The 72,089-nt window shown below is 36.3% G+C and overlaps 2 protein-coding genes across 2 annotated transcripts; both read right to left on the bottom strand.

Annotated features, from left to right (window-relative positions):
• Window positions 1–11,673: 11,673 nt before the first annotated feature.
• On the bottom strand, window positions 11,674–21,082 carry LOC131952906 (phospholipid-transporting ATPase ABCA3-like). The gene is made up of 8 exons (XM_059315844.1): window positions 21,037–21,082; window positions 20,039–20,156; window positions 17,994–18,154; window positions 16,506–16,732; window positions 14,845–15,032; window positions 14,128–14,298; window positions 13,324–13,516; window positions 11,674–11,853 (listed from the first exon to the last, which is right to left on the bottom strand). Exons 3-8 carry the CDS (start codon window positions 18,124–18,126, stop codon window positions 11,674–11,676), a joined length of 1,092 nt encoding a protein of 363 aa, XP_059171827.1. The 5' UTR covers window positions 18,127–18,154; window positions 20,039–20,156; window positions 21,037–21,082.
• Window positions 21,083–21,547: 465 nt separating this feature from the next.
• On the bottom strand, window positions 21,548–42,539 carry LOC131952897 (phospholipid-transporting ATPase ABCA3-like). The gene is made up of 18 exons (XM_059315835.1): window positions 42,357–42,539; window positions 41,427–41,658; window positions 38,522–38,695; window positions 37,286–37,464; window positions 35,525–35,641; window positions 34,339–34,456; window positions 33,586–33,743; window positions 32,956–33,111; window positions 31,812–32,022; window positions 30,935–31,032; window positions 30,127–30,278; window positions 29,055–29,099; window positions 27,192–28,069; window positions 25,842–26,194; window positions 24,447–24,593; window positions 23,544–23,768; window positions 22,323–22,576; window positions 21,548–21,575 (listed from the first exon to the last, which is right to left on the bottom strand). Exons 1-18 carry the CDS (start codon window positions 42,531–42,533, stop codon window positions 21,548–21,550), a joined length of 3,702 nt encoding a protein of 1,233 aa, XP_059171818.1. The 5' UTR covers window positions 42,534–42,539.
• Window positions 42,540–72,089: the final 29,550 nt, after the last annotated feature.

Here is a 72,089-nt window from a genome sequence, read left to right as displayed (position 1 = left end):
CTGACAACTTAATTCTAGCAGTTTACGGCACGTTTGTATTGATACTTAAAATGCTTAGCTTTCTGAAGTAGGCCTATTTGGTAACAGCATTGAAGAGCCTTACCAAAATAATTCTAACCCGTTTTAATTACTGGTCTTATTTCCACCTACTTTACCATTAGTCCATGCACATTTTAGGTATTGGCCGCAATGTTTATTATAACTTGATTTAACTTGATATCAATGTATCACTAAATAGACCAAATGAATAACAAATGGGAAACTTAAGATGTGTTTGTCTTTAAAGTTTTCCCAATAGCAGCGATAATGATAAGCTAACAGTGAAACTATAACATCACAGCTACAATGTTACTAGAAAATGTACATCTCGTGTCAATAACTCTTCAAACACTGGAAAATGTACATCGTTTGTCGGTAACTCTCAACAATACCTGGAGAATGTAAACTGTGTCGATAACTTTTACAATATTGGAAAAAGTACATTTCTATTCAGTAACTTAACAATACATTTCTAACCAAACTAATATGATGTGCTCTTTAGAGGTTCATACACTTTACATAAAGACATGCTAATGCTGTATAGTCATGTAATTCTTTTGTTTTTACATTTGACTTCTTGACTGTAAAACACATAATTTATTTTAAATCCCTAGTTGCCATTAATTAATTAACATAGCCTATGTAGAAATCTTACGATTTATTAAACAGCTCTACTTTTAATGATGAAACTGTATATCTAACAGCCCCACTCACAATTTGCACGTTTCACCACCATAATCGCTTATGTTTTTTCGATGTGTACATCACACATAAACACACACACACACAGTCATACACACATACACACACATGACACACACACATACACATACACACATTCATACATACACACATTAACAAAACAACTACATGTGTACATCACATATAAACACACACATGCACATATACACCCATATACACATTCGCACCCACATACATACATACATTATACTATTTTTAAGATAGCATGTCGAGGTTTTTTTAATGGATTTTTTTTATATTTTCTTTTTATATTTCGTTGATTTGATGTGTTCATCACACATAATCTCACACATATACCCGTATACACATACGCACATTCACACACACATACACACATACACCCATATACACATACACATGCACACACATACATATACACACACTTAAATACATACATTATACTATAATTCAGATTGCTCGTCGAGGTTTTTTAAATGTATTTTTATTGATATTTTCTTTTTAACTTTTGTTGATTTAATGTGTCCATCACACATAAACACACACATACACCCATAAGCACATACGCACATTTACACACAAATACATGCTGCATGCACATACACATTACTACTTAAGGTTGCTTATCGAGTTGTTTTTTTTAATGGATTTGTATTTGAATTTTTTTTCTTATTTTCGTTTATTTGATGTGTATATCCCGCATAAATACATACATTTACACACTTACCGTAGGTCATACACTGCTTTTGCGACTGTTTGTAGAGTTGTTTCTGTGGTTTCGCATTGTTGTTTTTTTTTACTTTTTTCTTGGTACTGTAAGTATGACCATGCCAATGATATTTTAAAAGGGGAGACCATACAATCAGTACATTCTATTGTGCACAGATCAGAACAATTGTATTACATTTTTTTTTGTAACTTTAAAACATAATTTGCTTTCTAATCCTCCTAATATTTGTAACATACATTTCTGTTGTGCATTTGCATTGATTCGTTTCACATATCAAACACTAGGTTTTGAAGTGTTATTTCCCGTTGTGAGGTTTTATCTTAATTTTTTAAAGTTCTTTGAGAATGTCAATTTTTTTAAGCAGCGCGCACACACATTAGGCTCCTACTCCTTACGGTTGCGTGTCAAGTTTTTTTCTAATGGATTTGTATTTGATTTTTTACTTTCGTTGATTCGATGTGTATAAACCTCACATACACGCACATTTACACACATTAAGACTGTACATAGAGTTGTTTCTTGCGGTTTTGAATTGATGTTTTTACTTTTTTCTTGATACTGTAAGTATGACCATGCCAATGATATTACGAAAGGGGAGTCCATACAATCAGTACAATCCATAGTGCACAGATCAGAACAATTGTATTACATTTTTTTAACTTTTAAAAAATTATTTGATCGAAAATTGAAATCGGATTTTATTCGCTTCTCGATCAGCCTGATATTTGTAACATACATTTCTGCTGTGCATTTAAAATTATTTATTTTCCGTAGTGAGGTTTTTCTTAAATTTTTTAAGTTCTTTGACAATGTCATTTTTTTAGGAGACACGCTATCTGTGAAGTTACATTTATATGCAATCTGTGAAGTTTCTGTTATATGATAATTCATCAGAATAAATCCAGGTTTAAGTCATTAAATTATGCCTGAGTCTACCCGATGACGGGTACCTAACTTATGTTAGGGAATGTGAAGGCATATGGGCATAGTGCTGAGCGCACCAATCCTACAAACGCTGAGGTCACAAGAACAAATAAAAAAAATGTAGCGTTTTCATTCTGATTTTCAGTTGTTTTTTCTTGCGTAATTTTTTACATAAAAATACGCCAGTTTAATTGTTCTATTTACTTTACAAATAACAGCGGACTTTTTCAAATTTAAAATATCGAACATTTGCTCAAAATCACTTAGTACTTGATATTGTCTGCAAAATATAATCAATATCGTCTGCACAATATACTTAATAGTGTCAGCAAAATATATTTAATAGTGTATGAGCAATATAGTTATCATTGTCTATACAATATATTGAATATTGTCTGCATAAGGTATTTTATATTTATATACATTACAATATACTGTCTGCAAAATAAACTTAACATTGTATGCAAAATATATTTACTATTGTCTCCAAAATAGTTTAAATATTTGCACAATATTTTACCGCTCGCAGCTTTCTTTATCCTGTCTTTTTGAAAGTGGTGATGCTCAAGTCGATAACTATCCCAAAGTAGTTGGCACCAGCTTTGAGAAACCTTTACATCATCATACCCAACTTTCAATATGTTTATGTTCAATAGTCCATTGCTAACCTAGTATTATCTAGACCGTATAAAGTATAGTTGTGTATTCTGCACACTGGGAGTAAAATTGTATTTGACTGGATAGCCTACTATATTTTAACAAAAAAAACAATAAGGATTAACAATTGTCACCCATATGATTTTCTTGAGTCTTTTCCCAATGAATTCTGTTTAAGAAGCTACACTAAAAAATGCATGTTGCTTGAAGGTAAACTCGTAAATTAACTGAACATCTGTACCTAAAATAAACTATTCCTTTCTTTAGAAGCTATCATTTTGTTTTAATCGACTGTAAACACATTGTTGTTTTAGACACGATTTTTCTCTAAATGCTTTTGACATACGTTTATGTTTTACTTTTGAAATAAGATGGACTTTAGTACAAGTCCCGCTAACGTCCCACTGACGTCCCACTCACGCCCCACTAACGTCCCACTCACATCCCACTCACGTCCCATTCACGCCCCACTCACGTCCCATTCACGTCCCACTCACGTCCCACTCACGTCCCACTCACGTCCCACTCACGGCCCACTTACGTCCCACTCACGTCCCACTCACATCTCACTCACGTCCCACTCACGTCCCACTCACATCTCAGTCACGTCCCACTCACGTCCCACTCACATCCCACTCACATCCCACTCATCATATTGTAAACATTAGGTTTTGTGTTTTGATTGTGTTTGTATATCACATACACAAACACACACACACACACACACACTTACATACACTCAATTCGATTTCACGTATGCTTGTAGCGCTTTATTAAATATTGGTTTTGATTATTTTTTTTATAATCTCGTATAATCTTATAAGCTGTACGTTTTGATCCAACCTCTTTTTGTAACATGAAGAAAGAGTGGTCTAGCGTTAAATAGCTGGACTGCTACCCCGTAAGTCTCGAGTTCAAATCCGGATTCAAGACAGTAGACCGTCCCTGAGTCCACCCAACTCTGATGGGTACCTAATTCAAGTTAGGAAAAGTAAAGGCGGCTGGGCATAGTGCTGACCACACTATCTCTACATATGCCGAAGTCACAGAAACAAGTGAACTCTTCTTCACTTGCCCTATAGACCGTCAGGTTTGAAAGGGAACTTTACCTCTTGTGACCTACTTTTGTACTGTGCCTTTGAATTGATTCATTTTGCCCATCATGCACACTATTGGAGTGGTATAGGTTCTCAGGGTGATCTTTTCGAATTTTTATTTTTTTAATTTATTTTTTTTTTTGACAGCGGCATGTTGTTGTTTTTTCAGTGAGATAACTGTAATTAGATTGAAATGAAAGTATTTTAGTAACGGGTTTTCCTATAAGAACAGCGAAAAAGAAATTGTCAACCAAGATAGTTTGATTTTCATTAAAATATCGCAATTTTTTTTTCATTTATGATACAGACAGGTAGGCCTATATATTCCGACTTAAATATCCTTTTTCTACAATTCGACGATACTTGTTTTTATTATTTTTTATCAATCAAAACGATGTGAATTTAGATTTAAATGATGAGAGTACATGTATTCTGGCATTGGTTGCCATCTCAGACTAAAGAAAAAAGTCCGGTCTCTCTTGTACTCTTTTACGTTTTTGTCTGGTAGAAGACGGTCAATTTACCAGCAGTAATGAGACTCGGGAAATATATGTCTCAGAGGCGTAGCGAGGGGGGGGGGGGGGGGGGCGGGGTGAGGGGACATATGTCCCCGGGCGCCGACCTTAGGGGGGGGCGCAAAATTGAAAGTTTGAGGGGGGTGCAAATGAAAAGTTTGATAGGGGGGAGCAAATGAAAAGTTCGAGGGGGGTGTGCCAATCGAAAGTTTGTTCCCGGGCACCAAGAAGGGTCGTTACGCCTCGCATATGTCTGGCATAACGGAGGTAGAACGTTAGATTGCTAACCAGAAAGTCTCGAGTTTGAATCCCGGCTCAAGTCAGTGAAACGTCCCTAAGTCCACCCAACTAACGTTAGGTAAAGTAAAGGTGAATGGGCAGTGCTGACCTTATTATCCCTTCATATGCCGAGGTCAAGAAACATTAACTCTACTTCATAAGCCCAATGAATCGCAAGGTCTAAAGAAAAATATTTTTTTTTTGTGCAAATGGTACAATGCATTTACAACGTTATTCTTAGACCCTAGACTGCATGTATCAGAATCTAACATCCTAACTAGAAATAGCTGTATCAACGTCTAATTTAACTATTCGTACTTACCTTACCCTCACACAAAAAAAAATGAATTCTAGAACTTTTCACGGGCTGCATGTTGCTCCATTTTTTACGTGAAATCTTGATGTGATTGTTTACTACTGGAGACTGTGTGAATTGTGTTCACTGTGGCGTGGGATTCATGTTATACATCTTATAACGTCCGCGCATGATACGGCCATCCCAAACTTAATTTTACATGCCTTGTAAGAGAAGGGGGTAGGTGGGTGAACAAGCCGTGTTGCTAAACTAACTTGAAAAACTTGATTTGAGAGTTTAGTACATCTATATATATAAAGCAAAGTGGTCAAGTGCCCGATAGGGCACTTCTCGGCGCCGCAGGCGCGTCAAATTTGGCACGATGGTGCCTTCGGGCAATAGAACACGAAGGCCGGTAACGGTTGGCCGAAAAATCTACGGAGAGGGGGTCAAAACTGACCTCGACTGACCGGCGCCTTATATGGGCTATATTACGAAAAAAAAATTCCTCCGACGAGCCCCCTTGAAATTTTGTGAGGTGGTAGGAGAACGCCTTGGGGTGTCACAAAAAACTCGCCATGTCCGGGAAAAATCGGATAATGGGTAAAAAATGACCAGTTGTATTTCCCTATATAATCTTTGTATTTTATGGGAAAAACAGAGGGTCATTTCAACGCAGGCTTTAGGGTACTTAAACTCAGTATATCTGGCTAATTTTTTGCATACTCTTAGGTAAATGGCTTGACCTTTAGGGAAAACTGTCGGTTTTAATCAAAGCCCTCGACGAGGGCTAAAAAGTGACCGCGAGTGAAATTCTCTTTATATGAGCTCTATTACGAAAAAACAATTGCTCCGACGACCCTCCTTGATATTTTTTGAGGTGGTAGGAGAACGCCTTGGGGTGTCACAAAAAACTCGCCATGTCCGGGAAAACTTCGTCAAGGGGTCAAAACTGACCAGTTGTATTTCCCTATATAATCTTTGTATTTTATGGGAACAACAGAGGGTCATTTCTAAACGGATTTTAGGGCACTTACCCTCTTTACATCTGGCTAAGTTTTGGCATGTTTATAGGTAAATGGCTAGGCCGAAGGGCAGACCTGTCAGTTTCACTCAAAGCCCTCGACGAGGGCTAAAAAGTGACCGCGAGTGAATTTCTCTTAATATGAGCTCTATTACGAAAAAAAATTTCCTCCGACGACCCCCCTTGAAATTTTGTGAGGTGGTAGGAGAACGCCTTGGGGTGTCACAAAAAACTCGGCATATCTGGGAAAACTTCGTAAAGGAGTCAAAACTGACCAGTTGTATTTCCCTATATAACTTTGTATTTTATGGGAAAAATAGAGGGTCATTTCAACGAAGCTTTAGGGTACTTAAACTCAGTATATCTGGCTAATTTTTTGCATACTCTTAGGTAAATGGCTTGACCTTTAGGGAAAACTGTCGGTTTCACTCAAAGCCCTCGACGAGGGCGAAAAAGTTACCGAGAGAGAAATTCTCTTTATATGAGCTCTATTACGAAAACAAAATTCCTCCGACGATCCCCCTTGAAATTTTGTGAGGTGGTAGAAGAAGGCCTTGGGGTGTCACAAAAACTCGCCATGTCCTGGATAAATCGGGAAATGGGTCAAAACTGACCAGTCGTATTTCCCTATATAATCTTTGTATTTTGTGGCAAAAACAGGGAAATTTTAACACAATTTTTAGGTTACTTAACGTCTGTACATCATGCTAAGTTTTTGCATACACTACTATAGATGACTATGCCGTATGGAAAAACTGTTGGTCAGACTCAAAGCCCTCGACGAGGGCTAAAAGATGATCGTGAGTGAAATTCTCCTTATATGAGATATATATATATAAATAGACGAACCAACCCCTTAATATTATATGACATCGTATGCCAACCCTGGAAGGTAACAAAAAAAAATTATTCCCGTCGGAAACAGCCATTATAGTCATTAAATATGTTCATATACCGTAATTTCTTATATAAGCATAGAAACTGTTTGTAAAAAAAAAAGTAAACAAAGACTTACGTCATACGTTCAGTTTTCAAGGGAGGTAACGTTTGTAAAATTATTATTTTTCAAATAATTGTATACTATTTTAAACAGAAACAGAAAATGACGAAGTATAGCATTTGTTTTAGTACAAAATTAAGTTGTTAATTCAGTTACGTATCCTAATTAAATAAATAATTAAATTTTAAAAGGCAATGTAATATAAACTATGAGATATACTGTTCATGGAACCTGTGTAGTTCTAATTCCAATTTAGTTATAGATTGCGTACTTTCCAATATTTCACTGAGAACGGTATGTAAATGACAAAAAAAACATTTTTTTTCTATAATTAGCATTACTTTTTAAATTAAAGCACTCCACACCCAATCCATCGCTAAATAATTAAGTATTCAAATTCTCAAATGTTATTTAAAAACCTAAGCGAAGCTAGGCAGTATGCCTAGTAGATCTTATAAGTCAATTCTGACCTCTTTAATCCGTATTTTGCCTTTTACACGTTGCAATGTTTTCTTCCGGTATAGATTTATTTTCCTCCACCAGTATTATGTTTGTCTAAGTGTCGGTGACATATTGTTGATCAACCAATTAAACATACATATAAACTCTGTCTTTCCCTTCATCGGTATTATGTTTGTCTAAGTGTCGGTGACATATTGTTGATCAATCAATTAACCATACATATAAACTATGTCTTTGACACGTCAATGTCGTGGTTTTCTTCAGGTTGTTACCTAACCCCTTTATGTTGTGCTTACATTGCTGGTATAGCGGTTTTACACTGTTTAATTTTTTTTTTTACCGAAGTTACATTAGAACTGCGGAGTTCTTTTTTAGCCAACTCACTGCCAAAATATAACAGTACATTTCTCGCCATACGCAAATATTGCGATCCTTAGTTGCTAATCCAACTTTAAAAACGATTGTTACATTATTTATATGAATACCGCCTTAATTGGCATTAATTAAATTAACCTGCATAAAAAAAATCTTTTTTTTTTATTGTGTCTAAATAATATTTTACTATTGAAATACTCTGAATTTCTATTCAGCCTTGCATTTAGACATCAATAATTTCTCTCTATTTTTTTCCAAGCATGATTTTGATTTGATTGTGTATAGCACACGCTTTTTAATAAAGAAGTTATTAATGTTTAATTGAATTTTTTTTTCATGTGTATTTTACTTTTTCTTTGAATTTAAAAGTTGCCTTGCATACATTACTTTTGGCTGTGGTGGTGATCATACAATAAGTTGCAAACTTATGTTTATCTTTTTTTTTCGGTTACGTTTTGCGTTTTCTGTTGTTGTTGTTTTCTTTTTAAACATATTTATTTGACATTTTAATCTGGTTAACATTTCTCTTCGTAGTTGATGCCTTTTTCCACATTTTTAATCGACACAAATCCACTTTTTTTGAGGAGTAACGTTTTTATTTTATTTTTTGTTATACAGCACCATGATTTGTAATACAATTCTGTTTTAAACATACAGAAACATCACAAGTACCCCATTGTTCCATTCTGCTCTCCATTTTTTTAATAAAAAAATCAACGACTTTTTTTAAAATCTAAGTCATCTTAATATGTCTAAGTTCTGTGCTGTGCATTGTATTGTTTGTTAAATTAAGTACATGGTTTTAATAAATAACATTTTATTGCACATAAATAATGACTAGGCAAGTATCTTGTAAGGTGTGTTGCTATTTTTCTCGTTTAGTCACACCTGGTTAAGTTTAACCAACGCTTGTCTCAAAAAAAAAAAAAAAAAAAAAAAAAAAGTTTGTCTCAAAATACGTGAGCTGGACAAAAAAAACGTAAACTTTTTTGTCTATTATCACTAATGTTAATAAAAGTTATTTTTAGCTAATAGCTTCAGTGTCTGTTGCTGAACGTTGTTGATAGCAGTGGACGATATGTTCCATTTCCTAACCCTGTATATTCTTAACCCTTTTGAATGTGATCATACAACAATGTTTCTAAGCTGTGTTTATGTTATGCGAAGATCATGGATCACTTCTATGTGAATAATTTGTAAAAAAAAATCGGTAAATACCTTATGTATGTATGTTGCTAATCTTTGGCATATACAGCGTCTTTAATTAACACTCAACTCTACTTGAGCATTGTAACCATTGCATTTTTCTTTTTTTTAATTGTTTCGTTTTTTAATTTTATTTTTTTTTAAACACTACAACCAAATAAAAACGTCATTATAGTAACCTCTGTATTTAAATGTATTTAAATGCACATACAATAATGTCATCTTAATGTTTTTGCCGTATTACTGCTATGTTTTATTTTATTTTATTTTTTAAATGGAAGCTACATTTAAACTGCATTATCTCCTGAAGTTAATTTGCATATTTATTTTTGCTTAATATGCTTAGACAGAGCAGCATTTAAAAATGTATATACATTTTAAGTGAGGGGTCATCCATAAATGACGTCACGCCTTTTTTGACGATTTTTACCTCCCCCCTCCCACTCCCCTCCGTCACACATCGTCACAAAAAGCCAGACCCTCTACCCCCCTACCATGACGTCACACCTTGGCCTACAACCCCCTCAAAAAGGCAGTTTAATTTTTTCTTAAAACATCGATATTTTTTCCAAAATCTTGTCTGAACTCTCTCAACATAGAGTATTTTACTAAAACGCGAAATATCTGCTAAAATTGGTTTTCTAACATTAATTTTTGTTAATGCAAAAATGTGACGTCCCACCATCTGAACCCCCCCCCCCCCCGCCTCCCTCTCATCACACACCGTCACAAAATTACGGACCCCCCTCCCCTCTACGAGTGTGAAGTCATTTATGGACGACCCTTAATATTATTATGATGTCACCATGTTAGTCTATATTGTTATGGTTTTTTATCATGTGACCTTTTACCAGTGTAAATGTATTGTTATTACATTTTGTTTACAGATACTGGTGATAACTTTCATGTAAATAAAGTTGGTTGAGCTGTTTCGTAGTATTTGTTTCTAGTCACAAGTTTCTGAATGGATAAATGATAAATTACTACACAACCTACCCAGTGTTTCTTCCAGAGATTTGACTCCGCGGGAGGGGGGGGGGGGGCACTTGATATTTTCGGGCGGAGTGGTTGTCGGACACTGGTCAAAGTATATATTTTCTATATGTTCCATTTCATTCTGGGGGGGGGGGACTTTTTGGGTGGGGGGCGTGGGGGGGGGGGCATATGTCCCCGGGCGCCGACCTTAGGGGGCGCCAAAATCGGTTGGAAAAACAAATTGAAAGTTTGAAGGGGGTGCAAATCGAAAGTCTAACGGGGTGCAAATTGAAAGTGTGAGTGGGGGGGGGGGGGTGGAAATCGAAAGTCTGAGGGGGAGGGTGCAAATCGAAAATTTGTCCCCGGCCGACTGGTAAGGTCGCTACGACTCTGGGGCCGGGTCGTTGACCCCCCCCACCCCCTCCCCCTCGAAGAGATACCTGGAAAAAACCTTGTACCTGCCTCGCAAGCTAAGGCTATGGAGTTGCATGTTGCCTCAACTCTGTTGTCGGACGATTGGTTAAGTTGTGAGTGTTACTGAAGGGCAGATGGTAAAACATATTTTAGTGTGCACGACTGCTAACCTTCAACAATCTCGAGTTCAGATCCTGGAGTGTTTCTTTCAGACATTTCTCTCGGGGAATTGGGGGGAACTTGAAGCATTCGATAGAGAGTGGGGGCTCACTTGAATTTCTAAGAGTGGGGCGGGCACTAGTTAAGTAAATATGTGTAATAAAATGTATAATGTTTCTATTCCGTTGCGGGAAGGGCAGCATTTGTGGGTGCCACCCCCTCCACTTGAAGAGACGCCTAAAAGTAACGCTGATACCGAAGTTGAGTGAGAATTACATCCCACTCAGCATCAATAGATAGCCGATTAATGTTAGAAAAAAGGTCGGCTTTTCACAAAGTAGCCAGATAAATTTCTGAATTCGGCCATGAATGTGGTTCACTGAGTTCCTGGATGTGTGATAAACAACAGGAGTTGAGCCCTATTGTGCCGAAAATCCTATTTAAATTTTCATCTGTTACATTTACGAGATGGAATAAAAGGTGAATTTGATAGTTGAATCCTCACTATGAGACGAAAAGATTCGACTGAAGAAAACAAGTTCCGAGGCCAATTCGTAGGGATAAAACACACAATCAAATACATCTTTGAGAAGGACAGTAGAAAGAGATGTTAGGGTAGATAGACTTACATAGTCTCAACTAAAGACAACTGCCTAAGCAAGGAGTGAAGCTAAAAATAACAACAGAACACATACCATTTTTTCAGCGATTATATTTTTATATCATCAATCATCGCATATTAAAGACTCGACCTTTTATCATTGAACCCATACATTCGTCCACCACCCCCACCCCCTCCCTGTCAGTGGTCCTCCTCCTTCCACATGTAGAACAAATACTTCAGCTCTAGTGAGGTATGGCGGATGGTATACGAGTCCAAATCCAGCTCAACTTTCATCGTCTCCGTCAGGGTAAACAGTTTTGACAGGGGCATCAGGTTTTGAGGTAACTCAAAGTGAACGTACATATCGGTTTCATAAACCTAATGGGGAAATGAGTATTGCATTATGTTGCTGTTTTTATTTTATTTTATTTTTATATATTAGGAAAACAAATAGATGGTCATTTTTTCAGACCACTTTTTAAAGTTTTATTTTTAATTAAGACACGGTTGATAAGTTTAAACTTGTGTCAACTCGTTATGTGCCATGTTGTCAAATAAGCCATTTACTCTGTTTTCACACTGACTTTTTTGTGTGGAGATTTCTACCATAGCTTTTGTCCAATCAAGAACAAACTAACAAGCAACAATTCTTTGATTTTGGAGTTGTCTCTCGTAGATTGGTTGCTGCTCATCAGCTATGGAGGCTTATCTGCTCGAGGGTTCGAATTCGAGACTTTTCGGTTTAGCAACCATGAGCTTTACCGACTCGACCACTCCGACGTCTGATACTCATATTAAGGGGGGAAGGCTCCGGTAAAAAAAAAACTTTTTTAATACTCGTAAGAAAACAGCTATTTCTTTACAGCTTTATTAAGATACATCCGCATATGCATTTCCACTTTAAAAAAATGGTGAAAAAATCTTCGTAATTATGACAACGGCGGCCATCTTGAAAAATTAACACCTTCGTAGGTTTTCCACCATTCATAAAATATTACATTTTAAGCCCTATAAACAATTAATTCATAATCTTCTTCCATATTTTGGGGCACTCAGCTAAAAATTGTAAGTGCATATCTTCAAACTAATTTTTTATGAATTTTCAAAATTTGTGTCCGTTCAAAACACTTAATTTTGGGGAATTTTGGGGCATTAAAACTAGTGTTTTTAATGGACCCACAATTCGAAAATTCATAAAAAATTAGTTTGAAGACATGCACTTAAAATAGGCACTTTGGTTTAACGCTGACAACACTATCTCCCTATACACCGAGGTCATTGCAACAGATGATCTCTACATTAAAAAAAATAAAGATTCCTCTTTAGACCTAACAATCCATTAATATGATGAAGTGGCGTTCATGTTTCTGATCTCGGCATGTAAAGGGATAATGTGGTCAGTACTATGCCCAGCTACCTTTACTTTCCCTAACCTGAGTTAGGTATCCATCAGAGATGGGTGGACTCAGGGACGTTCCACTTGAACCCGGATTCAAACTCGAAATTATTGGGTTAGCAATCTAGCGCTCCACCGCTAGGCCACGCCATCCCATCTCTACATTATGTACTCAATAATTTTGGGCACGAATGGAAAAGTATGGTGATGCTAATTGACGAGAATTTTTGTTGAGATAGGGTATATTAACCCTTACATTTAATGATAGCGATGTTTATTTATTATCGTCATTGTAAGATCACAAATACTTACTTTATTTAAAAGTTCAGACGAATCTTCCCTTTTGAAAATGCGATTTATGTTTCGTTTCAAATTAGTTGCTAACGTTTCTGAAATAACCTGCAATTTTCATAGCTATAAAGTCGTTTTATCATCCCATTTAACAAACTCACCGGAACTCGCTTAAACACAGTGTGGATGTGCTTCACAATGTGCTTTGTTGTGTCCAAGCCGTCTTTCAAGTGCAGGGATATTGTGTAGCTGTTGCCGTACTTTCGACTCAGCTGCTCTGGCGTACCCAGGCAGACTATTCTGCTGTCCACCATAACGGCCATCGTTGTGCAAAGCGTCGTGCACTCTCGACAGCTGGACACAAATAGACTAATTTATGATGTACTAGACAAGTTTATGGTAGTGTATAGTGGCACTCTGGACAGCTGGACACAAATAGACTAGTTTATGATGTACTAGACAAGTTTATGGTGGTGTATAGTAGCACTCTGGACAGCTGGACACAAATAGGCAAGTTTATGATTTACTAGACAAAACTATGGTAGTGTATAGTGGCACTCGGTCTAGTTATACAAAGCCAACGGATTTTCTGTTATGTCGAACGTCTTGCTAACTAGGTGTGTAACTTGGCAGTAACCTACGCGTCTAGTTTTTGGTTTGTACCCAAGACACATGTGGCAGATGCAGTAGATTTAATCTGTTTCGGTTAGCGAGGGAATAATATGTTCATCACTACACCCAGTCGCCTTTGTTTCCCTAACGTGAGTCAGGACCCGAGAATTTCGGGATAGCAGTCAAAAGCTCTACTATGCGACCACTCCGCTGGATTACTAGCACTGTCTCAAGCCTGTTATGAGCAATAGCTTGAGCTAGTAATTGCCGTGTAAGAGAGAGACAGATAGAGAGAGTGTGTTAGAGAGAGAGAGAGAGAGAGAGAGAGAGCGGGGACAACAAAATCATCCAACCTTTCGCTAGCCAGTATGATTGTACAGCCACTCTTCTGATGATGTCTAAGTAAACTCCACATCGCCAACTTGACAATAGGCTCCACCCCCTTTGTGGGCTCGTCCATCAGTATATACGGGGGGTTGCCGATTATAGCTATAGCGAAAGACAATTTCCTTCGGTTGATAATACTGAAAAACAATTGTATAATGTTTACGTTAGCATTTCATGGTGGTTTTTCTTTTATTAGATGACAAACACGTATTTTTCTGACATCGCTAAAATATATTGCTGGTATAAAAAACTAAAACTAAATCAGATCAATAAACAATATTATTAAAGCACGTTTCGTTTGTAGTTAATAAAGCACGTTCTGTGTTTAGATTGCTCCAGATTTTAACTGTCTTTCTTATTTACAATATCAACATTCAATGAAAAAGTTTAGATATTTGTAGCTATTCCTCGGGTTCGAATTCCGATCACCGGTTCGAATTCCGATCAGCGGATCGAATTCTGATTAAGGGTTCGGATATCTAGGGCGTTTTAAAGTCCATTCGGCAGCATAGATACATGACTGATTTTAAGAACTGACCGCTACCGATGTATATTCCGAGGTCACAGAAACTAGTGAACTCTACTTCATATTTCCTACTCACCACAATACCAGATCATGGTAACTTAACTATAGCCTACGATGAGTTGAAACAGGATGGTGAGTATGTAAAGCTTAAACCCACTTGTAGTTCTGCACACGAAAGTCCACAATGGAGGTGAGCAGCGTGACGTCAGCCAGGTACTCAACAATGCGCTGGAGCCTCTGCTCGGGGACGCCCCTGATGCGCCCAAAGAGCAGCAGCGTCTCCCGACCGGTTAACTCGTTGATCAGGTAATCGTCTTGAGAGCAGTAGCCGATGTGTTTGGCTACCTGGAAGATGGCGTGGGGGAAGAAAATACTTGCGTCAGCTTCTAATTACAGCAATGTTTAGTTGTGAGGGATTATGGTAAGCTCCAGTTTGACTTTCAAGTAACAATAACATTTGCTAAATCCTTCAAATAATCATATGCCGAGGTCACAGAAACAAGTGAACTCTACTTCGCTTGGCTTATAGACCGTGAGGTCTGAAAATGGAAACAAAAAATCATTCAAATGTTTGTTTTTAATCAGATATAAAATAACTAGGAGGGCTATTTATTATACACACACATGCAATCATATATATATATATATATATATATATATATATATATATATATATATATATATATATATATATATATATATATATATATATATATACATATATGAAATTATTGTGATTGAGTTTATAGTGTCGACCATGATATCATATAAGTAAGTAGCTGATAATAAAACTACCGTAGCGATAGGGGTTGGCAGGGGGGGGGGGGGGACACATGACCCCGGGCGCCGACCTTAGGGGGCGCCAAAATGGGTTGGAAAAAGTAATCGAAAGTTTGAAGGGAGGGGTGCAAATCGAAAGTTTGAGGGGGGATGCAAATCGAAAGTGTGTCCCCGGGCGCCGGGAAGGGTCGCTACGCCTCTGCTTATACAGTCATTACCGGCTCAAGCTGTTGCTAATTAGCCAGGCAGACTGCAACAGGGTTAACAATCGAGCATTTCATTCAACCATGTTACCAGCCGCTAGACCCGTGGGTTTCCGCCAGGCCTTTCCTTCCTCCCCCAGTGCATCGCAACACCTGGTTTGGACATGAGGGCAGTTCGCTCAAGGTACGACATACGGCCTCCAGCCCATGATCTGAACTCGTGATTTTCAGGTTATCGAGCGCGCGGTCTACTACTAAACCCTAAACTCACAGAAGACGTCACCTAGCTCCTAAATCACTATATCACTGCCTCAGTAGGGGTCGGCGTGGTCGAGTCGGTAAAGCTCATGGTTGCTAAACCGAAAAGTCTCGAGTTCGAACCCTCGGGCAGATGAGGCTCGTTAGCTGGGGACAGCCACTCTTCTAGGAGAGACAACTCCAAAATTAAAACAACTGCTGCCTTGTAGTTTGTTCTTGGTTGGACAAAGGCTATGGAAGCAAATCCAAAAAGAAAAGCAGGCTGAAATCGGAGTCAATGGCCTCAATGGCGCATAACCAGTTGACACGTAACGCTTAATTGTGTTGGAGGCGTGGTCGAGTCGGCAAAAAACTCATGGTTGATAAGTTCGAACAAAGTCTCTCGAGTTCAAACCCACTGGCAGATAAATCTCGATCCCCTTCAACACTAATAATTTAGAACGAAGAAGAAGAAGACTGCCTCAGTTGGTCACGGTAGAGACGCACCCTAAAGAAATCAGTCTTAATGCTGGCGACGGTGTTATAGACGTCACCTAGCTGTTATTTACTGCCTCAGCTGGCCATTGTATAAACTCACCTTAAAGAAATCAGTCTTGATGCTGTGGCCGTTGTAGTAGACGTCGCCGTAGGTCATCATAATCTTCCCCACCATCATGTTCAGCAGCGTTGACTTCCCGCAGCCGGTGTTGCCTAGCAACCCGAAGAAGTCGTTTTTCTTCAAGCCGAGGGAGGTGTTCTCGACGGCGACAAGGGCGCGATCCCTGATGCGGTATTTCTTGCAGATGTTGTAGACGATGATCTCGTCTGGGATAAAACAGGATGTACGCTTTTATAATTGTTGGTCTCGGATGCTGAATTTGTAGATTCAGTACTACATCAAGCCGCTTTTATTCCACAGTACTTGGCATGTACAATTTTGGTTGGTTTCATGGTGGTTCTTTGGACGGGATCCGGTCTCAAAACATTAAGGTTTGTAGCAGAGGCGTAGCGATGGGGGGTCAGGGGGGACAAATGGGTTGGAAAAAGTAATCGAAAGTTTGAAGTAGGGGTGCAAATCGAAAGTTTGAGGGGGGTGCAAATCAAAAGTTTGAGGGGGGGGGGGGTGCAAATCGAAAATTTTGAGTGCAAATCGAAAGTTCGACGGCGGGGTGCAAATCGAAAGTTTGTCCCCGGGTGCTGGGAAGGGTCGCTACGCCTCTGATTTGTAGTCGTAATCTCCACCATCCGACCACCCCGTACCACAAGATATATTTGTTATAGGAAATAAACAGTTACGAGGACGATATTGTACATTAGTCTTTTCAAATTCATCCATCAGTTATCGAGACATTTTTATTGTGAGTGGTTAGTGTTTGGGTGTAAAGTAAGAGTTATTGGCCGTTTTCGATTATGCTAAATAGAAAGGTAGGCTACAAGTAATTATTAAAATACAATATCAAACATTTCCAAAGTGATAAAATATAAATTCATGGGCAATTACATTTACAATATACAATTACGCAAGTTTCTTAATAAACCGATGCTCATGATACAGTAAATGGTCGAATGCTAGAACTCACGTCTGCTAACCAAAAAGTCTCGAGTTTCCCTGGATAGAATTGTCGGACGTCACAGTTATTATGGAGAGTTAAGACAGCTTGACATAATGCTTAACACCTTTATATGGTAAAGTCACAGAAGCAGGTGCACTCTACTTCATCTATCCCGTCGGCATCCAGGTCAGAATATGAACTTTAACTTACATTACAAAACAAGAATGTCACATTTACCGTTAGCAAACAGTATGATCATGTGTGTTCTATGTACCGTTAGCAAACAATATAGTCAAGTGTGTAATATTTACCGTTAGCAAAGAGTATAGTCAAGTGTGTCATATTTACCGTTAGCAAAGAGTATAGTCGTGTGTGTCATATTTACCGTTAGCAAAGAGTATAGTCGAGTGTGTCATATTTACCATTAGCAAAGAGGATAGTCAAGTGTGTCATATTTACCGTTAGCAAAGAGTATAGTCAAGTGTGTCATATTTACCGTTAGCAAAGAATATAGTCAAGTGTGTCATACTTACCGTTAGCAAAGAGTATAGTCAGGCTGTCGTTGATGATCCTCATCCTGACGGCCGTCACGTCGTTGTCGCTCTCGTAGTTCCGCTTGTACCTGGCGTGGTTGATGCGATGGTGCTCGTTGAAGCAGACGTACATGTCAGAACAGCAGCAACAGGCCGAGTACCTAGGGACATATCACTACCTTAGAGCACCATTTCAAAATCAAAACACTCAATTGCAGAGGCGTCGCGAGGCGGGGGCGTGGGGGGGGGGGGGTGCGGACCACACCGGGTGACAACAGCTAGTGGGGTGACACCAAGACGAAAAACTGCAACATATATAGAACAAAAATGCTTTTTGTCAGCTCACTAAATGAATAATTAGAGTTAAAAGGTCAACAATACACCTATATATATATATATATATATATATATAAATATATATATATATATATATATATATATATATATATATATATATATATATATATATATATACTAGCTGCATCCCGTGCTCCGCCACGGTAAATCTTTTTTAAATGTACCAACTTGGGAACAGAACAAAACTAAACGCAACACTAACGAACGCAAAAAAAAAAAAACGTAAAAACAAACATAACACTCATAACATAAACACAATTTAAATGCAATCATAAAGGCATATTGCTCACAGTCTAGCCCGTAGCGTCAAATCGCGCCCTTTCCGAGCGTCGCCGGGCACGTCTGACACAGTGAATGACTATAAAACAGAGGCGTAGCGACTCTTTCCGGCGCCCGGGGAAAAACTTACGATTTGCACCCCCCCCCCCCCCCCCCTTCACTTTTGATTTGCACCACTTTTGATTTGAAATTTCCCCTCCCCCCCTCAAACTTTCGATTTCCACCACCCCACGCACCCCCCCCCCCCCACGCAAATTTTTTCCAACCCACTTTGGCGCCCCCTTAGGTCGGCAACCGGGGACATATGCTCCCCCCCCCTCTCTACTCCTCTCCTATAAAACCCCCAGCAGTATTTAAAATATCCGTGTTTTACCTACCATATTATATCACTTTATCAATTCACGCATTTTTTTTCCCAGTACTTTAAATTTTAAAAAATTACAATAGAGTTTCATAACTAAAACCATTGCGCACCAAATGAACGTGATGACGCGTCTATAATAGTGCTTAATAGTTGATAAAAAAGTATAAGTAGTAAACATTAAATTCCGTGAATAAAATAAATAAAAGATAGCCTTTTATCAATCAATGCTAATTATAATATTCCAACAATAATGTACTCTTACACGTCTGCATAATTTGCATTCACATTTTGCTAATTATATTATTCCAACAATTATTCCGTCTTGCAGATTTTGCATTCACATTTTTAGCGTGAGTTCAATTTATTTTTAAAATACCTCCCTTGGCAAAATTACTAAACAGTTTAATTAGATTTTTCTAACCTACAGTTATTATGTTATAAAAATGTATCCACTTTTTCTAGGAATATTAACGAAAACGATATTTGACATTGATCCTTTTAATATGTTTTAGCAGTGTGCGTATATTTAATATTCTCTTTACGTTATGCAAAATTGTACAAACAGTGTAAATTATAAAATAGCTCAATGCCGCTATATAAACAAACCCTACTCTAATACTTATAATAAGACACTGCGATGCACTGAAAAGCACAGCATGGTGCGAATGTTTACTTGTATGGTTCCAAAAGCTATAGCGATGACAGAAGGAAGGAAGGAAGGAAGGACAGACACAGCCCGCTTATATTATATATATATATATATATATATATATATATATATATATATATATATATATATATATATATATATATATATATATATATATATATATATATACTTTTTTCTTTGGTGTGTGCGTGGGGGGGGGGACACCATGAAGTGCAGCACCGGGTGACACCGGACCTAACGACGCCACTGCTCAATTGGAAAGCTGTTGTTCAAATGTTATATATTTTTATATTTTTAAACATACTAATAATGCAGATCTAAAATATGAATTAAGTTGTATTAAACATTGGTTAAACGAAAGAAAATAAAAATTACCAAAACCGTTTGAGCAATTGGAGTTCGATTGCCAATAAAATTAGCCAGTAGCATAGAGCGTTGGGTAAGAAAAGTAAGTTGGTATTTTGACACAGATCGAACAGTTGGCAGTCGACGTCTGAAGGTAAACAGAGTGAATACAAATAACGTAGTTGATGAAACACATACATTAAAATAAAAGCTAACACATAATAAAATATACTTTTAATTGACCATTGCTACATTCGGAATAATGTTTTTACTTAATAGTAGAGACCTGTTCGTCGGCTTTATTCTATTTTTTTTATTTGGATAAGACACATATTAGCGTTGAAATAATGAAATCAATTTCTAAGGAAACGTTGATTAAAAAGATTAATTAAGAAGGTAATTTGATGATGTGAACATACATTTTTGGTGTCTTGTGAAATTTGAGTTTCCTTTTGAACTTCCAGTTTAAGTTTCATTTTCGATAAAATTTCAGATTTGTTTTTTTAGAGGCTAACATTTATGTTAGATATATGTAATATATTCAAGGAATTTGTATGTTATTTAAGTTAACATACACGTTCATAGCGATTTTTTTAAAAAGTTGTACAGATAATTATAATAAAAATAGCTTGCCTCCATCAAATGCATAAATCGATTGAATATAATTTAAACTAAATAAAGTGGGAGTGATCTCCCTCAACTTTTTAGTATAATCTTATATTACAGTGAAGGGGATTGCAGAGGTGTTGATATAGGTTATGGTTCCAACTAAACATCAACACCATCAACTGAGCACTACCACCACCAACTAAATACGAACATCACCAACTGAACACCACCACCAACTAATTACAAACATCAGCAACTGACCACAACCAACTAAATACAAACATCATCAACTGAACACCACCACCACTAACTAAATACAAACGTCATCAACTGAACACCTCCACCACTAACTAAATACAAACATCATCAACTGAACACCTCCATTAACAAGGAAATACCAACTCTTTACCAACTCTCACCTTGATGAAAATGACGCAAGTCAAACAGCTCTAAGAATGTTCGGTGCAGCAGCAGGTTCGGAAAGATGAGGCCAAGAAAGTATTTTTTCCAGGAGCCCTCTTGAAAGCTTATTATTCCAACCTCATCAACCACCGCTGAGACAGGAGAAGTTATCGGATTAGCCTTAACACACGTATGCACACGTTGGAAACAGAGGCTTTTAGCTGCATATTTTAATTATAAACATAAAAATTATAGTGAGGGGATGTCAAATTTAAGGTTTGTCTCCGGGCGCCGGGAGATGTCGCTACGTCTCTGGTTGGAAATGAATAAAACCGTATCTCAAGCAAGTTTTTCTCCCAGATATTTTGCCCATAAGGAAGCGGAGAGTAACGAGCAGTAAACACTTTCTTTTAAATTTTATTCTGTGTCAGTTTCGTCCGTGGCAGAAAGTTGATTCCCTCCAACAAAAAGTAATGCATGAAAAAATCTTCGTACCCAAATGATATTGTTATAGTTTGGTAAGATATCTTAGACGCGCTGAAGAACACCAAAGGTTCTGTTTGAATTTAAAGGAAAACATGTATTGATTTGTATACCTAGGAGTAGTGTATAAAGTTGTGTAGTTTGTATTGCCTATTAAGTAGAGAAAGGGCTGGGGGGGGGGGGGGGTCTTTTTGTAATAGTGCAAATGACTGTTTGCGTACGTTGGAAGTCTATGAGCCTACCGAGCTCTGGAACCTAGGCCTACCTAACTCATCTTACGCAAATTAAACGCGGCTAGGCAAAGTCATGAAGATTCTACTTCTTCATATGCGGAATTTACAGAAGCAGGTTGATTCTAATTCATCTCACCAGGTCCAAAAAGAAAAACTATCGTTTTTGTTTTGTCTTTGTGTTGTTTTTTTTTTACTATACTCGTATCAAACAGGGGACGGAGTGATAGTGAGCTAGAATGCTAACCCGTAAGTCTCAAGTTTGAATCCGAGTTAAAGCCGATAGACCGTCCATGAGTCCATCCAGCCCTGATGAGTACCTTACTCACGTTAGTGAAAGTAAAGGCTGCTAGCCACAGTGCTGACCACACTATCTCTTCATATGCCGAGGTCACAGAAGCAGGTAAACTTTACTTCACTTGCCCCATATACCATCAGGTTTGGAAGGAGATCTTTACTCGCCAATGTATCAAACATCTGTTTAGAGATGTCCAAATAGATGTTAACTAACCCAATTGGTTAACAAATATCCATAACAAAAACAAAACGAAACAAAATACTCACCAACGATAACGTTCAACAATATATACTGCAACAAAGCGACCTCGGGCCCTTTAAAAACACCCTGAAGCATATACAAGTAAGGCAGGATGCTGAACATGAACATGACCAGGACCACTGCCAGATGGACGATGCTGGGGCCATGCATGGCTGGGTGTATCAGGGCGCAGGCCGACTGGACCATGACAATCAGCAGGCAGAGCAGGAAGTCGAACAGGAAGTGCGTCAGCCAGTAGCGACACGCATGAATGCCGCTGATATATTGTAGATGTTTGAAGCCCAACTGTTGGACCAAATGTCGTAAAATATATTTTTGATGACACAACGAAAAGTGTATTTAATAATCTTGAAAAGACTCCCCAAAATTATATTAGAACATTGTGTAAGAAATGCACGAAAATGTATTTTAACACTCTCCGCAAATGTAAGCAACATAATTTGTAAGGTTTATTCGTAAAATATATTCAAAAGTTATTTTTTTCTTAAAGGTAATAGAAAAATGATACAGAGTAAACCTGAAAGTCTCAACGTGCTAGAATTTATATGACGCCCCTGAGTCTAACCAGCTCACGTTAGGGAAAGTAAATGCGGCTATAAATAGTGCTGACCACACTATAACTACATATTATACACTTGTCAATAAAACAGGTGAACCTTACTTCCCTTGCCCCGTGGGTCGTGAGGTTTCAGAAAAAGTATTTAAGTAATTCTATTTAATGATTGTTTGAAAAATGTGCTACCTTTTTACTTTTTAAAGGACAACTTATACAATGATTTTAAAGAATCACCAGAAAAAAAGTAATGAAAATGTGTGTAAAGATTTTGAAGGGAAAATGTACACACTGTTTTTAAAGATAAAATGTATTAGAGTTTTAAGATTTTTTCCAAAAAATGTGCTGAAACCACTGTTTCAAAATAAATCTCTAAAATAAATGGTTTGCAATTCTTTTGTATTTATTTAGGCAATTTTTTTTTTCTTTCAAAATCTCTTAATACCAAAATACTACAAAAAGACTTATACGATTTTTCAAAAGAAAGCTAAATACGTTAAAATTTATATAACACTTTATCAAAATCTAGTTGCAGTCAAATAAAACTTTCAATGGACCTGTGTCTTTATTATTGTATATATACTGTAAACTGTAGATACCTTTTCTAGTGTACAAAAACTACAAACTTACCGCAAGGAATCTGACCAACACTGCGTAATGCGTCTAGATAATAAATAGAAAATACTCCAATCAACTTACACAACATTCGTAGACAACTTTGCTGAGGAAGAAAGATTCAACAACCCACACAGCGATGCTGATTGTCCAGGCTGAGAGGTACATGTTCCTCAGGGCCACAGGGAACTGCAGGTCTATGTGGTAGTGTGTTCCCCTCTCGTGGGATACGAACGTTCGGACGTAGGTCGTGATGGTGTGGTCACTCCCAAAGTACAGCTGCATGTGGGCGTTGAGTAGACACTGGAGCTGGTTTGTTAAATAGAACGAAACAAACATTTAATAGACACTGGATCTGGTTGGTTGAAGAGAACAAAACAAACATTCAGCAAACACTGGATCTGACTGGTTGAACAAAACAAACATTCAGTAGACACTGGATATGGTTGGTTGAAGAGAAACAAACATTCAGTAGACACGACCTCTATATAAGATACGTGACACCTACAGAATACACATGATGTCTACACAAGACACGACCTCTATATAATACACATTATCTCTATAGCACGCATGACTAATATATAAGACATGACCTCCATAAGACACATTACTTCTATTAGACACATGAACTATTTATAAGACACATGACCTCTACAGAAGACACATGAACTATTTATAAGACACATGACCTCTACAGAAGACAGATGACCTCTACAGAAGACACATGACCTCTACATAAGACACATGACCTCTACAGAAGACAGATGACCTCTACATAAGACACATTACCTCTACAGAAGACAGATGACCTCTACATAAGACACATGACCTCTATAGAAGACACATACTCTCTAAAAGACACATGACCTCTACAGAATATGCATGATCTCTACAGAAGACACATGACCTCTACATAAGACACATGACCTCTAGAGAAGACACATGGCATCTATATAAGACACACTACTTCTATATAAGACACACCGCTATAGCCCGACTGAAGGTGTGGCAGCTAGCACTGTACAGGCGTGAGTACTCAGGCGGCGCGCGCAGTTCCACGCCAAGCACCAAGTGCGGCTTGTCTTTATCTTGCTTTACCTCCATCCACGCGTTAAGTACATCTGTAAAGTTCTAGAAATAAATGGCGCGGGGGTTTAAAGCTGATTTTTTTTTCCAAAATACAGCACAAAGCTAAACAATAAGTTGTCTGTACTGATTTGATTGGGCTATTAAATTATAATAGTGAAGGATACATCTTTAAGACCAATGAGGTTATACGTACCATATATATTTAAGTATATATAATCCGTGACCCAAGCTACATAATTGTTTCTACGGCTGTGGCTAGTGGATTAACCTTAGACTGGTTCACGCGAGTAACATTAGGAGTTCAACACTTGATTAAGTCAAAAAATACCTCTTCTTCCCCCCCCCCCCCCCAACCACCTTATTTCCCCAAATAACCCTGGCGCTTCAAAAAATGTACATCCCTAAAACGGAATTACCACACTTTAGGGCGAATGATTATAAAAATAAAATTATAGTTAGACACTTGGTTAAACATGGACATTACCCCCCCCCCCCCCTCCTGGTCAATTGCTTTAAGACCATACACCACAGTAGTGAAGGAAGGATGCACAGTTGTTAATTAGGAGATCAATTGACGGTGATGAGTTATAGCTCCATAACGCCGTAACGTGTACATGAACTCATAACACATTGAACCAGCACAAGACACACACACTGCTTCTTAGTTACTTAAGGTCTTAGGCAGTGTCCATAAATGGCGTCACACTCGTAGAGGAGAGGGGGATTTCATAAATTTGTGACGGTGTGTAATGAGAAAGAGGGGATGAGGGGGTGGGAGGGTTCAGATGGTGTGACGTCACACTTTTGCATTAAAAAAAAAGCAAGGTTAGAAAACGAATTTTAGCCGTTATTTCGCGTTTCAGAAAACTGTTTTAATACATTGTAATAGAAATAGGTTAAAATACTCTATGCTGACAGGGTTCAGACAAGATTTTGGGAAAAATATCGATGTTTTAAGAAACATTCATCTTCAGTTTTATGGAGTTTGCAGTCTGAGATGTGACGTCTTTTTAGGGGGGGGGGGGGGTCCCAGGCTTTTGTTGGCGATTTGTAAAGGAGGGGCAGGGGGGGGGGGGGGATAATAATCGACAAAAAAGCGAAACGTCATTTATGGATGATCCTTAACCTTAAAATATTTTTTATATATTTTTTTTTTAAATCTGCCTTTTCTTACCTAACAACACGCATCTATTTATTGTTTACAAAAACATTCTATGTCAAACTGTTGTGTAAAATAGAAGGTATACGATTTACTTATATAACTACATAATTCCATAAAAACACACACACCTCTCTTTGGCCTACTAGAATCCTATCAAACCTCTCCGGCAAACAGGAGACGAAATATGAAAATATGGGTTCTGTTTTCAAGGTAGGTCTTCGAAGGACGATCGTGGCTTTAGCGCGTACGTTTTCAAAGTTCAACTCAGTTAACGCTTCTTGCTCGGGCGTGGTCAGTAAAACTACGACCAGGCCAACGCAGATTAGAGCTATGTGAAAGGTTATAATCCTGTAGGTCAGTAGGATGTTACGTTTGAAGATAATCCACTTTTTGATGAATATGGCTTTCATTTGCTGGAAGAACAGGTGGATACCTTCGTGTTTCTCTTCGTTGAGCATGTGAAAGTCAAATTCTGTTTTGTCTTGAAAGGATGAAAGGAGAAGAAATTTAGAAAAAACGTACCACCTCTGCAAAGGCCGAGAAGTTATACATTTATACAACAGTGTGACTAGTGATTATAAAATAGTGTTGAAGTTATTACAGTTTATATTTATGAATATAACACAAGAATGAATGATTGAGGTTTAGATTAGAAATACGCAGGAATGTTTACAGTAGGGTTTTTTTCCCGCCTTTTTTCTCTGGGGTGGGGGGGAGTGGGGGTGGGGACTTAAAAAATGTTGAGATAGGGGTGCGGGCTAACTTTTCCTGGAGAGGGGGGGGGGGGACACTAGTAAAAGAAAATATTATATTTTGTTCTGGGGACGGTAGATATAAGATGCCTGAAATAAACTCTAATTTACAGTACTGGAGTGAATGAACGTTTAATTTCATAACTTTAGAGAGATAGGCTTCTAATCAGATCTTTAAGGATTCTGGTAACGTATACTGACTGAAGTCTGATATCTAAAGTTAGGCTTTCTGGTAAAGAGGCATACGCCCTTGTATCCGAACACGCCGTTCAATTTAACACGTAAGGTGATAATTATGAAACACCCTTTAGGCACCCTTTAATTGTCATCATATTATAAATAATCAATTTTAAAACAATACATCATAGCCAGTGTTTCTTCCAGACTTTTTTCTCCGGGGGGCCACTTGAAATTTTCGGGGGGGGGCGGTAAACTTTCTTCGGGGGGGGGGGGGGGGCGGACACTGTTAAAAGTATATATTTTCTATATAAATTATATAAATTTCATTTCGTGGGGGGGGGGGGGCGGTAGAAATTTTTCGGGGGGCTTAGCCCCCCCTCCCCCCCCCCGAAGAGATGTCTGGAAGAAACTCTGATCATTGCCCCTCTCTACTTAAATTAAACGCTTGATGTTTTCTTGTTTCAGTGAGCTGCTTTATCATGCATTCAAACATCATGGGCTTTTAAAATTAGTGTTAAATTGTATGAAAAGGTTAAAGGTCAGTACCGATCAGTGTCTCCGAAAACGCCCTGTCGAGGTGGAGGAGCTCACTGGCGTACGCTTGGCTGAAGAACGACTTCCGGGTGTTGGCCACCAGCGAGAAGTCGTCTGCTTTGTACTCGGAGGCTGACCGGAGACTCTTTTTCAGCAGGGAAGACTGGTTGAAATCTGTTTCTGATCTGTTACTCATGGAAGACTGGTTGAAATCTGTGTCTGACTTCCGTTTCAGGGAAGATTGGTTAAAATCTGTGTCTGAATTCCGGTTGACGGAATATTGTTTGGAATATGTTTCCGACTTCCGGTTCAGGGAAGACTGGTTTGATTCCGTGTCCAACTTCCGGTTGACGGAATATTGTTTGGAATATGTTTCCGACTTCCGGTTCAGGGAAGACTGGTTTGATTCCGTGTCCGACTTCCGGTTGACGGAATATTCTTTGGACTCCGTGTCCAACTTTCGGTTCAGGGAAGACATTTTAAAATCCGCGTCTAGCTTCCTTTTTACGATAGACTGGTTAAGTTCCGTCTCCGTATTTCGGTTTATGGAAGATTCGTTAAAATCCGTGTCTAGCTTCCAGTGTACGGAAAGGTGGCGAAGTTCCGTGTCCGACTTTGGGATCGTGGAAGACGGGTTAAATTCCGTGTCTGACTTTCGGTTCAGGGTAGACGGGTTGAATTCCTGTTCCGACTTCAGGGAAGACTCGTTAAAATCTAAGCTCTCCCTCGGCTCGCGGGGCGCCTTTTCCGGTTCAGCGGTCAGGAATGATTTGATGTACGTGTCCAGACTTTTGCTCAGCGATGGAGATATTCTTCTTTTGCAATCGTTCGCCACGTCGTTGACGGAAAATTTAATGTTTAACTGGGACGTTGCGTATTCCGGTAGAGGTCTAGAAAGAGAAAAATAACTACTACTAAAGTATAGGCCTACATTTTTACCGTATTACCCATTTAGAACTACATTTATCATTTCATTGAATTTTTAAAAAAAAGTAATTTAAAGAATGTATCGTTATGTAACTCTTTTTTAGCGAATTGCGTTTATTAACCCGTCATTTCTGGATGTATGAATGAATGTATGAATGTGTGTCCGCAGCTTTAAGTCGTATCTCCTCCTCAACGAAGCAATATCGAGGGGCTAGTTCCAAAAGCAATTATGTTAAGCAATTTACCAGGATGATATTGGGCCAAATAAATTCCGGCTTTCTTTCATGGATTTCCCGGAAAAGCCAAAAAAGTTTTCAAAAATATCCTTTCGTTCGGTCACAAATTTTTTTTTGTATTAATTAAAATTTGGACCGAATTAGTAGGCATGTTTATCCAACCACACCACACGCGTCATCACGTTCAATAGTTGCGCCATCACGTTCAACGGCTGCGTCATCACGTTCAGTAGCTAGGCGCGCAATGGTTTTTAGTCATTTAACTCTATTGTAAATAAAACATGTAAAATACTGGAAAAAAAAAATAAAAAACGTTTTAATAACTAACCAATGGTTGATTTACGCTACGACAGAGCTATTTTTAGATAACATAAGGAAATTGCGCTAAAATTGTCACTAGACTTTTTAATTACCTTGTTTCTATAATATCGAGAATAGGTTGAAGTTAATGAATTTACATTTGTGAGGATCCGGCGAGTTCCCGAATGGACAATTTCCGAATGCAGTTTACCTAAATGATTTTGTGCTTAATGGACGTTCGCCCGAATGCAACAAAATCCCCGAATGTATAAGCGTTCGTCTCTTCTCCTTGGTAATATATTATATTACAAATATTATTTTACATTGTATTTTATATTTATTATTTCATTTTAAGAGCAAAATGCCTTTCGGAAAAAAATTCCGGCTTCCGGAACTAGGAAATGTAACTTACTTGGGGTTTGGGACGGAGCTGGATGGTAACATGCCTTCGTTGACCCTGTTAGACAAGACACATTGAGATTAAGCCCAGAATAGTGAAAGTAATCACATTAGTCTACATTGACTGCATACATGTCGTCTGTAAATTAAGCCTCACTACCTGAGGGGAAGGAAGGGGGGTCTGAATTTTGTGACGATGTTTTAGAGGGCAAGTGTTCAGTAAGTACGAACACACAGTGCCACATTTTAAAATGTATTGGTAGGATTTGAACCGTAATTTTACGCATTTTAAAACATTCTGTTTTTGTAAAATTTTAAATGTTTCAGCAAAATCGAATTTCAACAAGCACATACAATACAGTGTAAATAAAACACATTTTAAAGTACAAATACTATCAATTTGATAAGGAGGAGGGCAGGGGTGGAGGTAACAATGATATATTTCATCATTTTGTAACGATGTGTGACCAACATGTGTAAATATGTTTGTACATATGTTTGTATACGATATGTGTATATTAAGACGATGTAGATGCGTATAATAAGTGTGCATGTGAATACGTGAAGGTTTATGTATATATTTTTTATGTTTATTTAAATATGTATGTTTATAGCTTAAATATACAAATATGAGATTGTATAAGCATGCATTTATGTAATTGTGTGCTTTTGTACTTGTTATGTGTGTCCATGTGTATGCACTTGAGAGCACAACTCAACTAAATTAGAACCCGGAATAACCGTTTTAAGGGTTCTCAAAGCACTAAAAGAAAAACAAAAATGACACTGGTGCACACACATTTGCATACACACTCTGCACGTGTTCACACACGCTGAATATACACACACATGCACACACACACGCTGAATATACACACACATGCACACACACACATGAATATACACACATGCACACACGCGCTGATTATACACACATGCACACGCGCTGATATACACACATGCACACACGCGCTGATTATACACACATGCACACACACACGCTTAATATACACACATGGACACACGCGCTGATTATACACACATGCCCACACACAATTGCGCTCGTTGAAACTCTTGTTTCTCACCTCTGTAAGATTTCTTCAAACGTGAATGCCGATATCTCCTTGGAGTCGATGATCAGGTTGTCCAGGATCTCTTGCAGTGCTGCCATGAGACGAGGGAACTGGCCGCAGTTCTTGACCGGCAGGTGGAACCTCATCTTGGTCAGGGTGACCTCCTGGAGATACCAGAACAAATTCTTGCTCATGTCCCACCGCAAAGTGTTGTGCATTCGTAAGATAAAAAATATGCGGTTGCGAGTGCAAAGTGCTGTGCATGGGTCAATATTGTACCTTTGTTACATAACTTGTACTGGTAATATTTTCAGCGATTGTATTTATTTCCTATTATAACCTCAGCTCTGTCGAGCACTTTAATATATCTAAGGTGGACAAAAAATCACAAAAATAGAATTTCTAACGTAAATATGTCACCCAAACTTTAAAAATAAATTGAAGCATTTATGATAAAATATGTTGATTTTTAAGTTTTAAATATTAGAAAATGTGATACTGGCAGAATAAACAACTGCTTTCAAATTTTCTAAAATAAATATGATTCTTTCTCTTAATTGTTAATCTGTTGAAGTGATTATATTGATTCAATTGTTTTTCCCAAGAAACTGTATTTTACATTAAAAAAACAGTGCAAATAAAAAAGTGAAAAGATACTTTTAGACTGCCCTTGAATAAGTTGATCTAATTTTTAATATGCATCTGACAACATAAGTAGTACTTTTAAATGTCTTTCTGAGAAAGATGAGTTACTTTTAAAAGTGCCAGTGATAAATAAAGTGCAAAAAAAAAATTGATACTGATTCAAGTATAATCATACTTTTAAGCACGCTTCTTCCAGCCAATGTTTGACAATATTGTATATCAGCTCCTCATTAAACATCGGACCTTTCACCAGGGTGAGGGTATAGCCTGTCCCTGTGGGCAAAAAAATTTTAAGACGCCAAAAAAACAAACCGCAAAGATGTAGATATGAATGCACTGGCCAAAATATGTGCTCATCATCACGAAGCATAGAGATTATCAAGGTACATGTGTATAGCCAAACCTTGAATACTATATAGAAACGCTGTTGAGTCTCAACTCTGAATGCCTACAATATACACAGAACACTACTCACCATAAAGAACACCACAAACCAAAGAATAATCCAGTAACGTTATCAAAGCAGAACTCTGAATGCCCACACTGTGTATACGTAAAATCACGAACCAAATAATAATGTAGTAGCGTTAGGAAAAAGAAATCTGAATGCCTAATATACATACAGAATTCCACGAACGAAATAATAATGAAGTAACGTTATAGAAGCGGAATTCTGAATGCCCACTATATATATACGTAACACAACGAACCAAATAATAATGTATTAACGTTATAGAAACATAACTCTCAATGCACACTATGTATACAATACACCACAAGAGTATCTTGTAATGTCGTAAAGCAAAACTCTGAATAACTATAATACGTACCTAATATCTAGAACCAAAGATCAATATTGGAACGTAGCAGAAGCAGAACTCTGAATGCCAACTATATATATACAGAGCACCACGAACCAAATTATAATGTTGTAATGTTATAGAAGCGGAACTCTGAATGCCCACTATATATATACAGAGCACCACGAACCAAATAATAATGTAGTAGCATTAGAAGTAGAATGCCAACTATATATACTTAACACCACTGACCATAGAGAGTATCTAGGAAAGTCGTGGTGCCACAGCTCTGGATGACCCCGTGCTTCATGACAGCGATCCTGTCACCCAGCCTGCCGGCTTCCGTCATGCTGTTCGTAGCCACGATGATAGTCTTCCCGCTCTGGGCTGTCTTCAGGAACCTCCAAATGTCTCGTCTGGCCTTATGATCGATACCACATGTCGGTTCATCGATAAATATTATCTACAGAAAACAGAAATATCGCAATCGCAATATAAAATAAATCATGACTCTATAATACAACAACAAAAATCAGAAAAAAGTGTATATTATATATTTCTTTCTTTTGTATCCGTATGTTCACCTCCGTCAAATCTACATAACAACGTGTTCGGTTTATTTTGCCGAATATTTAAATTTAAACGATTTACTTCGTATTTTTTATGACAGAGAAATCGTTATATTGAATCATAAAAAATGTTTTTATTGGTTGGTGGTGTAGTCAGTGGCGTAGCGAGGTCGGGTGTCACCCGGTGCGGCACTTAATGGTGTCACCCCCACAGAGGCGTAGCAACCCTTCCCGGGGACAAACTTTCAAATTTTCGATTTGCACCCCCCCCCCTCAAACTTTCGATTTGCACACCCCCCCCCCTTAAGTTTTCGATTTGCACCCCCCCCCTCAAGTTTTTGATTTGCACCCCCCCCCCTCAAGTTTTCCTCTATATATTTTGCTATTTTTTGCCTTGGTGTCACCCCCCTAAATGGTGTCACCCGGTGCGGTCCGCACCCCCCGCCCCCCCCCCCTCGCTACGCCCCTGGGTGTAGTTATAACATTCCTTTGATGTCAAATTTTCAAAAGGAAATATGAAAAAAAAAAACGTGTAGGATGAATGTTATTGCTTTTTTACTTTACTATAAAGACGAAATATATTTATATGACTGCGGCCATAGTAAGCACACTAACCACGATTCTTTAGAAAAAATTAATGTTAACAAAGGCAAGTGCAAGGCCTGGCCGGAACAGCTAGTATGTAATAACAATAAGCTTTTTTGCATACGCAAGGGAAAAAAGTAGATTAGAAAAAGAATGTAAAAATATAGTTTCTGATTGTTTACATTGTAACACATAAGCCGTCTAAAGTTAAGATAACTTGATTATGATTGAAGTATCTTCACCTTTTTATCCACAGCAAACGCGCTTGCAATGGAGAGTTTCCTTTTCTGTCCTAAATTGAGTTTAGTGGGGTACAAGTGTTCTCGCCCCTCCAGCCCCACGTGCTGGAGCAAGTGTTGTAGCTCTGCTACAATGTAGCTCGTGTACTCGTGCTGTAGCTGTAGTAGAGATTGACGTCATCAAATCTTGACATCATCAAATCTTAACATCATCAAATCTTGACGTCATGAAATTTTGACGTAAATAAATCTTGACGTCATCAAATATTGATGTCATCAAATCTTGACGTCAAATTCGTTCTTAAATTCAATTGGGGATTGCCTCCAACACAATTATGTATTGCATGTATTTGTTCACATAGCCCTTTGTCCATTTTGGAAGAAACTACAGGCGGCAGTGGGTTGATATTGGAGTTGGAAAAAAATACGATTTAAGCAAATCCAGAGTGAAAGTCAGACTGACATTGGAATCTATGGGCCACATTGAGTTTAAAAACTTACAAGTTACAGTGTGGGAAGAAATCCCCTCCATGTTTACGGCTAGGACGAAGGAAAAAAGATGGAGACGTTGTTTACGTTACACCTACAATTGTTGGCACAGTTACAAACAAAATTTCTATTGTGCTCTCTTACCTGATAGAAAAAGGTGAGGTGTTCCAGACACGTCAACTTTGGGAAGAAAATATTTTCTTGTGGACAGGTCGAGAAGTTCCCGTACCTGATTCTGGACAGGTCTTTAGTGATGTCAACCCCGTCTATGTAGACTGCCCCAAAGGAAGCTGGGGTCAAGCCTAGACATTTGACCAGATTTACATGTAAAAAAACATGGGATACAACATTTTTAAATTCACAATTTGGTATTACTGAGATTTTAGTTAAAATTTGCTATAAAAATCAACGTTATGCACTTTTTAATAAAAAAAACAACATTAGAATAAATAGGAAAATTCAATGGCTATCTAAATCATTTATAAACTCATGCTTCGGAAAGATCATTCGAATTCACTGGCTTAAAACCATCATCATTGAGGAACTATGGCAACGGACAAACTAACTGCCAGCTAAAGAAGAGATCACCCAGAGGAAATGGAAACGGAATAGCCAAACACTCAAAAAGCCTTACAAGACAGACCCTCAAAGTGGAATCCACAGGTCAAAAAAAAAAAAACAGGCCGACCTAGAAAGACCTGGCGACGTGACCTGGAAGAAGACACAACAAATATTGGATACATCTGGGGACAGTTGAACAGACTAGCCCAGGACAAAGATGCCTGGAAAGCTCTTCTCAGCGGCGTATGTCCGAGGAGAATCGAAATCACATTCTAAACTAAGAAAAATTAAGTGTACACTCAATAGTATAGGGATAGTTTAGAAATACAAATATACCTAATAGTATAGAGAGTAGCGTTGATTTTCCGCTTCCTAGAACTCCCACTATAGCGGTTGTTTGGCCTTGAATTATATTGAGATTGATTCCTCTAAGAACGACGTCATTGTCATACACCTAAAACGCGAATTAGCACATGGAATTCATTGACATAATTTAAAAAAAAACAGTTTATTTCTATAAAGATTTGATTAGTTTATTGTGATGTGCGTGTTCATGTTACGTGTAACATTGAAATATACAACACGTATTAAGTGTTATTCCCCTACCACTGTACATTTACGATGTGAGTACCATTATAGTGGGAGACGACGTGGCCTTGAAGTAGAGCGCTAGACTGCTAAGCCAAGAGGCTCGAGTTCAAATCCGGGTTAAAGCCAGTAGATCGTCCCATTGTCCACCAACCTTTTGATGGGTACAAAACCCACGTAAATGTAGTATGAGGGGCAAAGTTCTGACCACACAATCGTATGAACTCTACGTCATCTGATCATTGGATCGCGTAATCTAAAAGGGAATCTTTACGTTTTAACTTTATAGTCAGCGTTAAATAATTTCTGCACACAATTCGGGTTAAAGCGTACATTCCTAAACGAACAAGTACAGATTTAAAGAAATAACTAGAAAATGGGTTCTAATGTGTACCACAGTTATGCAGTGAGAGGGTAGAACTACTTGATCCAATATTATATTCCGATACCACTGCCATTTCATCATGTCTAGCCATGCAATAATGCATCTTGAGACACGACGACATCAACGCAATGATTTAACAGAATGACATTGTGTACTAGTTCTATTTATTGCACTATAAGAAATAGACATCGGACGACTTGAACAAACGATACTAAGACTGGACAACCTAAACCTAACATAACACGAACAAGACTAATCCGAACTTCTTCCCCGGCAACAACGAACTCACACTAAAACGTCACTTTCTTGCGTACCGCGTCACACTTTCACTCGTTCAATATTATCGCTTCGCACCAGCATTTATACGCACTAATTTGTGTAGTCAAACATTCAATTTTTTTTTTTTTTTTTTTTTTTTTTTGTAAAACATAACTTAGAGACGAGGTAAAACTAGAATATATTCGACCTGTTTAAGAACACACAAGAATAACACTTTCACAACTAATAGAACATGTACGATTTCCGAGGACACTAGAAGAATAAGCTTACCTTCATTAAGTTTCGGACATTGATTAGCTCCGTCTCGGTTGGCGTCGATTTCTGAATACACTTTGGGTGTTGGGTATGGGGTTCTGGGAGTACGGGGGTCTTTCGCTTGAACCAGAACTTGAATCCCAACAAAATGAGTGTTAGGTGGGTAGTAAGGATAGGGGGGGGGGGAGGTTGACTTTTGCTTCAACCAGAACTTGAATTAAAACACAATGGGTGTTAGGGGGGGTAGTAAGGATAGGGGGGGGGGGGGAGGTTGGCTTTTGCTTCAACCAGAACTTGAATTAAAACAAAATGGGTGCTAGGGGGTAGTAAGGATAGGGAGGGGGGGGGGAGGTTGGCTTTTGCTTCAACCAGAACTTGAATTAAAACACAATGGGTGTTAGGGGGGTAGTAAGGATAGGGGGGGGGTTGATTTTTGCTTAAACCAGAACTTGAATTAAAACAAAACGGGTGCTAAGGGGGTAGTAAGGATAGGGGGGGGGAGGTTGGCTTTTGCTTCAACCAGAACTTGAATTAAAACAAAATGGGTGCTAGGGGGTAGTAAGGATAGGGGGGGGGGGGAGGTTGACTTTAGCTTCAACCAGAACTTGAATTAAAACAAAACGGGTGCTAAGGGGGTAGTAAGGATAGGGAGGGGGGGGGGGAGAATGACTTTTGCTTCAACCAGAACTTGAACCAGAACATGATGTAAGGTGGCCTTGTAGGTAGGGGGAGGGGGCGGGGGGCTGAACTTAAGTCAGAACTTAGGCTATAACAAAATGTATGCTAGGTGGGTAGGTATGGGGTGTTTAGCTTAAATCAGAACTTAAAGGTCAGGTAGGTAGATATGTAGGTAGATGCATTTTGGGTTTTAAACAAGATCGGAAAAGAAATCCCACAAAAACCCGTACGTATGGGTATCGCAGCAGCAGTTAAAATCGATTTATTCCAGAGCTGAAATGTTTTACAAAACGTAGTGTATTTTTAGCGCAATTTCAATACTGACAATTGTGATTATTAATTCGTTATTTCTGGATGGATGGATCGATGTGTGTCCGCAGCTTTAAGTCGTATCTCCTCCTCAAAGAAGCAATATCGAGGACTAGTTCCAAAAGCAAATATGTTAAGCAAGTTCCGAGGATGAATGTGGGCCTAAAAAAATTCCCGGAATTCCTTCCTGGATTTCCCGGAAAAGCCAAAAAACCTCCAAAAATGCAGTGTTTGGCCCATATCTCGGCAACTAGACCACTTAGCGACTTGAAACTTTTACCATTCGATTCCTGTCATAATTTAGAACAATATTGCCGAAGAAAGTTTTCAAAAATATCCTTTCGTTCGGTCACAAAAAATTAATTAAGGATATTGCGCTTAAATTGTCACTAGACTTTTTATTAACTTGTTTTGAAAAGTAGTCTTTACCTACCACGTATTAGATACTGTTTATTACATAATAAGCGTAAATCTATTATTTCGCGTACTTTAAAGCATATATAGCTATTTATCTATTATCTTTAAATAGAGTAAAATAAATTTTAATCACTCTGGAATGCCGCTTGATTCTACCAAATCGTCGGACTTATTTCAATTTTCAGAAAAGCAAACACAAATGTTTAATAGCACAAGTTGTACGAAGAGAGTTCTCGCAAAACCATTACCCCCATAAATGTATGTATGTGACACACACACATAAACCGTTTACTGTTGATGCTCCTGATACGCTAATGATAGAGCTTGGGGTTTTGTTTAGCTCAACTAGAAATCGAACTCTTTTCTTCGTACCTGGAACAGGTGAAATATAGACTTCTGCTTGCCTTGATCCTCGGGTAAGATGACCACTAGGTAGCCCGTTAAGAGGGCGTTGAAGATTGTGTTCAGGATCATCATTGTTATCCCGTGCAGGAACGAGAAGTGGTATATGAAATCGTCTGGGTTGTCGGGAATTTTCTGAGTAGTCTCCTCTGAGCGAAGGAGTAAACACATTTCTTATTTCAGTTGATCAATACTAAATGAACTTTAGATATAATCTGTGTTAAATATCTACTGTCTAGTTTAAATATAATTATATTGCACTTACTTATGGCCCTGTTAACTAAAATCTAAACAGTAGCACACTCAACTCATCATCCGTTAAACCTAAACCTAAGTAGAGGACTCACGTTAACTCATCAGCTAACCTAAAACTAAACCTGAACTAACCCAAAGCTAAGCAGCGTACCTGCAATACATATAAATTAACCAAAACCTACACAACCTATCCTAAGTGCATATTTCTGCTAATAAAAAGACATACAACCAACCGTTAATGCACTAACCTCCTAACTAAAACCTAATCAACAAATCCTCACTACAGCATCCTCCTAACTTACAAAACATACCGTCTCGGTTACTGCATCCAAAACCGTTACTCATTGCACACTAATGCTAACTTAAACATCTACAAAACCTCCGCACTCCACCATCTGCCTAGCCCAAACCTACAATACATCCACTGCACCATCACCCAAACCGAAACCTACTCAACCTACACTCACTACACCATTCCCCTAACCAAAACCTACACAACCATCCCTCACAGCACGAACCTCTTAACCGAAACCAACTCAACACACCCTCACAACACCAGTTCCCTAACCAAAACCTACTCAACACACCCTCACAACACTAGTTCCCTAACCAAAACCTACTCAACACACCCTCACAACACCAGTTCCCTAACCAAAACCTACTCAACACACCCTCACAACACCAGTTCCCTAACCAAAACCTACTCAACACACCCTCACAACACCAGTTCCCTAACCAAAACCTACACAAACTCAATTGATAGCACCATCACCCACAACACATCCTCCATACTACATTCCCCTAACCACAACCTACACAACCTCCCCTCAATACATCAACATCCTATCCACAACCTAGAAAACCTACCCTCACAGAACTAGCCTCCTAACCATAACCTACACAACCTACCCTCACTGCACGAACCACCTAACCACAACCTACACAACCTACCCTCACGGCCGTATTTCTTCTCAATCATTGCCTCCAGACAGACCCCCACACCGGTGTAGTAGATAAAAACACCGAACAAGTTTGACAGTAGTGGGGACCTGACTAGGTTGATAAAGGTTGCTACAAAACACATCGTCAGGTAGGTCAGCACGGCCATAGTTGTAGGAAACCATGCTAGAAATTTAAAAAACAAAACACATCGTTAGGTAGGTAAACACAGCCATCGTTGTGGGAAACCATGCTAGAAATTTAAAACAACACATCGTTAGGTAGGTCAGCACGGCCATCGTTGTAGGAAACCATGCTAGAAATTTAAAAAAACAAAACACATCGTTAGGTAGGTAAACACAACCATAGTTGTAGGAAACCATGGTAGAAATTAAAAAAAAAATTAAAAAAAACTTTTTTTTTGTGGACTAAAAAGTAGAAAATAAATTTTTCTTCCGACCCTAGGGGATCTACCAATGACTGCTCCTAGATTTTGTGCTTCCTCGAGCTGTGCAGGTTCTTGTGATGACTGTTCATACATTTAATCACAAAAACGTGGGTACGTTCACCATCAAATTTCCAAAATTCGTGTATTGTGTGCTTTTCACTTTAATCATAAATCTGCCCGACCCACGTTTTTTCTACGAGATTTTATTCTATTTTAAAAACTTTAAGTATTTAAAATGAAGTTTCCATCCCCTGTTGTTTTATATAAGAATATCCGAGAAAGTTTAGGGGAGATCATTCCCGGTTTATTACTTTCTCGTATACAGAGTATAGACAAATTATTGTAATCGTGCATAAAATCACATGAATTTTGATATTTTTCATCTTTTTACTCCTCAGTCCTTCATTACATCCAGGATATAGAGGACTTATTTTAATTATAAAATCAGATTTATCAAAATTTTGGCGTTTTAATGCTTAATGGAGTTGGAAAAACTGTATAATCCTATTATGTCCTTGTGTCGGTGTGTGTGTAAACACGATAACTTGAGTACCGTTACAGCTAGATTGATGAAATTTCATATATAAGTATTTTATCAAAATCGTAGATTCGTTTTACACCTCACTGATACGGAAAAAAATAATTTTGCAATCTTGTCCGTATGTCTGTGTGTCTGTGTGTCTGTGTGTGTGTAAACACGATAACTTGAGTACCGTTACAGCTAGGTTGATGAAATTTCATATATAAGTATTTTATCAAAATCGTAGATCCGTATCAACTTTTCAGCGATTTCCGATAACCGAAAGTGGTACTTTTTTACTTTGAATTTTTCAAAAGCCTATAACTATATAACTATATACTTATTCAGATAGATAAATGAAATTTCTTATATGAGTAAAAGATCTAATTCTCTACCTTCTGTCAAAAATAATGAGTAATTTCCGTTGACCGGAAGTACTAATTTACGCTATTTCCGATTTGTCAAAAACTAATGTAAATTTATAATAATATTCCTCACTATTATGCACATTTTATTTGGCGTTCACTGGTGTGCAATTCTTTTTTTCTACGAGATTTTATTCTATTTTTAAAAAGTTTAAGTATTTAAAATGGATTAAAAATCATGTCTATATCCCGAGTTCCCATCCCCTGTTTTTTTTTATATCAGAATATTCGAGAAAGTTTAGGGGAGATCACTCCCGGTTAATTTTTTGAGGCGTGTTGTCAGTGGTATTGTAATTTAGTTATTGTATGGCGTTTGAAGCGTGTGGTGAAGAGTGGACCAATATGTTGTGGGGTCTGCTTCAGGGTGTCGCACATAGTGTCGTGATGTGTGAGGTGGTGTGCATTAAGGCGTGCAGCGAGGTGGTTGATGTTCTGATCTACTCTGTGTGTTATGTTTGTGTGTGGTTTAGTGTGGGATGAGTGATTGGGTTAGGATGGGGATGTAGTGAGTTGGCTCGTGTAGTTAAAGAGAGGTGAGTAGTGGTGTGCGGTGTGGGAAGGGTGGTGTGAGGTTTGGTTTGTGGTTCAAAGGGTCGTGCGATTTGGGGTGTGTTTTTTATTTTAATTTATTTCCTTCTGTTTACCTCTCCCCTTAATTCTTTGGAACATTTTATTTTGTTATATAAAATTTATTTTACAAGAATGTTCATAGAGCAGTTGTTTTATGTTTAACGGCATTATTTTCTATCCCCCATAAAGTAAATTGTAGACCTTCACACCTTGGCGAAGCACGGGGTATGCAACTCTTGTGGTTAAATGGAAGAGGTCTTTCTAATGCCAGAATGACCATCTCAAGTTCGGATCCCGATTTCGAGTCCTTAGTCTAGCGAGTTGTAATGGTTACTGACTCAAATTAGGGACACAAGGCAGCTGGAAAACATTATCCAAAAGATATATCAAGATCGTTGTAACAAATGAACTCTACTTCATCTGCTTCATGTGTTTTTGACAGTTTCGGGAAAATATGATGTGCATTTCTGTCAGTTCGTCTTAAACTATCACGAATGTGTGTCTCTGTGTTCTGAACACCGACACGCCTATACGAGTGATCCAATATGTCACGCAACATATTAGACGAACTGTAATATGAAACAACCGCAAAAGGATTACAAAACACGGCTAAATGAAACAGCAGCTGGTTAACACTAAATGAGTTTAATACTAGATACACTAGCTATACTACAAAGACTATTCTAAATATAATTGAATACGCTAGTACACAAACTAAAATACAGTGACTATCTAACAGTACAGAACTAACCTAAACTAACCTTGGGTAAGATCTTGAAAAAACTGAGGCAATCACACACGTTTTCACACACCTTATATACCCTTACAGAATACATATATAAACCGGACTGTTACAACTCACACACGAGGATTGAACAAGTACGAACGGACAGAATTCACAGTATAATCAACATTCAACACCATTCATTCCCATTCACTACACGGTGCTCGTACCTCTTTGAAATACGACGGACATGGCAAAACCTAAAGACACCGTGTTTACGTTGGTAATCATCAGCCAAATAAAGATCAAAATGGGGTCGTAGTCGAAAATAGGGCCGTTGGCTCTATTATGGGTCAGTTGGAAGGCCGCAATGCAGGTCGGGAACGTCCCCATGAAGCACCGGACGATCAGCCAGTTCATGACGTAGACGGTACTGCTCAGGCCAATCAGGGTCATGGAGTACTAGATGGTGAGTGAAAATTGGTCGGAAAGTTGGAGGATGAGTAAATTGTGGTCACAGAGTTGGTGTCAGCGAGGTCGGGGATGTAAAGCTTATGGTTGCTAAACCTAAAAGTCTCGAGTTCGAACTCCCGGCAGATAAGGGTCCATAGTAAGCCATCTAGGAGATACAACTAAAAATCTAGTAACTGCTGCATTTTTGTTTGTTCTTGAATAGGGAAAGGCTATTGAAGCAAATACAAAAGAAAGCAGGCTGAAATCGGAATCGTATCAGGAGAAAAACACGACAAGAGCACACTGGGCAAAAAATACAATAAAGCAAATGAAAATGGATTGGGCACATGGTGTATAAACCAATTAGCAACATCACCAGACAGAGGGAATTAGGAAGGCCAATTGAAATAAAGATCAAATGTCAGTGAAGGAAAAGCTGCCGGAATATCTTGGGACCAGCTTGGGGGATCACCAAAAACACTATGTTGGAGAGGCGTGGTTGCATCCCTATGCCCAATAAGTGGTCAAGAAGAATGATGATGATGTTGATGATGATGACAATAATGATGATGATGATAATAATGATGATAATGATGATGATGATTTTGATGTTGTTGATAATCATGATGATAAGGATGACCCGGTCATAATCCCCGCAAATACTTAACTCTATACTTTAATATTGTACTTAACAGACCGCACATTACCTTATACTTCAACAAGCCGTCATCAACCATCCATTTTGACGTGAAGACAGCCAGCCACATAAAAAGAAAGGGAAGCAACAGACGTAGTGCTAAAAGGTCACCCCCGTGGTACTCAGTAGTCTTGGGCAGGAGGTCAAGCGTCAGGATCCTGATGTCTGACTGAAAGTCCAGCCCCATTCTCCGGTTCAAGAAACGGATGTACATCTGTGCTACAGCGAGCTGAACGGTCGTCAGGTAGTCTACGGCGTCTTCTGCGGAAACGTTTGTGTTCTGACTATAGTCGCACACAGTATCAATTTTTGAAAATATGTATTGTATATTGGGGGAAATATGTTGTAAGATTTATTGTAGATAAAGATTTTAGTAGGATTTGTATAGGCTAAGGTATTCTGTGAAAGAAAAACAATTGGGGATAGAAAAAATGGCAAAATGAAAATAAAGGCGTTTAAGGAAACCCATCTTTCTCTCTTTCTCTCTCTCTCTTTCTCTCTCTCTCTTCTCTCTCTCTCTCTCTCTCTCTCTCTCTCTCTCTCTCTCTCTCTCTCTATATATATATATATATATATATATATATATATATATATATATATATATATATATATATATATATATATATATATATATACATATATATATACATATATATATATATATATATATATATATATATATATATATACATATATATATATATATATATATATATATATACATATATATATATATATATATATATGTGGGTGGGTGTGATTGTACGTATATACGTAGTTATATAATTGTCTGTATGTATATACATATATGGTGATTTTCATATTTAATTATTTAAATATCAACACATTTTAAATACTTTTTAATTCATTCCACGTCGCTTTATTTATGACTGTCTTTGCTTTCAGTCGGCATTTACTCTTGTCGGCAGTTATGTTTAGGACAAACATATCCTTTGATTAAACGACTTACTGTAGCTATTAGAGAACAGATCACCCTTTGGTTGCTCCAGATCTAGCACGACGGTGTAGTTGAGGTGTTGTATGTCGTCAGCAAAAGTGTAGTTCTGGAAATGGACCAAGTGACGATAGAGCGGCACCTGGTGCAAGAAGTCCGTGGCCTCCTCCAGCGTGGCAAACGGTAGCAGCGTTGGATCTGGACACAACAGACACGGCGTCTCAGTTAATTAGGAACTGTTGAGGTCATTAATTACTAGGTGCTGAGTTAATAATAGATCGAAACCAAATATACACATCAGATACGTTTGAGAATTTCTCGCTCTCTCTCGCTCTCTCTATCTCTATCTCCCTCTCTATCTATCTACATATATATATATATATATATATATATATATATATATATATATATATATATATATATATATATATATATATATATATATATATATATATATAAAATAAAAGACCTCGTTAAAAGTATAAAATTTATGGGATGATGCATTAGGAAAGGATAAATATTGAAACTCGGCATGTCAAACAAGAATACGTTGAACGCCTAATAAGTGTTTAGTTTCGTTTTCGTTTTCGTCTGGGTGGCACTTATAAGAACAGTCCACCTTTTTTTCTGGGAACTCGGCATAATATGACGGGACAGTGTGGTCAGCACTAATGTCCAGTCCGCCTTTAAATTTGCTCAAGTGAGCCAGTTATCTTTAAGAGCTAAGTTGACGTCAGGGATACTTAAGTATTTTGAATCTAATTAGCAACCAAACGCAGAAATTTTAAAATATTTTGAAAACTTACAATTGTAGCATAATACATAATCAACCATACATATATATTCTTAAAAGGCCATAAACGTTCATTTGTATACACGTTTCAAGCTAATTGCACATATGTTCCTAGCCTATCATTGCCTTTAATAATCAAAAAGCTCATACATGTCTCATACTAACAAAAGAAAGCTTAGACGAACAAGCACAAACACATAGCCACACACTTTCTGTACTTATACTTAACGTTTTTCAGGATCTGCCCCTAACTTCAACATGGTCGCTATAACGGAATCGTTCGGGAAGTACACAATAGGATGCCAGATCCTGCTCCCACTTAAGACGTCTTCACTAACGGTTTCATGCGTGTTAGATTTGACGGGTTGTTTAATGACGTTAGCCAACATCAAAAATATACAGTAAGGAAAAACTGTAGAAACAGGAATCATGCAACTTAATGTGTCGATAATAGAATACGCTTAACCAAAAGAATAGACAGAACGACTCAACTAGTCAATTTTAAAATTGACTTAAAATAACCAAAACAGTAGACAAAACGACGTAACCAGGCTATTATATAATTGACTTAACCCAAACAGTAGAAGAAACGACATAACCATTGTTATACATGAAATTAAGCTACGGCAAAACAACATAAAATGCAAGCAAATCGGTCAATTATTAAGTTTAAGTTCATAATTTCGGCAGAAAAGCTGTAGAATTATCTCAAAGAAGTTTATAGTAGGTTAGTTCTACTAAGACACCTTGGATTCGTTTAAAATATTTAAAAACTAAACTTTCATAAAAGATATTAAAAAGTGTAACATATTTTTTTTATTATCAATTAAAACATTGTTCATCAGACTCTATCTTGTTGTCAGATTTTTAAATTAAGGATTATTTGATTAACATATTACAACTTACGGTTAATTCATGCAATTTAAATGTATTAATGTTTGTATTGTAAACGTGTATACAAGTAAAATACACAATTTTACTCTAAAATGATTTGAGATTTAAGTATGACTGTGGTCGGCTATGCATGGATCTCCCTATACTTACATATTTCGATAATGTTCATATAATAAGAACGTATGAGTTGCCTCCTTGTCTTGTAGCTGATAGCACGTATCTGAAGAGTCAGCGGGGAGGTACTGGGCATGATGATGGCTCTGAAGAAGTTAAATCACGTGCTAGTTTAATAAAAACGAGCCGACCCGCGGCATATCATACGCCGCTATTTAGTTGTTTTATTTTCTACTTTTCAGTAATTCATTATTTGAGAATTCGACAGTACCAATGCTGCCACTGAAAATATTTGCTTTAATACACTATCAGTAGGTCGTTAAAGACGATACTACCCCCACCCTCCTTTCCCCCAACCCCTACCCTACACCCCCCCCCCGTGAAAGCAGCTTCCTCTTAGTTACCTCCCCATAGTTTAAACTCGTTTTAAACTAAATTATCTGCCCCTAATAGCCGGCTCTACAAATGTAAACATTTAGCGTGAACCACAGCTCACCAGACCATGTAGGGGTGAGGAGGTAGGGAGCGCGCTTACAGCTTGTTTTCTAGCGTCTCCCAGAAGAGAATTATATATAAAGATAATTTCATCATGAATTATACGTTTAGGATGTACATACTTTATAGTGTGGTTCCGTTAGATATAGTACCTATATTCTTTATTTTTATCTTGCTATTAGCTACCCATCCCCCACCCATCTATGTTGCAGCACGATAGACTCTCGTAAATTAGACCCCGTCAATGTTTCATTTCACGTCTAATACGATAAATGGTCGTATTTTGACCGCTTTAACGCTAGTCCCTATGGGCGCTATACTGAAGATTATCGTGACAATGATGTTACCACCCTTCCGTGGTCATATAATCTAGATTGTCGTGATTAAGACACCGTGTTGTCGCCATCTTGCTGTCCAATTGTCTAGATTGTCGTTATTCAGACGCTTATGGTACCACTATTTCGAGGTCCAAGTATCTAGATTTTCGTAGTTAAGAAAACACTTTTTCGTTGTGCAATTCTCAAGATTGTTGAGTTTCATTTCATGATGTTACCAACCTCTCGAGGTCCAATTATCTAGATTGTCTTGATTAAGACAACAATATTACCCCTCTTTCGTGATCAAGACAACCCTCTTACGAGTTCTAATGCTCTAGATTGTTGTGGTTAAGACAAAAACTACTTCGAGGTCTAATACTCTAGATTATCGTGGACTCTTTCATCACTCTTTCAAGGTTTAATACTCTAGATTGTCTTAGTCAAAACAGCACACTTTCGAGGTCTAATACTCTAGATTGTCTTAGTCAAAACAAAACTCTTTCAAGGTCTAATACACTAGATTATCTTAGTCAAAGCAACCCTCTGTCAATTTCTAATACTCTAGATTGTCTTAGTCTCGCGTAGCGAGAAGGGAGTGGGGTGCGGACCGCACCGGGTGACACAATTTAGGGCAAAAAATAGCAAAATATATAGAAAAAAATGATAATTTCATTTAATTAAATGATTAATTCGATTGTTAAATAGTCTTTTAAGAGCAAATTTGACAAATCACGACAAGGGTGAAAGGGGGGGGGGTCGCAAATCGAAAGTTTGAAGGGGGGGGGGGGTGCAAATCGAAAATTGAAAGGTTGATCCAGAAAGCGCGCCAAATTAAAAGTTAAAGTTTATCCTCGGGCGCTGGGAAGGGTCGCTACGCCTCTGGGAGGGTGACACCATTAAGTGCCGCACCGGGTGACACCCGACCTCGCTACGCCACTGATTGAGACCCTGATGCTACCACCCAAAGGTAGCTGAATACTAACAAAATGCCAGTAAATATTCTACACACTATAAATACAACAAACATAGATGTTCATTTGCACCTTAAAAATCGACAGTAAATAATCGATGATCTATTTATTCCTGATAGAACCGTCACTACAACATTTGCCTGGGTCTACATTTAGCCATACACGCATGTTTAACTTAGCTAATAGCCTATTTATTATCGTGTCTAAGGCATACAACGATAGAAACAGAAATAAAAATCAAAACGAAGCGACAGATTTTCATCGCGTCACCGATTTATAAATAACCAAGTTTTATAAATAAACCACGTTTTTATAAATAAACCACGTTTTATAAATAAACCACGTTTTATAAATAAACCACGTTTTATAAATAAACCACGTTTTATAAATAAACCAAGTGTCTTTTAATCGGTGATCTGGTAGCAAGATATATTGAGTTACATTTATGCAGATGAATATGACTGACAAATTTATAAATAACTAAGTTTTATAAATAAACCACGTTTTATAAATAAACCACGTTTTATAAATAAACCACGTTTTATAAATAAACCACGTTTTATAAATAAACCACGTTTTATAAATAAACCACGTTTTATAAATAAACCACGTTTTATAAATAAACCAAGTGTCTTTTTAATCTGTGATCTGGTAGCAAGATATATTGAGTTACATTTATGCAGATGAATATGACTGACAAATTTAAAGTATCTTTATCGTTAAGCTCATTTTAGCCCTTGCCCTACACTTTATCTCTAGCCAAGAGAATAAAGACAGACACAAATATTCGATACTAGACGGCAGTGTTTATTCCAGACTTTTTTATTTCGGGTGAGCACTTGATATTTTCGGGGGTAGGGGATGGTGGAGGAGATTACCTTTCCTGGGGGGGGGGGCGGATAATGGGTAAAAGAATATATTTTCTATATAAATTCCCTTTTGTTGTGGGGGGGGGAGGTAGACTTTATTAGCAGGACTCCCCAAGATGTGCATGAAAGAAACTCTGCTACACGGTGGATCCCATCCTGTCTTTATTGCTAGGGTCGCTAAAGATTGATTACATACAGCTGAAATCAACATAGCTTAAAAATGAAACATGTTAAATGTTTGCTATTCAAATCTCCAGTAACAAGTTAAAAAATACCATAGATACAGACTTTATCATCGAATATACATAAAGAAATAACTATAATGCACTAGATATAGATCTAGATCTAGGATAGTAATTAAATATTCAAATTTCAACATATTTTGGAATATAAAACCGATGTATTTTTAAACATATCTCTTAATTGAAACAGTCAACTTTAGGAGAGACGAACCTTTTCTTACAGCGTGAAATATTGTTGTACCGGTATTTACAAATCAATGAGTTTACAGTCAATTGAAACAGATCAATTAGTTGGAAAATGAGCAAGACTTCACTTCGCAGTAAAATAAATGTTTAGTTCCATACATGTACAATCATATCCGTTTATTATAGTGCGCATAAAATATCAAACAGCTACAAATAGGACGCAACTCAAAAGTGCGAAACTCATATCAGACAGAATTAAGGGGATATGCTATGTTTTTTTCTATTTTTTACAGTTTAAGATCTAAAGCCTTTTTAATACTTTTATCATATTTGGCATATAAAAGTAAGTATTAAACAGCAAAAAAAAAGTCGAAAACAATTTTGGTTGTCATGGAAACCCAAAAAACCTCCGCCATTTTGAATTTTTCGGTACTTTTAAAAATACTAAGGCTTTTTTATTTATGCACCTATAGCAATCAAATTTAAACTGCTTATATTTCAGTATATATTAAAACTTTTGTCACGACAACTTTTTGAAATAATTACTAGTAAGAATTTTACAAGGTCTAAAAAATCGTACCCTTTTTAGTATTCAAAAGTTTCAAAATTTGCATATTAAATACTTTTTTTCTATGAAAGCAATCACAATTCCCTCGTAACAAAAGTTGTATTTTTGCATTAAGAACAATTACTGAAAATATGGTTGGCATTGTTTAATAAATAAAAAAGTAGTAGGCTTTTTAGTGTTAAAAACATGCCAACTGAGAAAAACAGCCAAAAATAACGAAAACTAGGTCAGGAAAGTACCATATCTGTGTAAACTGAAAAGCCGATTGTAAGCTTTGGGTGTTTCCGAGATGTAGGAAATTAAGTTTATTAAATACATGAGAAATCCAGCTTTCTAATGATGTCAATTACAATATAATGACGGATATAAAACTTTTCATAGAGAGCTTGTAAGATTGAGAAAAATTGATTACTTTTTAATTAATAGGGTCATAAAAATCGTAATTCAAACACATAAAATATTTTTTTTCTTTAAAGTTATTATTTTCTTTATACAAAAATGGACAAAGTATCCAAAAGTGCAAGAAACCCATCATGAAATTATGTGATTTTTTTCCGCGCATGTCCCCTTAAGCCGGGAGTGATTTCCCATAACTTTCTCGAATATCTATCTATATAATTATCTTCTTGGAGACCTTAGAAAACACCAAGTTGTAAGCACGCCTAGTAGGCCCCTCTCTTCCTAAGTATATTTCCCACCACCCCCACCCCCGCGTGTTCTGGTGAGCTGTGGTTCACGCTAAATGTTTACAATCGTAGAGCCGGGTTTAGTGACGGCTATTAGGGGCAGATAATTTAGTTTAAAACTATTTTAAACTTAAGGGAGGTAACTAAGAGGAGGATCTTTTACTGAAAAGTAGAAAATAAAACAACTAAATAGCGCCGTATGATACGCCGCGGGTCGACTCGTGTTCTTTATTTACATAAATGGATTTCCTACTTATATCTAACTGTTCCCTAACTAGTCTATATGCTGTCTATTACTACTACTTCTATCTAGCTGTTCCCTAACCAGTGTTTCTACCAGACTTTTTTCTCCGGGGGGCACTTGAATATTTCCGGGGAGGGGGCGGTAGACTTTCTTCGGGAAAAGTATATATTTTCTATATAAATTATATAAATTTCATTTCGTTCGGGAGGGGGGGGCGGGCGGTAAAAAAATTTCGGGGGGGGGGGGCGAAATGGAAGAAGCTCTGTCCCTAAATCTACATATCTACGTCCGCTTTCTACTGCTATCTATCACCGTCTGGCGACCCACGCTTCAGTGGTCAGCTGACCTTTCCACATGACCGGTCAGCTCCTGTATTTCCACTGGTCTGTTTAACTAAGCTATACTCTGTTTCTACCATCCACTTGAAATCTAACCTAACTAGCGATTAATGTTTAATCCTGATTCACCTTTATTTAACCTCGAATCGATGTCACTGCAATAAATCTTATTTAACATTATTATTTTCGTTATGATATATGTTTAACTAGCCAAATTGATGCGCATGATTGATGGTGCGGTCGTATATTGAACGAGTGAGTGTGTGACGCGGTACGCAAGAAAGTGACGTTTTAGTGTTCGTTGTTGCCGGGGAAAAAGTTAGACAGGAGTCTTCTCTTGATAGTCGTGGCGAAAGGGTGTACGTGAGTTAAGTATGATAATAAATCTAACAACACGAAATCTGCGTTCATCGAATTGATCAGTCGTCATTTGTGTTGTCGATGAGCAATTGCATGAAGCCTGTCTGTGGATACAACCCCTCTACATGGTAGTGCAACGTAATATAGTGGTATGGAATCGAATCAAGTGAAACTCTCTCACTCAGCGTAACAATTTTACTCAAATTCCTTTGTGTACAAGACATATGTGTCTTCCACAGAAAGCTATGTGCAACTTTGACGGCCTCTGTCAATAGTCTTGTTGGTTGTCTCCCATGATAGTTGGTTAGCTTCCTTTTCGTTATTCGTCTCCACGTCTATAGAATTCCAGCTAGATTCTAATCTTTTTAAAAAATTCAATAAACTATCAATCTAAGAGACATATTACACGTATCCTATTCAAAATCGATAATAGAGTTTGTACTTAATAAAAGTAGCATTAATGCATCATCTAAGATATCGAAAATTTTGCTTAAGAATGTGTTCCAAGTTTTAAAATGTGACGCAGAGTATTTCCATCGACGCGATGTTTTGAAAATAAAATCATTTATTCTCAAGTTAGTTAAATTTGTGTTTTTACACAAAATATGCCATTCATTTTTTACCGTTTTTAAATATATTTTTGTTTTAAAAGTAAGAAAAAAACTCACTACATATATACGTATTTTAAAATACAAAACATAGAAAAGTTGATTTGACACGGTAAACACAATTATATATATATATATATATATATATATATATATATATATATATATATATATATATATATATATTCATTATTTTACCAGTATAAGAAGTAAATTAGGGGTAATATAGACATAAAAGTAACAAATTACATTTCTTCATCGCAATGTACAAGAAAGTAATTTCTAAAGGAAGTAAACATACAACCAGACATGTATATATTCATATATATATATATATATATATATATATATATATATATATATATATATATATATATATATATATATATATATATATATTAATGCTTTTATAGTCAACATTATTTACAAAACTTTAAACTTTAAATTCCCGGCAACACCACAACTCGAATAAAGAGTATTAAGTGCGTTGGTTATTTCATTTGTATTGTTGATTTATTTTTCTTTCCTATAAATCGTTAACGTACATTGGTTTTACTTTTTAATGATGGTTTTACACAACGTTGGTGTTATAAATCGTTGTGATCAATTTCACTTTTCAAACAGCTCCTTAGTTGAGGGTTAACTTCTATCCCATTGGGATATTTAAAGGTATTGTAGCATGTTAAATGAAATGGCCTAACATCGTTACAGTAAGTATAGACCTCGACTGAACCAAAGCATATATTGAATGCATCGCTTACATTAAAGCGTGATGGAATGTTTGATGATAAATCAAAGATCATGGGTGCATTGAAAAAACAATCATCAACTTTGTCTTGGTAAATTTTGACAGTGCGAAATCGGACAGAATTTGATTTAAATTCTTTTAAAAAATAGTGCAATAGTTTTGACATATCTTTTGCATGTTGAAGAAAAGACGTATAATTAACTTCAAACATTAGTTTTTTGTGTAATTGATACGAATGGACAGTTATCGGGCGATCGTTCATCGAATCCCACACGATTAAAGGCGCTAAAATGTGTGTTATTCTATTAGGGAAAATACAATTTAAAAATATATATATACACGTTGCGATTTGATCTCGCGTTTGCTTTTCAGCGTGAAAGTTAGCTAGCGCAACTTGAAAATTAAATCTTCTAAAAGAACCATGCAGTTTGAAATTTCAGAATTCGCAACCTAACATTGAATTCCATTAATTTGTTTGATCCCAGAATAAAATGTTAACCATGTTGTGGTCAATAAGTTGAGCGTAATAGTGGTCAATTGAGACAAGATACATTTTTGACATCTTTAAATGTCTCAATAAATCTATGTGGACATTTGAAAAACATCTCTCTACGCTATTACATTTAAATCCACCCGGTGTAACTTGGGTCGTTTCAAAAATATCATTAAAAAATTTAAACGAATCACAATAATCAATCTCTTTTTTTGTAGAATTTGTTATTTTTGATAAAGTATGATTCAAACAAAGAATAAAATTCATTCTTAATCTTATGATATTAAAATCATATTCATGAATAATAGCAATAGTCTTGATAAACTTCATTTTAGATTCTCCTACGCCAAGCATGTGAATCAACCTCCAAACTAAGCCATTGGATGAAGATAATCCGTTACATTTGAAGACGCTCATATTTCTGTAGACTAAACCTGTTGACGTGTCTAGAACTGGTGCGTTCATCAACAGCCACTGAAAGCTGTATAATTCTACGTCACTTTGATTCCATTGCTCAAAAACAGACTCTCCTGACGGACAGCATGAGATGATACCGTTCCTAACTTTTAAATGATCGGGTTTATTGAGAGTATAATGAGAGAAGTCACAATCAAAAAGTTTAGTACGGTAATCAGATTGTCTCGCATTACATCCTGCATCAGGATCCAATTTGAACCTGGTTAATCGCACGTCTGGATTTTTAAGAAACGTCATCAGGTGAGTCGATGAATGTTAGACGGTTGCTTTGACGGGATTGTATCGATTCGGTTAGAGAAACAAATATGTCTTACCAAAGTATACACAACATCGTTCTATGAATCGAAATCCTGATCGAGAGTATAGAATACTGAATGTCTCTGAATATTAAGTAGTAGTTTAAATGGAGAAATAATTAATCTGTTGTGTTCATGGTTTGACCCGTAGAACCACTCTCAGATAATGTTTGAAATACTTAGTTTAGGACATAAAAATACTTGACAGAAATAAAGCTGAAAAAATGTTTTATTTATTTTGTATTCACTTAATTAAATCTTTAATTAGCTTTTTTATAGCTCAAACATTTTATTTTTTACTGAAAAACGCCAAGAAAAAACTGGAGGAATCGAGTATATGCGGATGATTAACAGTGTTTCTTCAAGACTTTTTTCTCCGGGAAGGGGGGGGGGCACTTGATATTTTCGGGGGAGGGGGGGAGGCGGACACTGGTTAAAGTATATGTTTTCTATACAAATTCAATTTCGCTCGGAGGTGGATGGGAGGCGGTAGACTTTCTTCGGGGGAGGGGAGTGCTCTGCCCCGAATAAAATCTTATGATTAATAGGTGTACTCAGGGAGGCTCTAGTGATTTGAACTCGGAACTTATGTCCAACAGCCTAGCAGCCTATGACTCTATCGCTAGGCCACAGCGCAATGGTGTGGTTGTCATAATAGTCAGGTCTAGTTAATAACTTCACTATAAGCAGGGCGGGGCTGGTACCGATCAGATGTGACACTCCCACTGCTTGATTTAATGGTTTTCCCCAAAACTGACCGGACATGAAAAGGATTGTGGCTTTAAATTCACCTTACAAGATTTTTCCATCGCAACCGCGTAGTAAATGTGTATATATTATATGACTTCTAAAATACAAGGATCCCGTTATTATGGCAACTTATTTCGTTTTCATTATTTTTCTAAATGTGTATTTGGTTTATTCTAGCGAGTATTTTGGTAATTTAAAGTCGCTATTGCCGAGCTGTAAGTCACGGTGTGGTGAGTTTGACGAGGTGCAATGTTCTTGTCACGAAACTTGTCTGGTCTACGACAACTGCTGCTCAGATTTTCAGACCGAGTGTCCAGAGATATATGAAGGTGGGAAAAGGAAATTTGGTCACATGATGCCCGTGTCGCTGTCTTGTACTGCAGACAAATACGCTGTCATTTCCAGCTGTCCACAAAACAGTTACACCAACAGCGGATCTTCTGTATCGTGTAGTCCATCAAGCGGAAATAATTGTTTCGGCTTAAACGAAACTAGTCAAAGTTTTTATACATCGAGTTTAGTCAACGATATATTAACACTTTTAAGTGAAGCACCAGTTACACATTTAAAAACAAAATTTGTTTATAAGAATATGACTATTTTGAAATGTAACCAAAACAATGATTCTATCCCTCAAAGTGGAAATTAAAAATTAAAAATTTTAATATTTGCCGTTTCAAGATTGAGATGTCTAATCTCTACATAAACTATGTTCCCAGTGTCGGCAGCTTTTTACCTTTATGTGCAAACACAGTATTGGCTGTATTCAAAAGCAAAACACTTGATTCTGATTTAAACGAATCAAAAATATATTACATACATGACGAAGACATAGTGATTTCTTACAGAAGTGTCGATGACTTGAAAAATATATCCGTAGATGAACGAAAATATTCGAGATTCAATTTTATAGATACATTTAGTAAAAGCGCAAACATTACTTTGAATGATAATTTTATGAGCATAAATATTAAAGATCCAGATTTGGATACCATGAAATGCGGGATAGCAAATAGCCATAAATTGTATTGTGTTTTTGTTGACTGTAGTGAACCGCTCGTTCTTCGGCCTGACGGAAGATGTAAACGAAGGAACATTTTAAAGGTATTTTTTTCGAAATTAGGAATAACTTACATGGAACATCTCTATAAACATTTAGAGTATTATGTGTACTGTGTTTTAAAACGGTATAAGAATTTAGACGTCGTACTCACGTCCACACCCGTTTACATTGTAAGAGAAGAATCACTGAATGTTTCTTTCTACGTTGTCACTTTGTACATGTAATTAGAATATTCGAACTATGTTGATGAAGGTTCTGTAATGGTTGCGTTATTTAAATATTACTGGAACAAACACTGCGCGGAGTTATTGAGCAGAAAAATCCGATTATTTCCGAGGTATCCATATAATGACAAATTTGAGTATATACCATTCGGTCGTGGCCGGCAACAGTTTAGTGGATATTTTTCCGTCTCTATATGTGAGAATGAAGAACTTAAGCCTTGGGCCTGGTACTTGTGCTATTGGGCCAACGACAGAGACGTTCAATATGCTGAATATATTTTAGAGGAAAAAGGATATGACGAATGTTTTGGTGAAGTTAACGCAGCCGTACAGATAACGCCTTCAACATTTTATTTGCTTGTTTCGGTTCTTTATATGTGTTTTGTACTATTAGAATAAGCTAAAGTGTTGATAGGTTAGCATGTGCTGCAAAAGAATATTAACATGTGTCTGAGCCCGTACTACCTTAAGTTAGGTGCTATTTTTCTAGACAATTTTTTTCTTTATTACATTCATACATATAAAAACAGTTATTTTAACTGATTTTAACTTTCTCGTTGTAATCGTGCAAAAAATAAAAATTGATATTTTCACAATGTTGACTTTTTACATCTTCATGAGTCGAAAAAACAGTGTTTTTCAATTTTGTCCGTATGTCTGTGTGTATATTTGTGAACCCTAAACTTGAGCACGCCTACTGCTAGGTTAATCAAACTTCATATCTTTATAAGTAAAAAGCAATGTGTGTTTATTCGTCTTTCTTTAATGAATTACTACAGCTTTCTTCCGATCGCCATGAAACTTTGGGAATTTGTTGATAAAACTCCTGAGGAAGTTTAAGCAAAAATTAAAAAAAAATCAAATTCGCAGATAAGGCGCCCCGGTAGGGCACGATTTATTTTTTCTCTATATAAGGTGTATAAACAATAATAGTCGATTGCGTTTCACACCGTTCATCCGATCGCCTTCAAAATTTGGGAAGTTGAATAGAACTCGCCAGCGGAGGTTTCTGAAAAATAATCTTTTAATTTCGTAAGGGCGGCGCCCCGGGAGTGTGCCATTTTTCTCTATATACAGTACATACAAATAAAAGTTGATTGCGGCTTCACACCGTTTATCCGATCGCCATCAAACTTTGGGGGGTTATTTGATTAAAACACTCCTGAAGAGGGTTATGCAAAAACATATTTTTTTTAATTTCGCAAGGGCGGCGCCCAGGAATGTGAGATTTTTCTCAATATACGCTATATGAAAAATAAAATTCGTGTGCGATTCGACACCGTTCACCCGTGTGCCATGAAACTTTGTGGAGTTGATGAGAGTACTTATGAGAAAGTTTCTGTGAACAAAATAATTAAAATTAGAAATGGGCGGCGCCCGCGAGGGTGTAATTTTCGTCAATACACTATTTGGCGCCCAGAGTTCCAGAGCGGCTGTTAGCACTAGGCATCCGTTAACCTTGCGTCCAGGCATTGCGAGTAAAGGGTTCAACCAATTCAACGTTTAAACTTCATCAGGCGCAACCACTGGCACCCCGAAGATTACACGAACCGAAGCGCCCCAGCGAGCACTATGGCAACTACGTTCGATTTTTTTAAAAAAGCTATACACTAAAGACACGATTGGCAACAATAATCGTTGACTCTATCGAACCAGGCGCGTCTCCCGTCACCCCTGCAGTGTTCAATTTGGTAACCTGGACTTTCCCCGAAAGCGCAATGGCTTCTACGTTTGTTCTAAACAGTGCGGTAGAAAATAGATAAGACACAGCCGCTCACTAAATTGAATCAGGCGTGTCCGCCGGCGCTCTGGTAGTGTGCGATTCGGCTGCAAACAAAAATTTCAGTGTCGGCCCAAAAAAGGCTCACATCGGCCCGCTGAAGGCCGTGTAATATATTTTTTTTTTGATTAATCAGATAAATTAACCAAAGTTCGATGTTTCCTTAGTCCATAAAAAATCCATACAAACCAAAGCCAACAGTTCTCGAAATAAATAAAATCTTTTCGTAAAAAATTAGATTTCGGAAGGCAAATCAAATCTAAAATGTCACACTTCTAAAAATAACTTTATAACGCGAGGAAATCCTTCTTTACAGTTTTGTCACTTTGTAAATGATGCAAATGAAATGGAACGAAATGGCGGAGGCCCTATGCTCCATAAGGAGCAAAGAGGACTAAGTCAAGTAAGTCAAATGATGCAAATAGAATCTATTTTTAAACGATCCAATCAGAAACTATGATCGAGCATCTAATAATACAACATTAGTAACGCTAACAAATTGCATCAGTCACATTGATGTTTATAACACGTCGAATAATTTGTTTTACGTGTTAAATAAAAATCTTGTTGACTGTTGTCACTTTAGCGAATGACGCAATGTGCATCATTGTTTCATAATGCTATTTGGCGCTCTGGGTTATCCTATAAGCACTATGTTAGTTTCAAGTAGCCAGGGGCCGTACGCGACACCCTTGCGGTAGTGTAATCGGGGGCTCCCGATAGCTCCCATTACATCACTGACAAAATGGCGGTCACCGAAGTGTATTCTACCTCATTATAACGGTGTGGAAAGGTTTCTACAGTCTTTGATTAAATCGAATCAGGGCGTCCTCCGGCGCGCCGACAGGGCGCTATTTGTCACCCTAGGCCTTCCTGCGTTTGCTATGGCGCCTACGTTCGTTTAAGTAAGTGCAAAAGACTAATAAGTTGAGTTACAATAGACATTTACTAAGTTACGTCAGGCGATTACACTGGCGCCCTAGCACTGTGCGATTTGGCGTCCCGGGCTAGATTGTGAGACTTTGCGATTATGTTTTCATTTAGATTTGTGTTTATGTTTGCATTTATTTGCATTATTTTCAGTTATTGTTTACGTTTAGGTTTGCGTTTGTGTTTTATTGCTATTTGCGTTTATGTTTGCTTTTTGTGTGGTTGTGTTTTCTATGAGTTTTGGTGCATTCGTCGTTGGGTTTGTGTTTGCTTTGTGTTTTCCTTATTATTAGTTGTATACGTGTGTACCGTGACTGGAGAGAGCCGAAATAGTTACGAGAACAAATATCTAAGTGTTTATCTTTATCAAGTAGCTCTCCGTGCTGCGACGTCTCGGAGAGTAGAGTTGTCATGGCTCTGAGGATAAGACACAGGGATCATGGTGTCTAAACTCTTCGCGCTACACGCTCGTTGTGGCTACAACGAGATACAAAACCCTACACCTTGGGTATTGAAAGCAAAAATTAAAGTCACGATTTCAGACTCATTTAATTTTAAGATCTATTGTGATTAGAAGTTTTTTTTTAACTCACTTTGAAAAGATATATATTTTAAATTATAAATTTAAATTACAATGATATACATAGTTAAATACAATGTATAAGATATAAAATAAATAGAGTACTAGGTCTAGTAACTTAAATCAGACATAACAAATGGTAGAATCTTCAACATCTTGTTAATTACGTCGCGAGTTGATAATGTATTGTTTGGCTAATTACAATTTGAAATGTGATTTCGTCGTTCATAAATTAAAAGTTGGTATTATATTGTGTATTTTTTTATGGTTTAAATTGGATAGCGTTTGTGTGCCCGTCAGACAGACTATATATATATGTATATATATACATTTTTTTATTTTACTTAAGTGTTACAACGTAGGCCTACATAATCAAACTAAGAAATATTGGGGTTTATAAACAAATAAACCGGGAGTGATCTCACCTAAACTTTCTCGAATATTCTAATATAACACCACGGGGGATGGCAACTCGGGACATAGACAATATTTTAAATCCATTTTTAATTACTTACACATTTTATAAATTAATAGAATCTCGTAAAAAAAAGAATTCCACACCAAGTGAACGCCAAATAAAATGTGCATAATAGTGCGGGATAAATTACTCAAAATTTGATAGAAGGCAGAGAATTAGATATTTTACTTATATGAGAAATATCATTTATCTATCTTAAATAGTACTCAAGTTATAGGCTTTTGAAAAATTGAAAGTAGAAAAACTTCCACTTCCGGTTAATAGAAATTGCTCAAAAGTTGATACGGATCTACGATTTTGATATATACTTATATATGAAATTTCACCAACCTAGCTGTAACGGTATTCAAGTTATGGTGTTTACACACACACACACACACACACACACACACACACACACACAGACACACATACACACATACATACGGACAAGATTGCAAAACTATGTTTTTTTCCGACTCAGGGAGCCCTAAAACGTCGAGATTTGTAAAATCTCTATTTTTTTTCTTGCACGATTACAAGACTTTCTCTATACTTCGTATATGCGAGAAATTAAATAGATCTTCACAAAATAATCCATTCAACGCGTTTGAAAAATTAAAATGTTTGAATCGTTTTAAACAGTAATGTGTACATGTGTACAATGTGTATACATTAGAAATGTGGAATTTCAAAATAAAATACGTTGGCTCAAATCCAAAGCAAGTTCATACAATTTCATAACAGTAAGTTGCACGTGTTAAAGTCACGTGCATCACTGATGGCTGCCTTCATTAAATTACAGCATTAGAGAACAATGCCCAGGTTTTAATTATCGCATAGCTCGTGTGTGCTAAAATTGTAAAAACGATGCAAAGATGGGATTAGGTAACTGGCGGGTTAATTTAATTATCTAGAGACATTAGATTGTGGTGCGTAGCTAGGATAGAATTCCTACCATTATTTGAAAGAAACAGCGTACGAGATCAATTTAAAGGTTCAAATTTTAGTTTAATGAATATTCTTCTACATGGTTGGTGTCGTCTCCTAAATTGATACATTTAGATAAATACAAAAATCTTTAAATATAGAGTTATAGGTAACCATCATATATATATATATATATATATATATATATATATATATATATATATAATTCTTCTGTTTTCTTCTTCTTCTTCGCTCTTGATTGATATTCTCGAATACAATAAAAGTTCAAAATATCAACTTTTTACGTTGATTTTGATAAAAGCATGTTTTTTTCCATTCAATTTTTATTCAATTTTAATTTCTTTTGTTGACAAACATACTGTATTGATCAACTGAATCCTTTTAGTATTATGCACATTTTCTTTAACGACATTTTGCTATTTCAAATTTTCCTATAGTGGACTCTGGGTTGATACGTTAGCTACTGAGAATATTTGAGACTTTTGTATTATTTCAGTGTTTAGCATGAAATAGGTTATGTATGTGTATTAATCTGTATATAGAGATTACAGTGTGCCTATTACAGTTTACTACGTGAAATAAATCGGGAGTCATCAGCCCTAAACGTTCTCAAAAATTCTTAGATAACATTAATTAGATGGCAACTCCAGTGCAATCGGTATATAATCTTAAAAAAAAAATAAAATCCTTTTTTTTTTACTTTCTCGCATATATGAAGTATAGAGAAAGTCTTGTAATTGTGCAAAAAAAATCAAGATTTTTACAAATCTCGACGTTTTACACCTCACTGATACGGAAAAACATAATTTTGGAATCTTGTCCGTATGTCTGTGTGTCTGTGTGTGTAAACACGTTAACTTGAGTACCGTTACAGCTAGGTTGATGAAATTTCATATATAAGTATTCTATCAAAATTGTAGATACTGATCCATTTTTGAGCAATTTCCGATAACCGGAAGTGGTACTTTTTCTACTTTGAATTTTTCAAAAGCCTATAACTTGTGTACTATTTAAGATAAATGAAATTTCACATGTAAGTAAAAGATCTAATTCTCTACCTTCTGTCAAATTTTGAGTAATTTCCGTTTGACCGGAAGTAGTAATTTATGCTACTTCCGATTTATCAAAAAACGCATGTACATTTATAAAGTACTACTAATATTGTGCACTATTATGCACATTTTGTTTTGGCGTTCGCTTGGTGCGCAATTTTTTCTATGAGATTCTATTCTATTTTTAAAAGTTTAAGTTATTAAAATCATGTCTATATTTCAAGTTATATAAGAATATTCGAGAAAATTTAGGCGAGAATTAGGCCTTTTATTAATGTGTAGAATTTCGTCAAAAAGAAACAGTGCTTAAGTTACAGGCTTTTAAAACACCGAACGTTATTGTTGTTGTTATTATTTGCTGTTATCTTTATTTCAAATTACTTTAACCTGAGGACGCCGCTGGTTGTGATGTAATTCCGTTTTATTCACATGAACTGTATCGAGTTTTTAATTAAATCAGACATTATTAAACGTCGCACACATTTGGCTTTGTGAAGCAACTCGCTCATTTTACTCTGGTGAGTTTATTTATGGGTTAGGGTTATGGTTAGGGTATAAGTTAGGAGTAGCGTAAGGGCCAGGATTAGCGATAGGTTTATGGTTAGGTCTAGTGTAAGGGCAAATAATAACAATGATAATTTTTATTATTTTTATTTTTATTATTATTATTATTATTATTATTATTATTATTATTTTTATTATTATTATTATTATTATTATTATTATTATTATTATTATTATTATTATTATTATTATTATTATTATTATTATTATTATTATTATTATTATCAGTACCATTATTATTATTATTATTATTATTGTAATTATTGTAATTATTGTTATTATTATTATCATTATGTATTCGCAGAAAAATTATAAACACCTACACTGTTTAAAGATGGAATTAGCGTCAACCAAATTAAGCATGGCTGTAGTTCTTCTCTTTTTTGCATCTTCAAGTGAGGGTTTGCACATCTCAACGTTTGCTTTAACACCTGTGATCCAAAACTATAAACAATTTGTATCTAAGCATTTTAATTTCCTTAAATCAAAATACACTAGTTGATTTATTTCAGCTTCATTAAAACCCTGTGATTCAATAAATTACATGATAAATTATAAAATATCATTGGATATATAGTAATTATTTATTTAAATTTAACTGAAAATTGTATTATATTACCATTGGCGTAGTGAGGTCGGGTGTAGATTTGCACCCCCCTCAAAATTTCTTTCGCTTTGCACCCCCCCCCCCCCCCCCCCCCGCTCAAACTTTCGATTTGCACCTCTTAAAAGACTATTTAACACTCGAATTAATCACTTAATTAAGTTTAGTTATCATTTTTCTCTATATATTTTGCTATTTTTTGCCTTGGTGTCACCCCCCCGCACCCCCTTCGCTACGCCTCTGTACCTTACTATCATTGTTACTTATGCTTTATACAGTTACGGGAGGTCATTCTACACAAGGTAATATGGAACATGAAACGGAAGTGAACAATGGCAACATGCGTCCAAAAAGTAAAAAAAAAAAACGTTTTACAATTATAAACATTCTTTGACTTTTAATTTAAACTGCTTTGTTGCTAAATATACCGAACATATATCTTCAGCAAAATATGCTTTTTAGCGCAATTTCCATACTGGAATTGCGATTATTAATTCGTCATTTCTGGATGTGTGTCCGCAGTCGTATCTCCTCCTCAACAAAGCAATATCGAGGACTAGTTCCAAAAGCAAATATGTTAAGCAAGTTCCAAGGATGATTGTGGGCCAAAAAAATTCCCGGAATTCCTTCCTGGATTTCCCGGAAAAGCCAAAAAAACCTCAAAAAATGCAGTTTTTGGCCCATATCTCGGCAACCAGACTACTTAGCGACTTGAAACATTTACCAATCGATTTCTGCCATAATTTAGAACAATATTGCCGAAGAAAGTTTTCAAAAATATCCTTTTGTTCTGTCACAAATTTTTTTTAAAAATTACATTATGCATAATACACTACAGTACTATATAGCAATCTAGATAGCGCGACAACTAAATACCCCCTACACGTCCGCAATTTTTTTAAAATCTCGTTAATAAATATTTTTTCTATTTTGTTTTGAATTATTAAAACTACTTGTGTTGCATTATTTATTTGCTGAATATATGATTTATCTCGATTTAAAATTGTTATGGATAACATAAGGAAATTGCGCTTAAATTGTCACTAGACTTTTTATTAACTTGTTTTTTACACGTTTTACTTATTTTCCATGGTTTTGTGGTATATTTAACTTCTACATTTAACGCCACAATTTCGATAACACTTCCTCATAAACATCTGTCTATCTTATAAATAAAACTCAAATGGATTATGTGGATCTGTTACATCGGACTATTCTCCGAAGAGGAATTTAGAAAAAAAAAACTCGACTAGATCGTCATAGTGTAATACACTTAGAGTGTTTACTATCTAAAAAAATATTTTTAAAAATAATGTTGATAGTTTTGTCAAACAAGTTTCATTTTCGATACTAAACATACTAATTAACGTCCCGTGGAATATTTAAACTCAAAGAAAACGTATCATTCTTTAATTAAATTTAAAAAGTGTACAAAATACTTAACTTTGTTTCTTTACTGCTAATTACCTACCTTGATAGATAAAAAGTTTGTTTTCACTTCCCTTAAAAACTATTACGTCGGGGTAATAAATACATTGTATTCGTTTGTTTTGGTGTTGGAAAAAAATAATTATAAAATTTGCGTGGATTGATGAAGTACAATTTGGTAGGTAAAACACGTACATTTTTAATACTGCCTTTTATTTATTGTATACACTGAACGTACTGTTTACTAATTGTTAATTTTAATCAATAATAGTTTAGAACCCTCAAAATTCAATTCTTATCTTGTAGAAAAACTATACATCTAACAATTAAACACCTCTAACAACAAAATTAATCTCACAAGTAAACGTTTCACATCTAAAGACAAACGAAGTCTCGCTAAAACTCCTTTTTTTTCTAGACAAAACAGTTCTTTCCATTGACGTGATCCCCGGGCCGGGCCGTTATAAATTTGGATGCGAAGACACAATCGTAAACTGGTACATGCCTGATGGAACATGTATATCAGAATACAGAATCGAACAGGTCACGTGCGATGGGCGATGTCTTGATAAAAATGCCCCGTGGTAAGTACTTACATGGTAATGATTTGACTCACAAGATAATTGTTATTCTAAAAATGGATGCTGTTCAATTTTTTTTTATTTTAAACCTTGCATCTTGTATCATACATGTAAATGATTTGACTCAGAGATAAGTATTCTTCTAAAAAGTGTATTTTATTTTTTTTAATTTTAACCCTGGCATGTTGTATCAATGTTGGATGGTAGGCCTATTGTATGTTTACTATCCTTACATTATATACATTTTTTTTGTACAATTCATAACACTTTGGAACTATAAGTTTTCATGTAGTTAGTTTGACAGAAACAAACTTTTAAAAAATAATACCTTTTTTTAATCATTGATAATTTTTTTTAGGTTCGCTGAGTTCTTGAAAACACAATCAAGGACAAAAATGGGGACATGCGTTGTGGGTGTGTACGACAAACAAAACCTCACATTCATCTGCAGGGACGGCAGCAGTCATTCGAAGATAACGAAAGTTCCAATGGGTTGTACATGTAAAAAATATAAGAAATCTAACTACAAGGCCAAAGAAAAACGACGAAGAAACGAAAAAAACAAACCTGGAAGAATTATTTTTATTTGAAAAGTAAAAATAAATTATTGTTCTTGAAATTAAAACTGATTCTTTGTATAAACCAATACTTACTTTCGTGTGTGTCTGTAAACACGATACCTTGAGTACCGATACAGCTAGGTTGATGAAATTTTATATATATTATATCAAAGCTGTAGATTGGTTTAAATTTTTCAGCGATTTTCGATAACATGAAGTGGAACTTTTTAAACTTTCAATATTTCAAAAGCCTATAACTTGAGTACCATTTCAGACAGATTAATGAAATGTCACATAGAAGTAAAAGATCTAATTCTCCGCCTTCTGTCAAAATTTGAATAACTTCCGTTGACTGGAAGTAGCAATTTAAGCTTTTTCCGATTTCTCAAAAAAAGGCATGTAAAGTAGTAATAATATTTCGCACTATAATACACATTTTATTTGGCGTTCACTTCTTTTTTGTATTAGATTCTATTTTATTTTAAAAAGTGTAAGTAATTAAAAATGGATTAAAAATATTGTCTACATCCCGAGCTGCCATCCCCCGCAGTGTTATATAAGAATATTCGAGAAAGTTTAGGGGAGATCACTCTCGGTTTATTTAAAATATTTAGATGCTGTTACACTCAGTCAAATATTCGTTTAAAAGCAGAATCTTATCTATTACTCTTTAAGCATTATTAAAATTCAATATGCTAAAGCTGGTCTTAATAATCTTTGCAAAAAAAAAGAAACCTCTATCGAAATGTTTCTTAACTTGGATTCGATCGAAAACTAGGGATTCGTAGAAGAATAAGAAGGGTTCGATAAAGCGTATTTATAAAAAGGTGGGGTTCAGTACCTCTAAAATGTTATATTAATATTTATTTAAAATAGGGCTCAGATTTATATATTTAAAGAAAACTAATTATTTTCTATATTTATTGCATAGTTATATAACAGCCTGTGAAAATTATTTTTCACTAAATGTTTTTACCAACAAATTGTGTAAACAATGCACTTTAAGAAAAATGTAATTAGTAATATTGTTTAATTACGTAGTAGGTTGCTATTTTTTTTAATTTACAATGTTTGTTCTTTGTCGGGTCTTTTAATTAAATAAATAGTATTTTATGACAAATATCAACTAATAATCTGGGCAATAAAAAAAAACAAGTTTACAAAAATTTTGCGACTGTAAAATACGAAAAAAATAAAAAAAAATAGTTGATTGGAAATGGTTCTAAAGATTCCACCTGATTAAAAAATTGATCTAAGGACTGACGTTTGCATTACGTTATATTATTTTTTTTTACAATGTAGGCCCAAGATTCTAAATCAAGAACCGATAACTCTCTGTTTGATGAAGAGTTGGGATTAGAGAAACTTTCGGACCTGGTAGTCAGTAGGGCTGATGAAGTAGAGTTAATCTGTTTCTTCGACACCAGTATATCAAAGGATATTCCGGGCTCTTCTATATCAGCCGCCTTTAATTTACCTAAAATGAGCAACGAACCCATAATAACAGAGTAATCTGAAGGAAAATCTAAGGAACCGAGCAAAAAAATATGACCAGCTTACTGCAAGTGCACGAAGGCGTATCTAGAGATCGATTGGATGTTTGCATAATTGAGTGATTTTTTTTTTCATGTGGTCAATCTTCTTTTTCAGGTTTTTCTAGCTGGTTATTACTTAAATTGATATGGAGTGGGCGTTCAAAACAGAAGCAATCCTGATGTCAAGAGCTAGTTTTGAACTATTGGCTAGTATTTTAAACCTAGCACGCTCTACCGCTAGAGTTGACTTGGTAATCGACTTTTCCCAAGCCGTGTTGCTATTAATCATTGTTTTAACTCTATTGCATCCCATCCGCCCAGGTTGTGGATTAAAGTTATTTTGAAGGGTACGAGAACCACGATGAAGCCAATCCATTGTAACCTCATACCAAGAGAGTTATTGTTGGCATTAGCAAACATTTTTATCCATCTACGCCTCTATTGTGTAAGAATTTCCATAAAAACGGCAAGCGTTTCTTAATTAAACTCAGAAATGATAGAATCCATCTGGGATTATTTTAAAAGTTATGACCGTAACTATTAGTTGTGTACATGTGTACAGTGACTATAGAGAGCCAAAAATGATTACGAAAACAAATGTCTAAGTATTTATCTTTATCAAGTAGCTCTCCATGCTGCTACGTCTCGGAGAGTAGAGTTTTCATGGTTCTGAGGTTCTCATCAAAGATAAGGCCCAGTGATCATAGTGTCTAAACTCTTCTCGCTACTCGCTCAGTTGTGGTTGCGGCGAGATACCAAACCCTTTCCCTTGTGTATTAAAAGCGATTATGCAAGTCACGATTTAAGTCTCATTTAATTATTGTTTTAAAAGATATATTGTTATTAGAAGTTGTTTTTTTTTACTTACTTTAAAAAGATAAATGTTTTAATTATAAACTAATTAGATACCTAGTTAAATACAACGTAAAAAATAATAAAGTAATTTTAGTTCTAGGTCTAGTAAATAAAGCATCTATAAACAAAGCTTAAAACCTACAACATCTGGTTAATTGCGTCACGAGTTAATATGTTATTGCTTGATAAGTCACGAGGTTAAATTCGATAGCCTTGTTCACAAATTAAAAGTTGGAACTTTATCTGTAGATTTAATTTTGTTTTAAATTGTACTGAACAACCCAGTTATTCTTGAATAACCATGTGTTTCAAGGGTCATCCATAAATGACGTCATGTTTATTTGATAGTTTTTAACTTTTCCCTCCCCTCCTTACTGTCACTTATTATAACAAAAAAAGCAGACCCCAGTTTTAAAAAGACGCCAAACCTCAGACATGTTTTAATCTTTTAGAACACCGATTGTGTCTGAGCATGGGTCTGACAACACAATTTCTTCATATGCTGAGGTCACAAAAACAGGTCAATTCTACTTTACCTGCCCAGTGTCCCACAAACTCAGACATGTTTTTCTCTTTTAAAACACAGATTGTGGCTCAGCATGTGTCTGACCACACTATCCCTTCATATGCTGATAGCACAGGTGAACTATACACCTAATCAACACTACTTCACCTGCCCAGTGTCCCACCAAGTTTCAGACAACATGTTTTTATCGTTTAAAAAAGATTTCGGCTCTGACCACACTATCCCTTTATACGCTGAAGACAAAGAAACAGGTGAACTCTACTTCGCCTGCCTTGTATTCGGCCAAGTTCCAAAGGCGACTTTATCATACTCATTTTTTTTTTAAATTGAAAAAAAAAGTAACGTTGAGTACATGTTTCTCGATTCCGTGCCAACCGAATGGAAACCTATAACAGTAACCCAGAGTTTCTTCCAGGCATCTCTTCGCGAAAAATGTTTACCACCCCCCGAACGAAATGAAATTTATATAATTTATATAGAAAATATATACTTTTAACAGTGGCCGCCCCCCCCCCCCCCTCCGATGAAAGTCTACCGCCCCCCCCCCCCCCCCCGAAAATTTCAAGTATCGTGTTTTTTATATTTTTTAATTAATTTTAGTTTGACCTAGATTCTAGATCTATAACTTTTTCTTCCTTCGACAGCTGATCTGTAGAGTTTTTTTGTATACTCAAATTAGAAGAACTGTGGAAAATTGATAATAGTGTTGGGACGTAATAAAAATAGCAAACGGACGTATCGTTAAAGCTATAGCTGACAGAAAATTAGTTTTATAATGCGTTAAACTTTTGAAGAGGCAACAAAATCTTCGATGGAAGCCGCCATTATTGTTATGAAAAGTAAATTAATCATGTGACGTTACTATAAGTAGAGTCATTGTTATGAGCTTTTATAATTAACAAGCTGACCCGCGACGTAGCATACGCCGCTATTTAGTTTAATTCCTATTTTTCAGAAATTCATATTTTGTGAATTCGACACTACCAATGCTGCAACTAAATAAAATTTGCTTTAATTAAAACACTTTCAGTAGCTAGTGAAGGACGATTATTCTTATCCTCACTTTCCACTCCTCTCTCTCCCCGACCACCCCCTCCACTCCGCCTCCGTGAAAGCAGCCCTCTGTGACGACAGTTTACAGGCGACAATAAAAAGAGCATGCAGAGCATTTTATTATCTCCCCTTAGTATCAAATCGTTTAAAAACTAAATTATCTGCCCCTAATAGCCGTCACTACTATTGTAAACAGCTCATCAGACTGTTGGGGGTGGGGGTGGTAGTGATATATTCTGTTGAGCTTACGTCTTGGTGTCTCGCATGGTCCCAATGAAGAGAATTATATTTAAAGATTCTACTTTTCAGTAATTTATATTTTTTTTTTAAAAAGTCAACACTACCAATTCTGCGACTGAAAATATTTTGCTTTAAAACACTATCAGTAGCTCGTTAAGGACAAATATCATCCCCCTCCCTCCCCCCTTGTGAAAGCAGTCGCCTGTGACGACAGTTTAAAGGCGACAATGAAAAGATCAAGCATAAATTATACTTATCTCCCCTTAGTTTTTAATTGTTTAAAAATGATTTATCTGCCCCTAATAGCCGTCACATTGTAAACATTCGGGGTGAACCATAGCTCACCTGACAGGGGAGGGGGTGGGGATGGTAGCAATATGCCGAGAAAGCGGTGTATGAACGGCTAAGCTGCTGCGTGGTGTTTTCTATGGTCTCCATTTAGAGAATTATAGATATAGATGTGGTTAATCTTCCATTCAATATATCAATACATTTATTATCGTCTTTAAACTAACAGTTTGATCAAATAAACATTGTTCTCTACCTAATTACGTATTTTACAGCTCTACACTTAGTGCAGGTTCTCTTCTGTAACCAACACTATAATTAATTCATAAAAAATTAATTACGCATCCAATTAAGTTAAAAATTCTTGTCAGATCGCATTGTCTTCATGTCTTGACTAACGTGCCAACTTTGAACCAAATGTCTCAGTTAGAAGAGCCCAAAATTTCGCTCGGGCATTTCGATCCAGACCGACAGACTGTCGACAGACAGAAGAAGTAAGTTAAATAAAACGTTGTTAAAAAAACAAATTATTGCACACACTGAAAAAAATTACAAGGTGCACAAAAAAGTCGGTGCGTCGAGACTTGTGCCTAGCCATATTGGGGGGAAAAAAATCAATTATTTTTGCTGTGACGGCCTGCTTGTCTTCAGCCAGTCCGTCTACGAGTGAGAGGCGACAGAGACTAAAATAATCACTTTTTAAAATTGTATTTTTTGCTTTAACTTCCGTTACTAACATAACGTGTAGAGGACCGATAATTTATGTTGAACTTGAAAATATTTGAAAAATCGTACAGTATTTAGACATGGTTCGTTTGTTTGTGTATCTGTACATTTTTTACGTGCATGGTTGGTTGATTTCAGCCAAATCAAGATACGGAATAAACGATCACCATCTAAAAGGATGCATGCAGTATTTGTTAAACCAAACTGAAAAGGACTACGACTTAAAAATAAGGCAGTGTTTAGATTATGTTTGTTTTAATAAAAGCGGTTTAAGTATTTCTATGGAATTTTTCAAGAAAAACTCTTCAACTGCTTTGATGGATTCTCTTTTAAAATGTTGCGATAAATGGTTTATTATTAGTGACTTGAATAACACAGCACAATCTCACAACACACACGAAATAACGAAATCGCAACCGGATCAAGGAAGTGATCACCTAAACATTTTGAATACATTTAAAAAAATTAAAACTTGTTTAAATAGTTTAGAACATTTAGACGAAGACGATGATATTTCTACACTTATTAAAAAATGCAATGACATGAAATTCGAATCACCTTATTGTTTTAAGATATTTTTCTTAGGAAACATATCATTAGCTTTTTTTGATTCAGTTAATCCAAGGAATCCAAAATTAAAATTTTCGAGTCTTCTATCGTTTTATAAACAACCTTCAAGTGTAACTGTTAGAAATTTTGACTCAACGGTAGTTTGGACACTGATAAAGTGCAACATCGATGATAAAACAAGTTTCAAACTTATCGAAGCATCCATTAATTGTGAAATTCTAAAATGTTCCCAATATCTTGGTTATTTGAAGATTAAAAAAGAAAATTGCAAACTTCGTTCTGTCGTCAACATAATTATTCACACACATAACATAAGTCACGGAATGGAAATGGATATACAGTTAACAAAAAAACTGTTTTGCTTTTTAATGGTTTACAGTGCTTTGGATATGGCAAAAGAATGGTGGCCTTTAGAGGTAAATACATCTGAAACAAGTTCCGCAAAATTTATATGGAGATTTGTGTACTACAGTGTCGAATACCAACTTTTTAATGGTACAAGACAAAATATATTTCAAGATTCGCAGGTGTTTTACGCAGTTAAATTATTTGTTGAAGAAGAAATGTGGGATTCGGTAAAGAGAAAAAATCGGAAGCCCACGTCAATGTATGATAAAATAAGTAGAATTGCAGATGAAAGTAAGAAGGGTTGGAATATTTGTGTGTGCAGCTTTGATCATAGACAAGGCGATGCAGACTGCAAAAGATGTTCTCAGTTTGTTAAGGGAAGCAAAAACTTTAACAACGAAGACCCTTACAATAGGAACCAAACAAATAGTCTCAATTCCGCTAACGATTTTTCAGAGTGTAAACTTGTTTTGGCTTCAAAGTGTAACACAAGCAGAATAATTTTAGACAGTATTTTGCTCATTCTTGCTTTAAGTGTAAATTATTTGTTTCAGTGATGTAAAATATTTTAAAAATATAATAACATTTTAATACATGATGATTAGCACATGTATATTGTGTTACATATTATAGAAACATTCTATTATGTGTTTAAAATGACAATGGTTATTAATTTGTTATGAGTTATTTTCAAACCAAATCTCACAAGATAAGTTGTCCATTTTAAATTGTATTTTGAAACAAATAATTTTACAACTTTGGAAAAAAGCAATTAAAATGTTGTCTATTGCAAACTTATATTTCTTTTGCGTAAGAAATTTAGGATCATTTCTAATTATTTAATTCATATATTATAATATTTTTTGATATAGTGTTTCTTTCTTTAAAAAATCAACTTAATAATGGTATTTTTTTTTCAGCAGACTGTTTGTTGTTTTAAGCAGTAATTATTTATATTACAACTTTAAAATTTCCTATTTCTCACCAGCACCAATAGCACACAATCTTTTTTGTGAGAATACTGTTTATTACTTATTATGTTTATCACAAATGGGTTTTTAGCTTTTACTATAAATGTGTAGGTCTTTACACACATAGCAAAATTTGTTTAAAACTATCACTTTACATTTTATCGTGGTGGTACAAATAAACCAAAATTACTGTAAATAAAAAAAAGAAACGACAAGAGCTATGTGATGATGTTCTACATATCTTTCATGTTAAGCTATTTTTGTTACGTTTTTACAGGTCTACCCATTCCATTTTCGACTAATTTCTTTTCCTTAAAGTTTGTATATTTTGGAATGTTTTTATTAGTTGTATACATACACATTATTTTCATATAATGAATAAATTGTTGCATTTTTTCAGATAACTAACATACGTAGACTTTAATAATATGCTAATATATACTTACATTAAAG

The sequence above is a fragment of the Physella acuta genome, unplaced genomic scaffold (assembly GCF_028476545.2).
Source record: "Physella acuta isolate Inbredline_101_S28 unplaced genomic scaffold, ASM2847654v3 ptg000074l, whole genome shotgun sequence".
NCBI lineage: Eukaryota > Metazoa > Mollusca > Gastropoda > Physidae > Physella > Physella acuta.
This window is presented reverse-complemented; position numbering and strand designations above follow the sequence as displayed.

Excerpts from the sequence above, each read along its gene's own strand:
- LOC131952906 (XM_059315844.1), bottom strand. The coding sequence starts at position 18,126 with ATGTACGTCTGCTTCAACGAGCACCATCGCATCAACCACGCCAGGTAC. Across the intron at positions 14,299-14,844 it reads TTTCGTGTGCAGAACTACAA|TATTATCAACCGAAGGAAAT; the intron begins GTGGGTTTAAGC and ends ATTGTTTTTCAG. Across the intron at positions 13,517-14,127 it reads ATCATACTGGCTAGCGAAAG|CTGTCGAGAGTGCACGACGC; the intron begins GTTGGATGATTT and ends ATTTGTGTCCAG.
- LOC131952897 (XM_059315835.1), bottom strand. The coding sequence starts at position 42,533 with ATGGGGCTGGACTTTCAGTCAGACATCAGGATCCTGACGCTTGACCTC. Across the intron at positions 41,659-42,356 it reads ACGGCTTGTTGAAGTATAAG|TACTCCATGACCCTGATTGG; the intron begins GTAATGTGCGGT and ends CTCACCATCTAG. Across the intron at positions 31,033-31,811 it reads TTTCCTAGATACTCTCTATG|GGACAGGCTATACCCTCACC; the intron begins GTCAGTGGTGTT and ends TTTTGCCCACAG.